Source organism: Thalassophryne amazonica, chromosome 9, assembly GCF_902500255.1.
Source record: "Thalassophryne amazonica chromosome 9, fThaAma1.1, whole genome shotgun sequence".
Lineage (NCBI taxonomy): Eukaryota > Metazoa > Chordata > Actinopteri > Batrachoidiformes > Batrachoididae > Thalassophryne > Thalassophryne amazonica.
In genome coordinates this window covers 86,732,163-86,804,251 of record NC_047111.1, presented here as the reverse complement: position 1 = coordinate 86,804,251, position 72,089 = coordinate 86,732,163, and the positions used below count along the sequence as shown (strand labels likewise).

The 72,089-nt window shown below is 41.6% G+C and overlaps 2 protein-coding genes across 3 annotated transcripts in view; both read right to left on the bottom strand.

The window, feature by feature from the left end:
* Positions 1-4,134, bottom strand: part of LOC117517591 (coiled-coil alpha-helical rod protein 1-like) — an 11,194-nt gene extending 7,060 nt beyond the window's left edge. The window contains exon 1 of the mRNA XM_034178683.1: positions 4,008-4,134. Coding sequence (XP_034034574.1) covers positions 4,008-4,077 — 70 coding nt within the window. The 5' untranslated portion in view covers positions 4,078-4,134. The remainder of the gene's footprint in view (positions 1-4,007) is intronic.
* Positions 4,135-16,416: 12,282 nt separating this feature from the next.
* On the bottom strand, positions 16,417-62,601 carry LOC117517590 (coiled-coil alpha-helical rod protein 1-like). Of its 2 annotated transcripts, XM_034178682.1 has the most exons (19): positions 62,392-62,600; positions 50,301-50,577; positions 50,057-50,224; positions 48,229-48,346; positions 43,102-43,296; positions 42,629-42,792; positions 41,559-41,673; positions 41,249-41,359; positions 39,994-40,137; positions 39,785-39,895; positions 39,434-39,540; positions 39,185-39,297; positions 39,018-39,090; positions 27,480-27,598; positions 20,318-20,506; positions 17,243-17,344; positions 16,985-17,109; positions 16,761-16,899; positions 16,417-16,654 (listed from the first exon to the last, which is right to left on the bottom strand). In XM_034178682.1, the coding sequence occupies exons 1-19, from the start codon at positions 62,459-62,461 to the stop codon at positions 16,521-16,523; spliced, it is 2,574 nt and encodes an 857-aa protein (XP_034034573.1). In that variant the 5' UTR covers positions 62,462-62,600; the 3' UTR covers positions 16,417-16,520. The 2 variants fall into 2 exon arrangements, 1 of the variants encoding a protein (XP_034034573.1); XR_004562761.1 differs by lacking the exon at positions 16,417-16,654 and having other exon boundaries at positions 16,767-16,899; positions 16,985-17,131; positions 62,392-62,601.
* Between the last annotated feature and the right edge of the window lie 9,488 nt (positions 62,602-72,089).

The window sequence follows — 72,089 nt, the reverse complement described above, 5'->3', positions numbered from 1 at the left end:
TAAAACAGATCAGATCTAGGCTTGCATCTCAAATGTACCTTCTGGCAACTTGTAGCTAAACTTTCAGGTCTTTTTAAGAAAATCCACGTCTATACCACTTTATCATGAAGCTGTATAACTGTTGATACAAAATACAAAGCTTGCACTGTGCACAATTTCTCCAATCACAGCCACATAAGTCTATAACTTCTTCTGGATTGTCTGAGTGTCTTGGTGGCTTTCCTCACTCTTCTCCTTCTTGCACAGTCACTCAGTTTTTGAGAACTGTTTATTCCATACAGATTTACCATAGAGTGCCATTCTGTCATTTGTCATTCCACAAGTACCACAAAAGACTCCAAGCTGTCCAATCACCTCCCTGGCTTCACCCAACAACTAACCATGAGTGAAAAAATAAGTTTTTGTGTTATCTTTCATAGTCTCTGAAAAATGGCCAAAAAACAAAAATTCTGCCAGGGTATAAACTTTTGAGCACAATTGTATGTACAATGACAAATAAACGCAATTATTATTTATTTTAATTACGTGTTCTGTCAATGCCTCTCCGGGAACCATCACCTTATCGTGGTGGAGAGGTTTGTGTGCCGCTATGAACCTGAGAGCTGTGTTGTCTGGAGCCTTGTGCTCCTACTGTAGTAGGGTCTCCCATGGAAAATTGGTCTCAGGCGAGAGGCCAGACTAAGAATGGTTCACCAGACACCATGAAAGAACAAGGCAGAGGAAACGTTGCCAGGCCCGGAGGAAGCCCGGGGCCCTCAACTGGAGCCAGGCCTGGATGTAGGGCCCATCAGGTAGCGCCTGGTGGCTGGGCTTGCCACGGAGCCCAGTCAGGCACAGCCCGAAAAAGCAACGTGGACTTTCCATCTCCACCCTGCAGGCTCACCACCTGCAGGGGGAACCGCAGGTGTCGGGTGCGTTGTCCTTTGGGTGGCAGTGAAAGTCGATGGCCTTGACGGACCGGACCTGGCGGCAAGGGGTAGCTCTGACAGTGTGGAACGTCACCTCGCTGTGGGGGAAGGAGCCGGAGCATGTGTGGGAGGAGGAGCGTTACCAGTTAGAGCTGGTGGGTCTCGCCTCCACGTACAACCTCGGCTCCGGAACCACTCTCCTTGATAGGGGTTGGACCTTATTCTTCTCTGGAGTTGCCCACGTGATGAGGCACTGGGCGGGTGTGGGGATACTCACGAGTCCCCGGCTGAGTGCCGCTACATTGGAGTTTACTCCAGTAGACAAGAGGGTCGCCTCCCTGCGTCTTAGGGTGGCGGGGGGATGGGGGGAGAGGTGTGACTGGGAGGAACGGCCTCCCTAATCTAAACCTGAATGGTCATTTGTTATTGGACCTCTGTGCTAGTCACGGACTGTCCATAACAAACACCATGTTCGAACATAAGGATACTCATAAGTGTACATGGTACCAGAGCACCCTAGGCCGAAGATCGATGATCGATTTTATAATCATATCATCTGATTTGAGGTTGCATGTTCTGGACACTCGGATGAAGAGAGGGGCAGAGCTGTCAACTGATCACCATCTGGTGGTAAGTTGGATTAGAGGGTGGGAGAGGACTTTGGACAGAACTGGTAAGCCCAAACGAATAGTGCAAGGTGAACTGGGAACGTCTGGAGGAGCCCACTGTCCGACAGATCTTCAACTCACACCTCCGGCAGAGCTTCTCTAGCATCCCTGTGGAGGTTGGGGGCATTGAACCAGAATGGGCAATGTTCAAAGCTTCCACTGCTCAAGCTGCAGCGGGGAGCTGTGGCCTGAAGATCTTAGGTGCCTCAAGGGGCTGCAACCCTCGAACACCGTGGTGGACACCGGTGGTCAGGGAAGCCGTCCGACTGAAGGAGGAGTCCTTCTGGGATATGTTATCTCGGAGGAGTCCAGAGGCAGTTGCAAGGGCAGTGGCCTCTGCTGTGGGGGAGGCAAAGCAGCGCGTGTGGGAGGAGTTCGGAAGCAACCATGGAGAAGGACTTTCGGTCAGCACCAAGGTGCTTCTCGTGGACCGTGAAGCACCTGAGTAGGGGAAAATGGGGAACCATCCAAGCTGTCTACAGTAAGGATGGGACTCTGTTGACCTCAACTGAGGATGTAATCCGGCGCTGGAAGGAACACTTTGAGGAACTCCTGCATCAGACGGGAGCGTCCTCTGTAGTCGAGGCAGAGCTGGAAGCTGATGGAGGATTTTCATCAATTTCCCTGGTGGAAGTCACTGAGGTAGTCAAACAACTCCGTAGAGGCAAGGCCCCGGGGGTTGATGAGATCCGTCCAGAAATGCTGAAGGCTCTGGGTGTGGAGAGATTGTCTTGGATGAGACGTGTCTTCAACATTGCGTTGAGGTCTGAGACAGTGCCTAAGGAGTGGCAAACTGGGGTGGTGGTCCCCATATTTAAAAAGGGGGACCAGAGAGTGTGTGCCAACTACAGGGGCGTCACACTAATCAGCCTACCTGGTAAAGTCTACTCCAGGGTGCTGGAAAGGAGGGTTCGGCCGAGAGTCGAACCTCTGATTGAAGAGGAACAATGCGGGTTCCCTCCTGGTCGTGGAACAACCAACCAGCTCTTTACTCTCACAAGGACCCTGGAGGGTGCCTGGGAGTATGCCCACCCAGTCTACATATGTTTTGTGGAGTTGGAGAAGGCATATGATCGGGTACCCCGGGAGATAGTGTGGGAGGTGCTGCGGGAGTATGGAGTGAGGGGGTCCCTTCTCAGGGCCATCCAATCTCTGTACTCGCAAAGCAAGAGCTGTGTTCGGGTGCTTGGCAGTAAGTCGGACTCGTTTCTGGTGGAGGTTGGCCTCCGCCAGGGCTGCGCCTTGTCACCAATTCTGTTTGTGATATTCATGGACAGGATATCAAGGCATAGTCGGAGGGAGGAGGGTTTCCGGTTTGGTGGGCTCAGGGTCTCATCACTGATTTTTGCAGATGATGTGGTCCTGTTGGCTTCATCGGCCGGTGACCTCCAAGACTCACTAGATTGGTTTGCAGCCGAGTGTGAAGCGGATGGGATGAGGATCAGCACCTCAAAATCCGAGGCCATGGTTCTCAGCAGGAAACCAATGGATCACAATACTCTGGGTAGGGAATACGGCCTTGCCCCAAGTGAAGGAGTTCAAGTACCTCGGGGTCTTGTTCATGAGTGAGGGGATGATGGAGCGTGAGATTGGCCGGAGAATCGGTGCAGCAGGGGCGGTATTGCATTCGCTCTACCGTACTGTTGTGACAAAAAGGGAGCTGACCCAAAAGGCAAAGCTCTCGATCTACTGGTCAATCTTCGTTCCTACTCTCACCTATGGTCATGAGTGTTGGGTCATGACCGAAAGAACTAGATCGCGGGTACAAGCGGCCAAAATGGGCTTCCTCAGGAGGGTGGCTGGTGTCTCCCTTAGAGATAGGGTGAGAAGTTCGGTCATCCGTGGGAGTACAGTCCCTACTCCTTCACGTTGAAAGGAGCCAGCTGAGGTGGTCGGGCATCTGGTAAGATTGCCTCCTGGGCGCCTCCTAAGGGAGGTGTTCCAGGCACGTCCATCTGGGAGGAGACCCCGGGGAAGACCCAGGACAAGGTGGAGAGATTATATTTCCACACTGGCCTGGGAACACCTTGGGATCCCCCAGTAAGAGCTGGTCAATGTGGCATGGGAAAGGGAAGTCTGGGGTCCCCTGCTGGAGCTGTTGCCCCCGGGACCCAAACCCGAAAAAGCGGGTTGAAGATGAGTGAGTGAGCGAAGAGTGTTCTGTCAATGCTGTGATGTGTCCTTATGTTTGTCTTGATCGAACAGCTATCTTAGATGGACATCTCAAAGTTTCATCTACTTAAGGTTTCTTCCAGTAGAACAACAAAAAACACTTGACTACTCCTGGGTTGGGTAAGGTTTCTACCTTATATGTTTTTAGTGCTTTCAGGTAATCTGTGCTATATTTGGCGCTATATAAATAAATGAAACAGTTAAATGGGTTAAGAAAAAAAAATTGTTATAATTAGATGCTGTGAGTTAGCGTGCTTACATTGTTCATGCAGATCAGCCAAAGCTTTCTTGATCAGCTTCGGGGTCCTTTTGAGCTCCTGTGTGAGCATGTCTCGCTCTTCACACGCCAAACGAAGCTCTGTCTGGAGGACACTGACACTGTAGGGCAACAGGATGAAGACATAAATGAAATAGCAGGAAGTCAGTACAGAGGTAGGGAAATAATTTAGAAGGGTGCAAAAAAACAAAAACTCCCCTACTAATGCAAGACAAATTATTCATTTTCTGACTAAATGCAACACATTACACCATAACCTACAGTGGGGTAAAAAGTATTTAGTCAGTCCCTGATTGTGCAAGTTCTCCTACTTAGATGAGAGAGGTCTGTAATTTTATTCATAGGTACACTTCAACTATGAGAGACAAAATGAGAAAAAAAAAAATTCCAGGAAATCACACTGTAGGATTTTTAAAGAATTTATTTGTAAATTATGGTGGAAAATAAGTATTTGGTCACCCACAAACAAGCAAATTTCTGGCTCTCACAGACCTCTAACTTCTTCTTTAAGAAGTTTCTTCTGTCCTCCAACTGTTACCTGTATTATGGAATCTGGTTGGAACTCATTATCTGTATAAAAGACACCTATCCACAGCCTCAAACAGCCAGACTCCAAACTCAACTATGGCCAAGACCAAAGAGCTGTCAAAGGACACCAGGAAGAAAACTGCAGATGTGAACCAGGCTGGGAAGAGTGAATCTACAATTGTCAAGCAGGTGGTGTAAATAACATCACTGTGGGAGCAATTGGAAGAAAATGGAAGACATACAAGACTATTGATAATCTCCCTCGATCTGGGGCTCCACGCAAGGTGTCATCCCATGGGGTCAAAATGATCATGAGAATGGTGAACAAAAATCCCAGAACTACACGGAGGGACTTGATGAATGACCTGCAGAGAGCTGGGACCAAAGTACAAAGGCTACACACTACACAGAGAGGGACTCAAATCTTGCAGTGCCAGGTGTGTCCCCTTGCTTAAGCCAGTACGTGTCCAGGCCCATCTGAAGTTTGTCAGAGAACATACGAATGATCCAGAAGAGGATTGGGAGAATATCATGTGGTCAGATGCAGCCAAATAGAACTTTTTAGTAAAAACTCGTCGTGTCTGAGGAAGACAAATGCTGAGTTGCATCCAAGAACACCATATCTACTGTGAAGCATGAGGGTGGAAACATCATGCTTTGGGGCTGTTTTTCTGCAAAGGGGACAGGATGACTGATCCATGTTAAGGGAAGAATGAACGGGGGCCATGTATCGTGAGATTTTAAGTCAAAACCACCTTCCTTCAGTGAGAGCATTGAAGATGCAACGTGGCTGGGTCTTCCAGCATGACAATGATCCCAAACACACTGCTCAAGCAACGAAGGAGTGGCTCTGTAAAAAGCATTTCAAGGTCCTGGAGTGGCCTACCCGTATCCAGACCTCCACCCCATAGAAAATTTGTGGAGGAGTTGGAAGTCCGTATTGCCCAGTGACAGCCCCAAAACATCACTGCTCTAGAGGAGATCTGCATGGAGGAATGGGCCAAAATACCAGCTACAGTGTGTGCAAACCTGGTGAAGAGTTACAGAAGACACTTGACCTGTGTCATTGCAACAAGATTATGTTACAAAGTATTGAGTTGAACTTTTGTTATTGACCAAATACTTATTTTCCACCATAAATAAATTCTTTTAAAATCCTATAAAATCCTCTTGTGATTTCCTGGATTTTTTTTTTTTCTCGTTTTGTCTCTCATAGTTGAAGTGTACCTATGTTGAAAATTACTGTACATTGGTGTTGCCTTAAAGACTGCACTACAGTTAAACATTACTTTTCACTCTGAAACCTGGCTGTGATATCTACATTTATTATATCAGAAAAAGCTGATATCAACAACATCTTTATTAATAAAATCCTTGGTTCAAATCCCAGCCTGGCTGGGAAAAAAAAAAAAAAAAAAAATCACTAAAGGCCCTTGGGTAAGATCCTTAATCCCCTAGTTGCTCCCGGTGTGTAGCGGGTGCCTTGCATGACATTGGGGTGAATGTGTAAAGCGCTTTGAGCGTCTGATGCAGATGGAAAAGCACTATATAAATGCAGTCCATTTACCATTTATTACCATGAGTTACTTAAGTTTCATGTTAGTACCTTGAGTGAAATGTTTAGTAGTTTTAATGTCTTCAGTCACTGTCTTTGTTGTCAAACTAAAACCACTTGCTTACAGCAGTTGTACGTGCTTGCATGCTAACTACTTCTGGATTCACGCCATTCTAATAGGGGGTGGTAAGTCATCTTTATGTTAAAAGTGTGAGTGTGGTGAGTGTTCTATGCATATTTACATAATTGTAAATTTGTTAAAAATACATGGATGGCACAAGAAAGTGAAATACTTATTTCCATTGTGGTCCATTTAAAAATCAAATGACAAAATATAACTATAAATAAATTAATAACAGTGTATATGACAACAAAACTGAAACAATTTATAAAAACATTGTCATTGTCCATCCGGCTGCTCCCGTTTTGTTCGGGGTCACCACAGCGGATACAACCAGATCCGCATTGGTGCTTGGCTACGTTTTACGTCAGATGCCCTTTATGATCAACTCCAGTTTTACCTGGAGAAATACACACAGCCGCTGGTGTTCTGAAGAGGTCTCCCTTCCAAGTACTAACCAGATGCCGCACTGCTTAGCTTCTGAAATCTGATGGGATCAGGCTTACACAGAGCAGACTGGCTGCAATTTATTAATACATTAAGACAGTAAATTAACATTAAAAAATTACATAATTAACAGGAAATAAAAAGGGCTGACTTCTTCTAAAAATTGGTGAGGTCTAAGGTTCTAAAACATTCTGGATTACGCCATTTTGACCCATTATACAAGCTTTCCTTATTTTATTACCACTCTTACCACAAAAGTGTCAGCTACCTATTTTATAAGACTATCAATCTAGAGCCCGTGGATCCCACAGGTAATGCGCTAGTACTCTTATAACTGACCATCAAATACATAAATTATACTGAAACAACTGCTATTTGGAGGACGTGCCTGAATTTCTCTAATATTAGCAATTCCACTTTCAATTGTCAAACAGAATTTTTGTTGTTAACGTGTAATGTGTATTTGTTTATGGCCTGAATGACTGTGATGAATGAGCTGAAAGAAACGGGCAGACTAACATGTTTTAAATAGCTTTACAGAAGAGATAGGACAATATAATAATAGTATTTTCCTTTTTATTAGTTTTAGATGGGTGTTATTAGGATTACATAAAAGGTTTCAGGTGATCTCAAATTTGAAAAACTGAAGAACCACTACCTTTTTGGTGCCATTCACGATATAGATGCGAACAATAAAATGGCACTTCTGACGTTTCATTAATTCTTCAGCTCACCCTAGATCATTTCTTTTAGTTACTCAACATGAAATTTGGTGGATCATTCTGATCAAAAATATACTGTGATCAATTTCTGAAACATACAAATGCCCTGATTTAAAGAACCAGTCATAATTTCCATGACAGAAATTTTTTGCAGATCTGATTAGGATTTCAAACCTTTCAGTAACTTAAGCCCCTCTCACACAGATGATGTGTCGTTGACATTTGAAGGCATGTGTAGCACTGCCACAAGCTGCCACAAGCAAGCCACACAGTTGCCGGAACTTGCCAAGGTGTGGTGAGTGTTTTGATCATGTTCAATGCACTTGCCACTCAAATTCACTTGTTGCACAGTCACCCCTTACTATACACTAACACACCGCACACAGTCTGTGTAAGAGGCTGGAAACACGAAGTGATCAGAACTCCAAATCCATGATAAAAGGGTGTAAAAACAAAGTTAACAACTGGCCAGGAAGCAGCAGTCAACAACCAAGTTTTACACACTACGTAAAGTCACTAAACTCTGCTCACATGCGCAGTCACCGGTATTGGCTGTGAGCGCAGCACCCCAATGGCTGCCACAGACAGGCCACACGCACATGCCTTCTGTGTGAGAGTGGCTTTACATATTCAACTGGGTTTAAAATTTTAAAAAGCTGCTGCAGTGTACTAGGGTTTGTGAGTAGAAATTGGAGGCAGAGCCTTCAGCTTTCAGGCTCCTCTCCTGTGGAACCAGCTCCCAATTCAGATCAGGGAGACAGACACCCTCTCTACTTTAAGATTAGGCTTAAAACTTTCCTTTTTGCTAAAGCTTATAGTTAGGGCTGGATCAGGTGACCCTGAACCATCCCTTAGTTATGCTGCTATAGACTTAGACTGCTGGGGGGTTCCCATGATGCACTGAGTGTTTCTTTCTCCTTTTGCTCTGTATGCACCACTCTGCATTTAATCATTAGTGATTGATCTCTGCTCCCCTCCACAGCATGTCTTTTTCCTGGTTCTCTCCCTCAGCCCCAACCAGTCCCAGCAGAAGATTGCCCCTCCCTGAGCCTGGTTCTGCTGGAGGTTTCTTCTTCTGTTAAAAGGGAGTTTTTCCTTCCCACTGTCGCCAAGTGCTTGCTCACAGGGGGTCGTTTTGACCGTTGGGGTTTTTACGTAATTATTGTATGGCCTTGCCTTACAATATAAAGCGCCTTGGGGCAACTGTTTGTTGTGATTTGGCACTATATAAATAAAATTGATTGATTGATTGATTGAAGCCAGCAACAATTCCACGGATTCTTGTCCTTATCAGTCTTTTTCAAACCGTCTTTCTCACCATCTTCGCTCTGTCTGATGTCGCTCCGTGACACAGACATGCTGCAAAATTCTTCTTTTAAAAACTTGAAAGTTCTAAAAGTTTGTGATCTCCACATGCTACGTTTAGCTAGCTTCGTACGGGAGCCACACAGCGTCACCGCAGCAACCAACCACTCTCCGCTTTACGACAACTGTCGTAACAGCCATGTTGTGAGTGGCATTTATTTTCCTCGAAACTCCGCGATCCGAGGAAACTGATTTGTATCTGTAACACACAGATCAGTGTCCGCGGACTTATAAAACTTGCATGATGTCGTAAAGAGAATGCTTTGCGATAAGCATTTTAAAAAACTCAGTAACGATCACAATTAGAGTACAACACTGACACTCCCGCACCCCTCCCCATGATGAAATCCGCGGAACCAACAGGAGATAACCTTTTTTTTTTTTAAAGAGGAAAAAAAGTGCCGTAATACTGACAAAACGGCGTTTGTTACGGCGTATTTTGTCTGTTGTAATGTAACGCCTTGCGTGCGTGGTCACGTCAAGCTGTCCGTCAGTCAGCAGTCAGCTAAGTGCTAGTGTACACAACAAAGCGATCACACTCCACAAGCTGGGTAGACGACTCCACACTCCACCAGGGCTGTGAAATTAAAATTGGGAAATCTGAGGAAAATTTGTAGGGGGTCTGGGGGTGCAGTCCCCCAGGCACCGGGGTCTAGAGCCCCGTGGGGCCCCCAGAAACCAAATAAAATTTTTTATCTAATGACACATTTTCAGCATCTTCCTCCTGGAAGAAAAAAAAAATCTCAAAAGACTGCTATTTAAAATGTTCCTATATTCAACCTTTAATTTGAACTGTCAATGATAATGTTGAAATAACAGAAGTATAACAGTGTCCATGACTTTAAAAACGTGCATGATGTCGTAAAAAGGACCACTTTGCGATAGGCATTGTAAAAACTCTGTGTCGATCACGATTGCAAGGTACTAACCGCCTCCCTCCATGATTAAATTCATTCAATCAATTTTTTATATAGGCGCCAAATCACACAAACAGTTGCCCCCAAGGCGCTTTATATTGTAAGGGCAAGGCCATACAATAATTATGTAAAACCCCAACGTGTCAAAACGACCCCCTGTAGCAGCACTTGGCTACAGTGGGAAGGAAAAACTCCCTTTAACAGGAAGAAAACCTCCAGCAAACCAGCTCAGGGAGGGGCGTCTTCTGCTGGGACTGGTTGGGGCTGAGGGAGAGAACCAGAAAAAGACTGCTGTGGAGGGGAGCAGAGATCGATCACTAATGATTAATGCAGAGTGGTGCATACAGAGCAAAAAGAGAAAGAAACAGTGCATCATGGGATACCCCAGCAGTCTACGTCTATAGCAGCATAACTAAGGGATGGTTCAGGGTCACCTGATCAGCCCTAACTATAAGCTTTAGCAAAAAGGAAAGTTTTAAGCCTAATCTTAAAAGTAGAGAGGGTGTCTGTCTCCCTGATCTGAATTGGGAGCTGGTTCCACAGGAGAGGAGCCTGAAAGCTGAAGGCTCTGCCTCCCATTCTACTCTTACAAACCCTAGGAACTACAAGTAAGCCTGCAGTCTGAGAGCGAAGCGCTCTATTGGGGTGATATGGTACTACGAGGTCCCTAAGATAAGATGGGACCTGATTATTCAAAACCTTATAAGTAAGAAGAAGAATTTTAAATTCTATTCTAGAATTAACAGGAAGCCAATGAAGAGAGGCCAATATGGGTTGAGATATGCTCTCTCCTTCTAGTCCCCGTCAGTACTCTAGCTGCAGCATTTTGAATTAACGAAGGCTTTTAGGGAACTTTTAGGACAACCTGATATAATGAATTACAATAGTCCAGCCTAGAGGAAATAAATGCATGAATTAGTTTTTCAGCATCACTCTGAGACAAGACCTTTCTGATTTAGAGATATTGCGTAATGCAAAAAAGCAGTCCTACATATTTGTTTATATGCGCTTTGAATGACATATCCTGATCAAAAATGACTCCAAGATTCTCACAGTATTACTAGAGGTCAGGGTAATTGCATCCAGAGTAAGGATCTGGTTAGACACCATGTTTCTAAGATTGTGGGGGCCAAGTACAATAACTTCAGTTTTATCTGAGTTAAAAGCAGGAAATTAGAGGTCATCCATGTCTTTATGTCTGTAAGACAATCCTGCAGTTTATTAATTGGTGTGTGTCCTCTTGCTTCATGGATAGATAAAGCTGGGTATCATCTGCGTAACAATGAAAATGTAAGCAATACCGTCTAATAATACTGCCTAAGGGAAGCATGTATAAAGTGAATAAAATTGGTCCTAGCACAGAACCTTGTGGAACTCCATAATTAACTTTAGTCTGTGAAGAAGATTCCCCATTTACATGAACAAATTGTAATCTATTAGACAAATATGATTCAAACCACCGCAGCGCAGTGCCTTTAATACCTATGGCATGCTCTAATCTCTGTAATAAAATTTTATGGTCAACAGTATCAAAAGCAGCACTGAGGTCTAACAGAACAAGCACAGAGATGAGTCCACTGTCCGAGGCCATAAGAAGATCATTTGTAACCTTCACTAATGCTGTTTCTGTACTATGATGAATTCTAAAACCTGACTGAAACTCTTCAAATAGACCATTCCTCTGCAGATGATCAGTTAGCTGTTTACAACTACCCTTTCAAGAATTTTTGAGAGAAAAGGAAGGTGGGAGATTGGCCTATATTAGCTAAGATAGCTGGGTCAAGTGATGGCTTTTTAAGTAATGTTTAATTACTGCCACCTTAAAAGCCTGTGGTACATAGCCAACTAACAAAGATAGATTGAAATCCGTGGAACTTCACAGATCTGAGTTTTCACAGCCCTGCTCCACACTCCACACGCCAATTGCGTGTGTGCGTGTGTGTGTGGGGGGGGGGGTCAGAAAAGTCACACCCATGTTTGTTGCACTTTGACACTTTCACAGACAGGTCAAATGTGATCACCTGCTGTCTATCATACCAGGGTGCGCGAATAGCTCCATAGTGTGCAGCGAGCAGTGTTAGATGTTCACGTGTGACACCTGGACTTTTGCCGACACCTGCCGAGAAGGGATCAAATGAGCATGAGCAGGGCATTCCCTGTTTTTCGGCCACTTGTGTGCTCGAATGTTGTAGCAACAGCTGTACGAGACGTTTGAGGCAGCTCAGATTTTTCACAAACAGCATGCAATTCCTCCTTCATGCGCTAATCGGCTTCAACCATGTTATGTACTAAGGGGCTCTTAGTTTTGTATTGCATTTTGTAGAAATGGTGAAACATATGGACCAGAGTCTTTTGTCAGCAGCACCATGGTCCTAACAACAGAAAATGGCATCTTTTATTACATTTGTTATTCAATCATGCAGCAAATCAACATCACAAGCATCTCCAAATTACACAGATCAGCCCAAAGTGAAATTGCATTTACAGCTGCATGCAAGGCGACTGACTGTCACAGGTGGGGACTTTATGCATGGGTGAAGTCATGTTTACTGTCGTGTTCATAAAAAACAACCGCATGTCAACCGATATTAGTTTGTCATGTATTCTCCAAAACATGTTGGGCATCAAACTTTATTATGGAAAATGGCTTACTCCAGACAGATTCACCATAAAGTACCACCATATTTGTACTGTATTGCTTCTTGATTGTTGTAAATTAAAACCGAGGCAAATTCAGTTACTTGAAAATGTTCTTGTATGCATTCCCTGCACTGTCTAAATAAAGCTGTAAAAGCTGTACTTGTATTAATAATCCTGATATTTCTCCTGTCCAATGACTGTGTCCTCCAGCCTGCACGAACTCTGACCAAGATGTGGACAAGGTCACAACAAGGCAGGGTGCTAAACATGACAGTGGAAATGTTTGAAAATTGTAAGGCTCCATATCGCAGATTTTAAGTATAGTTATAAGACTCTTCAGAAAAATTACTGGGGTAAAAGTGGCTAGTTTTGGGGGTGATGTGTGACATATTCCAGTCACTTGCTATAGTTATTTGAAATGAGGATGTGACACAAGTGGATTTGACTCTACGAACATTTGGTTAAGTGTGACAGTCAGATAAAGATTATGTTTGCACATCAATTCAGCCTATTTCAGGTAGACTTTGGATACAGACAGAAAGGCAGAAAATGAGATGTGCTACTATACTAAAAGACTGCAGGTGCAAAACCAGACAGCAAAAGCTAGTGGAGCAAGAGGGAACTGCTAAAGGTGGGTTCAACAAATAGGGATGGTGCACCTTGTAAAACAACTGCCACACTTATTTGGTACATTTGGTTACTTGTTTGGAGCATTTAGTATGCTTGCAATTAATCCCGCTGTCAAAGTGCCCTCTGCTAAAACTTGGGTGATCATGCCGTGCCAGAAATGTTTTTAGCTTTCTGCAACAGCTCTACCTCCTGATATTGCCATTAATACTGAATTGCTAATAAAAATCTGGCAGAAACACTATTGATTGGTTTTTATTATGTCATTTATTTCGTAGCCTGTCTGGATTGCTGTGCTCTGCTGAATTATTCATAAATTTACCACCAAGTTGTCTTGTTGCTGTGCTACTCTTTGCACAGTGCTGAGGTAATGAAGATGCATTTTGCATTTAAGCAACATTGTGTTGTCTAATATTCATTTTGTCCTGCTCAAGGAAGGAGATAAAATTTTGCAGAGCCCTGTGAGTTTTCCACTGGAAAAATGCTTTCTTGCTTGCTCTCTTTCTTTACTGGAGGAATGCAATATCACACATACAAAACAAAAATACAAGAATGAAGTAAAGAACTTATTGTATGTCCTGCCTCACTGCTTGCGATGTATAATCTACAAAGTCCTATTATTCTTGTCTTTACTCAGATCACAGTGAAGAACCTGCAGTACATTACAAATCACAGAATACAAACATAGTGCATGTATTGTTAGCATCATGGACAACAGTGCCCTCTGCTGTTGTAATAATCTACACAAGACATGATAAACTGGCAGTGGAGGCTGAATTAGACCTACATCGAAATTTGTAGTTATGACTCAGTTGATATTATACTACTTGTGATGTTAATGAATGATGAAATCTACCAACACACACACACATCAGTGGTAACAGAGTGAATGTTAAATATGATGGTGACATATGCATTATATTTGTTAAACTAGTCATCATAGTACATCATTTAGCTCTTTAACAGCAGTGACTCATTTTTTTTGTATCAAAACAACTGTTATTTAGATGAGGAATGTTTTCTAATGCACTTGGATTATGTTCAAATGACAGATTTTATTTTTAAATCATGGAAGATATGCCATTTTGCAAAATGGCACTAGAAATGATCATGACTGAAACCCAATCATTTTCCTAAATAAATAAACATTCATCCTCAGTTCGAAAAGATGGATCACCTCTGCAGCAACTGCTGTGTTCCTGAAAATTACTTTCAATGCTCTTAGAAATAAAGTGCCAAAGTCTAGACTTTATTAGTATTTTCACCATGTTCTTCCCTGGTTCCCCTGAGATGTTTTTACCTAGAGGCTTGAAACTTCGAACTATTGCAAAATTTATTAGCGCCCATGACAACATGACAAATTGCCCAATTATCTGGTTCATCATGATGTTTGTCAGTATCCATTCTATGAGTGCAGAGCTATTTTAAACTGGAGTCTAGAGGTACTCCAAATGGGAAATATTGATTTTCAGTATGAAATTATAGAGACCTGCCCAATTGTCCTTAACACAGAAAATCATGACAGATGCAACAAACATTAAAACTGCCTTCATCATAATGCAATGATTCTTATTGTTTGACTCTTTCAATGCAACAAACTCTATTTTTACTTAGATGTTTATAAAATCAAAACAATTTATTTGCATATTTTAGATACTAGAGAATTGAAGATCCTGATTCATGCATAATTAAAAAACTAATGCTGGCATTTATTGATTTTTTTTTTTTTTTTTAAACGCCAGTCTTTTCATTGTGCTAACAAATATTTCATCATCACATAATCTGCCAATAAAAATAAAGTGTTTTCACATTACCAGACAAGGCCAACAAGACAATTACTTTAATGGCTGAAATTTTTTAAAACTCTGACATTTTCTTTGAGTAAAGTCACATTCACTTTTGAACTCTATCATAAGGTAATTATATAACGGCTGAGTGGATCCTTGTCATTTGATTCGTGCTTTGTATGTCACATGACATGGATTAATTCATCCTTATTTGTGTTGCATTGCATTTAGAATGCAAATCTGGTTCCATACATTTGGTACCATTGCACTCTACACGCGCACGTGTTCGCGCACATGACGTGCGCACACACGTGCTCCTGCACGCACATGCACCCACACAACACACACGCACACAAAACAAATCCACTGTGATGCCTGGAGGCTGTGAGCAGGAAGAGAGAAAGACAAGCTGGACTCATTTCTGACGTTATTTTTAATCGCTACACTGAGGACGTATACAGTCGACCGATCTGGTTGCATGTGTGTGCGCGTGGGGGGGGGGGACAACAACACAATGATTTCATTGAGCTAAATGACTCTGTTTACACACACACACACACACACACCACACACACACACACACACACACACACACACACACACACACACACCACACACACACACACACACACAGCCGAGTTGAATGGTATGTTCCAGCTTTCACTTCATGAAATATTCATACTATTGAACTCATAAACATTCATTATTTGTATATTATTTACTGAGTTACACTACTTGAAAATAAACGTATGCACTGAAACTGAACAAGTAAATCTAAAACTATTTCACTAAATTGCAGCTATTTCTGAAATGGTTTAATTGACTACTGCCGGTTGTAAAAGTGAAAGAGCTCATTTGTAATGGGTCTAAAAAAAACAAAAACAAAAATCAACAGTTCTGTAATTTGGAGATTCGGATACAGATTACAGATGATGAGCAAAGACGCCCTATCTGTAAAAGCTGCCATAAACAAATTGCACCAAAAGCCGGAAGCATTTCCAATCTATTATATGATCTACAGCAGCACTACAAACTGTTTCACAAAGAGAGTGTGAAACTATGTGCTGCTGGAGTGTCCACGTCTTCACAGCTAGCAAAGTCTGCCGTGAAACAGATCTTGTTGCAAGCTTCATTTACAGTTGTGTTCAAAGTAATAGCAGTAAAAAAAAGTGAGTAACGCTAAAAATCCTTATAATAGCTTTTATTTCCATACATACAAATGCATTGGGAACAATGTACATTCTATTCCACATCAAACAAAGAAAAATTTAGCAAATTTATTTCTGTAAAGTAATAAATTTGCTCAATTTTTCTTTAGGTGTTGATGTGCAAAAGAATGTTCTGTGTTCCTAATGCATTTGCGTGTATGGAAATAAAAGCAATTTTTAAGGATTCTGAGCTTTACTGACTTACATACTGCTATTATTTTAACACAACTGTAGCAGTGCTGTTTTCATAAAGCATTCACTGACACTTGTAAATCTCTCTCTCTCGCTCTATAATAGGCAAATTTTGTTTCCAAGACATTAATTAAGTCAATATGGAGACAATCTCCAATACAGAACCATGAAACCACTTACTAAACATCCAGAAGTTCTTTCTATGTTACATCTACACATTGTCCACATGCTTATTATTATTTTTGTTAGAAACTCAGCAGTAAAGTGACATACATGGTATTGCAACATGTGGGTCCAACCAATCACCTCCCTAGCTGTGATTAAAACTGCCCACCTTTCATCCTAATTAAAGGTGTGTTCAGAGCCCTGTTAGTCTTCTTCGGGTATCAGCTGTGTGGACACGTTGTGGACGGGCCCATGCTGTTCTGATGCTCCTCCTCCTCCTCTGTAGAGTCCTCAGAGCTGTTGATCACTGCAGCACTCAGAGTTTGGAGCTCCTCCAGAACAGACAGAAGTCTCTCTGAGAGGTTACAGACAGAACAATGGTTAGATTACCCATGTCTGCGTGATGCTGTTTGGGGGGAAAAACAGGGCAGGGGGGAGGGAGTCAGCAACATAACCCCTACCCCTACTGTCTACAGGTAGATGTAACATCACTCCTTCACAGCTGCTCTCTGAAGGTTTTTCTCCTCTGTCCTTGAGATCGGCAGAGTTGTGAAGTAGGGCTGTTGTGTAATCACTCAGCTCTCCCTCACTGACATTTAACTGGAACACATTCACATCACAGATCAACTGTAGCAATGCAAAATGAACTTGCCACAAAAGTCTTACTTGTACTGCATTTTTCAACCTGTGCCTCCTTCAGTTGCTTCTTCTGATCATTGATCTTTGTGTGTTTGCTCTGCAAAAGCTGAGTTTTTCTCATCTGATCCAGTTTCCTTGCTGCTTGCCTCTCAAAGTGCCGCAAAGTCATTACTGTGAGATACAATACACAGAGCTTATATAGTGTGTAAACATTTACAGTCATATTGGATTGTAGCACAGATGTGACATCACTGCTTCTATTAAATTTCCAGCGAGCTGTGCAGCACTGTGTTAATCTCTCTACCTGCTTTGGTGTGCTCTCTCCTGGCCGTGCTAACGTCGACCTCCATCTCTCTCAGCTTCTCAGCACAAGAGTCCTCGAGCTCAGCCACTCTGTCCCGCAGGACTAAAGGGAAAATGACAAAAGAATCATTCCTACACATCGCACATGATCAGGAAAAGAAACCATAATGTTGTATCCTTAACAGTAGGGCTGTTGGTTCAATTTCTTGCTTTCTGTCTGGTTCAGATGTCGAACCACAAACTGTACCCAGTGCTTTATATGGAAGCACCTAGAAGCATCTTTCATAACTGTGGGTACATGTACCCACTGATCATGCAAATTTGGGATATGCAGGATATTTTGGGAGTACAGTAAAAAAAAACAAAAAAACAAAAAGAATTTCAATAACTGACCAAGAATTTATATTATTGTTTTATCCCTTTTGTAGAACTTCGACACCAGACCATCAAAGAAAGCAGTGCTCCAATATGTTCATTGAGCAAAATTTACTGTTATTTAATTTAGATATTAGCACTGTTAGCATTAAGTAGAAAGTAACTTTGTGACATTACCTTAACTGGGAATATTCTGGTCATACATTTTAAAGGGCATGTTGCACATTTTTTAATGTCCCACTTAGTAACACAACATCAAAGTATTCATGATTGTAAGTCTCTCTGCATACATGCTCACAATTACAACCCCTGGCAAAACTTATGGAATCACCGGCCTCGGAGGATGTTCATTCAGTTGTTACATTTTGTAGAAAAAAAGCAGATCACAGACATGACACAAAACTAAAGTCATTTCAAATGGCAACTTTCTGGCTTTAAGAAACACTATAAGAAATCAGGAAAAAAAAAAATTGTGGCAGTCAGTAACGGTTACTTTTATAGACCAAGCAGAGGGAAAAAAATATGGAATCACTCAATTCTGAGGAAAAAATTATGGAATCATGAAAAACAAAAGAACGCTCCAACACATCACTAGTATTTTGTTGCACCACCTCTGGCTTTTATAACAGCTTGCAGTCTCTGAGGCATGGACTTAATGAGTGACAAACAGTACTCTTCATCAATCTGGCTCCAACTTTGTCTGATTGCTGTTGCCAGATCAGCTTTGCAGGTTGGAGCCTTGTCATGGACCATTTTCTTCAACTTCCAGCAAAGATTTTCAATTGGATTAAGATCCGGACTATTTGCAGGCCATGACATTGACCCTATGTGTCTTTTTGCAAGGAATGTTTTCACAGTTTTGCTCTATGGCAAGATGCATTATCATCTTGAAAAAAGATTTCATAATCCCCAAACATCCTTTCAATTGATGGGATAAGAAAAGTGTCCAAAATATCACATAAACTTGTGCATTTATTGATGATGTAATGACAGCCATCTCCCCAGTGCCTTTACCTGACATGCAGCCCCATATCATCAATGACTGTGGAAATTTACATGTTCTCTTCAGGCAGACATCTTTATAAATCTCATTGGAACGGCACCAAACAAAAGTTCCAGCATCATCACCTTGCCCAATGCAGATTCGAGATTCATCACTGAATATGACTTTCATCCAGTCATCCACAGTCCACGATTGCTTTTCCTTAGCCCATTGTAACCTTGTTTTTTTCTGTTTAGGTGTTAATGATGGCTTTCGTTTAACTTTTCTGTATGTAAATCCCATTTCCTTTAGGTGGTTTCTTACAGTTCGGTCACAGACGTTGACTCCAGTTTCCCCCCATTCGTTCCTCATTTGTTTTGTTGTGCATTTTCGATTTTTGAGACATATTGCTTTAAGTTTTCTGTCTTGACGCTTTGATGTCTTCTTTGTCTACCAGTATGTTTGCCTTTAACAACCTTCCCATGTTGTTTGTATTTGGTCCAGAGTTTAGACACAGCTGACTGTGAACAACCAACATCTTTTGCAACATTGCGTGATGATTTACCCTCTTTTAAGAGTTTGATAATCCTCTCCTTTGTTTCAACTGACATCTCTCGTGTTGGAGCCATGATTCATGTCAGTCCACTTGGTGCAACAGCTGTCCAAGGTGTGATCACTCCTTTTTAGATGCAGACTAACCAGCAGATCTGATTTGATGCAGGTGTTAGTTTTGGGGATGAAAATTTACAGGGTGATTCCATAATTTATTCCTCAGAATTGAGTGAGTCCATATTTTTTTCCCCTCTGCTTGGTCTAAAAAAGTAACCGTTACCGACTGCCACAATTTTTTTTCTTGATTTCTTATAGTGTTTCTTAAAGCCAGAAAGTTGCCATTTGAAATGACTTTAGTTTTGTGTCATGTCTGTGATCTGCTTTTTTTCTACAAAATTAAACAACTGAATGAACATCCTCCGAGGCTGGTGATTCCATAATTATTGCCAGAGGTTGTAGTGGTCTCTGATGTTTTTTTTTATTGCTCTCTTTGAGCGACTTAACAGGTGTATTTCCTGAAAATGTCTCACTCTGCAATTGTATTTCCTGAAAATGTCTCACTCTGCAATTCTCAGCGTGTGACGTACATATTAGCAAAACAGAAACATCCCAATGACTAACAGACAGAGCGAAACAAATGCGTTTATGTCCCATAAGGAAGTGGCTTGGATTTACAGAGGAGACGGCACATTTCACCCCAAAACTCTTTACTTTTTCAGAGTCTGTTGGATTTGGAACCTAATTGTGGTGACGTGCTGTTTGTGTCACAGAATGCTGATATACTTCTGCTGTGATCAGATGTATGTGTCATATTGGAAAAACTCTGAAGACACTATTTTCAGGAGGTAATGGACTTTGTATCTAATGTGCCACAATCGTGACAGACGTTCAGCTGAAGGCAGTGTTGTGATCGGACATTATAGGCACGCAGTCAGAACCTGAAGGCCTGTGCACATGGACATTCTCTGGCCGGCCATCTGTACCTGAGGACTAGTGGAACTTGACAAACTTTCATAAAATAATTAACCTTAGAGTGACTAAAAAGTTTCAATAAATTAATACTTTCCCTCTACAGCCACAGTCTGCTGAGGAAGAAGAAGTACTCAACCCACTTTTCCTGGAAAAAGATGCAATCAGTCATTCAGTTTTAAATAGGATCAGCCTCACCTCGCTCACTGTTCTCCTGCTGACTGAGCAGCTCAGAGTGAAGTTTCTCTAACATGACCTTGCTCTCCTCCAGCTGCTCCTGACTCTGCTGCAGAATCCGCCGAGACTCGTCACGGCCTGCTGCAGCTTGCTGGACCTCCATCCAGCTCTGCTCCAGTTCCTTCTGCTGCTGCCTGAATTTGTTCTCATCTGGAAGGGGAATGGTAGAAAAAGGAAAACAGACAAAAATAAAAGATTAAAAAGTCACAACAGTAATATGTAACAGTAAAGTGTCAATTCGGACAGAAGGCCCACACTTACCAGATTTGCTAGTATTTACTTGATACGTTACCTAAAATTGTGAAGGACGCAAAAAGCATTAACACATTTTCCAGAGTACAAATCATGTTTTTTCCCCCTTTGTTTCATAATCTGGAAGAACTTTCAACTTATACTGCAATACGACTTATACTTCAGAAAATTGGGTATTTGTCTCTTCAATCCACTGCCAGCTAAACTGGACCAACAATGTCAAACAGTATTATCTTGCCAAAATGAAGTTTTGCAAGATACGTTACTAAGTATGTTTGTTTGTTGTTATAATCATTGTATTTTTCAAATTTAACTCGCTCTGCAGCACAATTTACATCATAGACTCTTGCAACTTCACATATAGCAATCCTAGGAAGATACCTGTCATGAAAACTCAATGTCTACAAAAAGTACAACCTGCTTATTTGATCCTATACCAACAAAACTGTTTAAGGACCTGTGGCCCACTCTTAGGCGGACTGTGCTGGAAATTATTAAGCTGTCATTAACCTCTGGATTTGTTCCTAAATGTTTCATTTCTGGAGTGATTAAACCATTACTTAAGAAATCTAAACTTGACCCTCATGTATTGAAAAATTATAGGTCGATATCAAATCTATCATTTTGTTCTAAAATTCTGGAAAAGGTGGTGTCATGGCAGCTCGTGGACCACCTTACTGAGAATAATCTTTTTGAGGCACTGCAGTCTGCTTTTAGAAAATATCATTCCACAGAGACAGCTCTCAGTAAAGTGGTGAATGATCTTCTGCTTACAATGGATTCAGACACCACTGCGGTTCTGGTAGATCTCAGTGCTGCATTTGATACCGTGGATCAACACATTCTACTCAAAAGGCTGGAGAATCATTTTAGGATTACTGGGAGTGCCCTTGCATGGTTGACGTCATACCTGACCAGTCGTTCTCACTGTGTTTTGTACAATAACACTACCTCTAACCTTAGTGACATGAAATTTGAGGTTCCACCTTAGGCCCCCTGCTTTTCTCCTTTTATATAGCACCCCTTGGGCACATATTGTGATGTTTTGGGATTACCTTTCACTGCTATGATGATGATACTCAGTTATACATGTCAATAACTGCTGGTAATCTCATCCACATAAAATCCTTAGAAGATTGCCTTGTATCAGTGAAAAGCTAGATGTCTAGCAATTTCCTACTTTTAAACTCTGATAAGACTGAAATGATGGTTCTTGGTCCAGTGAGGCATCAATTTGACCAGCTAACGCTTCGCCTAGGCTCGTATGTCATACATCACACTGACAAAGTGAGGAACCTTGGGGTAATTTTTGATCCTACACTGTCCTTTGACCTCCACATTAGAGATATTACGAGCACTGCTTTCTTCCATCTACAAAATATAGCGAAGATTCATCCCATGTCTATGGCTGATGCTGAGACCCTGATTCATGCGTTTGTCTCTTCTAGATTAGACTACTGCAATGTTTTATTTTCTGGTTTACAACAGTCCAGCATTAGGGCTCTCCAAATGGTTCAAAATGCTGATGCCAGACTTTTGACACGAAGCAGAAAGTTTGACCACATTACACCCATTTTGACATCCCTTCACTGGCTTCCTGTCCCTATGAGATCAGATTTTAAGGTTCGCTACTAGCCTATAAAATTGTTCACAGACTGGCACCTCCCTACCTAGCTGACCTAATTAAACCCTATGTACCGGCCCGGGCTTTGTATTCTCAGGGTGCAGGACTACTTTGTGTCTCTAGGGTGAATAAAAAGTCTGCGGGTCACAGAGCTTTCTGTTATCGTGCCCCTGTTCTGTGGAATGATCTCCTTGCATCAATAAAACAGTCAGATTCTGTGGAGACTTTCAAGTCCAGACTTAAGGACATGTCGCACTGAAATCATAACAATTTAGATTCAGGCTGTTAGTGACCATCCAATGATCCACCGGGGTTACGTTGTGCACTTCTATAACTGGTTTCAAAGTATACAGCAACTGCAAAAAACAGCTACTGAGACTTCAGAGAACAAAGTACTTGTGAGTACTCAGGTGTTTCCGACAGGTGACATAGTTACTAGAAGCATCCCAGCGTGCACTGTAACTGGTAACATTAAGAACGGAGGCACAGAGTAATTCCAAAGTTTACACAAGTGTGATGTTGTGTTATGATGACTTGTTTTTAAGTGATAACTGTTCATTTTGATCCAGTCACGGTAAAAGATGCAGTTCTGTGAAGGTTTCTGTGTACCTGCAGCCAAAAGTCATAAACGCAGCCTGTTAAAAATGCTAATAAGTGTTGTATATTAGTGTGAAAAATCTAATATATATATATAACTATGTCACCTGTCGGAAACACCTGAGGACTCACAAGTACTTTGTTCTCTGAAGTCTCCGTAGCTGTTTTTTGCAGCTGCCGTATACTTTGAAACCAGTTATGGAAGTGCACAACGTAACCCCGGTGGGTCATTGGATGGTCACTAACAGCCTAAATCTAAATTGTTATGATTTCAGTGCGACATGACCTTAAGTCTGGACTTGAAAGTCTCCACAGAATCTGACTGTTTTATTGATGCAAGATCATTCCACAGAACAGGGGCACGATAAGAGAAAACTCTGTGACCCGCAGACTTTTTATCTGTGTCATCGCGGAGACATTTCACGTCCATTAAGCGTCAAACAGCTGACGTGGGTTAAAACAGTGCAACAGCTGTTTTTTTTATTAAGGGATTATTCAACATTAATTCTCTTTTAAAAGGTTCCTTATAGAGATTGACAGTTTTATGACATTTGAGAGAGTCTACAAGCTTAATACGGATTATATATTGTATCACCACTCTTCCCTTCCTAGTGGAGTAGAGCGGAGAAGGATATTCTTTCACTAAAACAGATCAGATCTAGGCTTGCATCTCAAATGTACCTTCTGGCAACTTGTAGCTAAACTTTCAGGTCTTTTTAAGAAAATCCACGTCTATACCACTTTATCATGAAGCTGTATAACTGTTGATACAAAATACAAAGCTTGCACTGTGCACAATTTCTCCAATCACAGCCACATAAGTCTATAACTTCTTCTGGATTGTCTGAGTGTCTTGGTGGCTTTCCTCACTCTTCTCCTTCTTGCACAGTCACTCAGTTTTTGAGAACTGTTTATTCCATACAGATTTACCATAGAGTGCCATTCTGTCATTTGTCATTCCACAAGTACCACAAAAGACTCCAAGCTGTCCAATCACCTCCCTGGCTTCACCCAACAACTAACCATGAGTGAAAAAATAAGTTTTTGTGTTATCTTTCATAGTCTCTGAAAAATGGCCAAAAAACAAAAATTCTGCCAGGGTATAAACTTTTGAGCACAATTGTATGTACAATGACAAATAAACGCAATTATTATTTATTTTAATTACGTGTTCTGTCAATGCCTCTCCGGGAACCATCACCTTATCGTGGTGGAGAGGTTTGTGTGCCGCTATGAACCTGAGAGCTGTGTTGTCTGGAGCCTTGTGCTCCTACTGTAGTAGGGTCTCCCATGGAAAATTGGTCTCAGGCGAGAGGCCAGACTAAGAATGGTTCACCAGACACCATGAAAGAACAAGGCAGAGGAAACGTTGCCAGGCCCGGAGGAAGCCCGGGGCCCTCAACTGGAGCCAGGCCTGGATGTAGGGCCCATCAGGTAGCGCCTGGTGGCTGGGCTTGCCACGGAGCCCAGTCAGGCACAGCCCGAAAAAGCAACGTGGACTTTCCATCTCCACCCTGCAGGCTCACCACCTGCAGGGGGAACCGCAGGTGTCGGGTGCGTTGTCCTTTGGGTGGCAGTGAAAGTCGATGGCCTTGACGGACCGGACCTGGGCGGCAAGGGGTAGCTCTGACAGTGTGGAACGTCACCTCGCTGTGGGGGAAGGAGCCGGAGCATGTGTGGGAGGAGGAGCGTTACCAGTTAGAGCTGGTGGGTCTCGCCTCCATGTACAACCTCGGCTCCGGAACCACTCTCCTTGATAGGGGTTGGACCTTATTCTTCTCTGGAGTTGCCCACGTGATGAGGCACTGGGCGGGTGTGGGGATACTCACGAGTCCCCGGCTGAGTGCCGCTACATTGGAGTTTACTCCAGTAGACAAGAGGGTCGCCTCCCTGCGTCTTAGGGTGGCGGGGGGATGGGGGGAGAGGTGTGACTGGGAGGAACGGCCTCCCTAATCTAAACCTGAATGGTCATTTGTTATTGGACCTCTGTGCTAGTCACGGACTGTCCATAACAAACACCATGTTCGAACATAAGGATACTCATAAGTGTACATGGTACCAGAGCACCCTAGGCCGAAGATCGATGATCGATTTTATAATCATATCATCTGATTTGAGGTTGCATGTTCTGGACACTCGGATGAAGAGAGGGGCAGAGCTGTCAACTGATCACCATCTGGTGGTAAGTTGGATTAGAGGGTGGGAGATGACTTTGGACAGAACTGGTAAGCCCAAACGAATAGTGCAAGGTGAACTGGGAACGTCTGGAGGAGCCCACTGTCCGACAGATCTTCAACTCACACCTCCGGCAGAGCTTCTCTAGCATCCCTGTGGAGGTTGGGGGCATTGAACCAGAATGGGCAATGTTCAAAGCTTCCACTGCTCAAGCTGCAGCGGGGAGCTGTGGCCTGAAGATCTTAGGTGCCTCAAGGGGCTGCAACCCTCGAACACCGTGGTGGACACCGGTGGTCAGGGAAGCCGTCCGACTGAAGGAGGAGTCCTTCTGGGATATGTTATCTCGGAGGAGTCCAGAGGCAGTTGCAAGGGCAGTGGCCTCTGCTGTGGGGGAGGCAAAGCAGCGCGTGTGGGAGGAGTTCGGAGCAACCATGGAGAAGGACTTTCGGTCAGCACCAAGGTGCTTCTCGTGGACCGTGAAGCACCTGAGTAGGGGAAAATGGGGAACCATCCAAGCTGTCTACAGTAAGGATGGGACTCTGTTGACCTCAACTGAGGATGTAATCCGGCGCTGGAAGGAACACTTTGAGGAACTCCTGCATCAGACGGGAGCGTCCTCTGTAGTCGAGGCAGAGCTGGAAGCTGATGGAGGATTTTCATCAATTTCCCTGGTGGAAGTCACTGAGGTAGTCAAACAACTCCGTAGAGGCAAGGCCCCGGGGGTTGATGAGATCCGTCCAGAAATGCTGAAGGCTCTGGGTGTGGAGAGATTGTCTTGGATGAGACGTGTCTTCAACATTGCGTTGAGGTCTGAGACAGTGCCTAAGGAGTGGCAAACTGGGGTGGTGGTCCCCATATTTAAAAAGGGGGACCAGAGAGTGTGTGCCAACTACAGGGGCGTCACACTAATCAGCCTACCTGGTAAAGTCTACTCCAGGGTGCTGGAAAGGAGGGTTCGGCCGAGAGTCGAACCTCTGATTGAAGAGGAACAATGCGGGTTCCCTCCTGGTCGTGGAACAACCAACCAGCTCTTTACTCTCACAAGGACCCTGGAGGGTGCCTGGGAGTATGCCCACCCAGTCTACATATGTTTTGTGGAGTTGGAGAAGGCATATGATCGGGTACCCCGGGAGATAGTGTGGGAGGTGCTGCGGGAGTATGGAGTGAGGGGGTCCCTTCTCAGGGCCATCCAATCTCTGTACTCGCAAAGCAAGAGCTGTGTTCGGGTGCTTGGCAGTAAGTCGGACTCGTTTCTGGTGGAGGTTGGCCTCCGCCAGGGCTGCGCCTTGTCACCAATTCTGTTTGTGATATTCATGGACAGGATATCAAGGCATAGTCGGAGGGAGGAGGGTTTCCGGTTTGGTGGGCTCAGGGTCTCATCACTGATTTTTGCAGATGATGTGGTCCTGTTGGCTTCATCGGCCGGTGACCTCCAAGACTCACTAGATTGGTTTGCAGCCGAGTGTGAAGCGGATGGGATGAGGATCAGCACCTCAAAATCCGAGGCCATGGTTCTCAGCAGGAAACCAATGGATCACCTACTCTGGGTAGGGAATACGGCCTTGCCCCAAGTGAAGGAGTTCAAGTACCTCGGGGTCTTGTTCATGAGTGAGGGGATGATGGAGCGTGAGATTGGCCGGAGAATCGGTGCAGCAGGGGCGGTATTGCATTCGCTCTACCGTACTGTTGTGACAAAAAGGGAGCTGACCCAAAAGGCAAAGCTCTCGATCTACTGGTCAATCTTCGTTCCTACTCTCACCTATGGTCATGAGTGTTGGGTCATGACCGAAAGAACTAGATCGCGGGTACAAGCGGCCAAAATGGGCTTCCTCAGGAGGGTGGCTGGTGTCTCCCTTAGAGATAGGGTGAGAAGTTCGGTCATCCATGGGAGTACAGTCCCTACTCCTTCACGTTGAAAGGAGCCAGCTGAGGTGGTTCGGGCATCTGGTAAGATTGCCTCCTGGGCGCCTCCTAAGGGAGGTGTTCCAGGCACGTCCATCTGGGAGGAGACCCCGGGGAAGACCCAGGACAAGGTGGAGAGATTATATTTCCACACTGGCCTGGGAACACCTTGGGATCCCCCAGTAAGAGCTGGTCAATGTGGCATGGGAAAGGGAAGTCTGGGGTCCCCTGCTGGAGCTGTTGCCCCCGGGACCCAAACCCGAAAAAGCGGTTGAAGATGAGTGAGTGAGCGAAGAGTGTTCTGTCAATGCTGTGATGTGTCTTATGTTTTGTCTTGATCGAACAGCTATCTTAGATGGACATCTCAAAGTTTCATCTACTTAAGGTTTCTTCCAGTAGAACAACAAAAAACACTTGACTACTCCTGGGTTGGGTAAGGTTTCTACCTTATATGTTTTTAGTGCTTTCAGGTAATCTGTGCTATTATTTGGCGCTATATAAATAAATGAAACAGTTAAATGGGTTAAGAAAAAAAAATTGTTATAATTAGATGCTGTGAGTTAGCGTGCTTACATTGTTCATGCAGATCAGCCAAAGCTTTCTTGATCAGCTTCGGGGTCCTTTTGAGCTCCTGTGTGAGCATGTCTCGCTCTTCACACGCCAAACGAAGCTCTGTCTGGAGGACACTGACACTGTAGGGTAACAGGATGAAGACATAAATGAAATAGCAGGAAGTCAGTACAGAGGTAGGGAAATAATTTAGAAGGGTGCAAAGAAACAAAAACTCCCCTACTAATGCAAGACAAATTATTCATTTTCTGACTAAATGCAACACATTACACCATAACCTACAGTGGGGTAAAAAGTATTTAGTCAGTCCCTGATTGTGCAAGTTCTCCTACTTAGATGAGAGAGGTCTGTAATTTTATTCATAGGTACACTTCAACTATGAGAGACAAAATGAGAAAAAAAAAATTCCAGGAAATCACACTGTAGGATTTTTAAAGAATTTATTTGTAAATTATGGTGGAAAATAAGTATTTGGTCACCCACAAACAAGCAAATTTCTGGCTCTCACAGACCTCTAACTTCTTCTTTAAGAAGTTCTTCTGTCCTCCAACTGTTACCTGTATTAATGGAATCTGTTGGAACTCATTATCTGTATAAAAGACACCTATCCACAGCCTCAAACAGCCAGACTCCAAACTCAACTATGGCCAAGACCAAAGAGCTGTCAAAGGACACCAGGAAGAAAACTGCAGATGTGAACCAGGCTGGGAAGAGTGAATCTACAATTGTCAAGCAGGTTGGTGTAAATAAATCAACTGTGGGAGCAATTGGAAGAAAATGGAAGACATACAAGACTATTGATAATCTCCCTCGATCTGGGGCTCCACGCAAGGTGTCATCCCATGGGGTCAAAATGATCATGAGAATGGTGAACAAAAATCCCAGAACTACACGGAGGGACTTGATGAATGACCTGCAGAGAGCTGGGACCAAAGTAACAAAGGCTACACACTACACAGAGAGGGACTCAAATCTTGCAGTGCCAGGTGTGTCCCCTTGCTTAAGCCAGTACGTGTCCAGGCCCATCTGAAGTTTGTCAGAGAACATACGAATGATCCAGAAGAGGATTGGGAGAATATCATGTGGTCAGATGCAGCCAAAATAGAACTTTTTAGTAAAAACTCGTCGTGTCTGGAGGAAGACAAATGCTGAGTTGCATCCAAGAACACCATATCTACTGTGAAGCATGAGGGTGGAAACATCATGCTTTGGGGCTGTTTTTCTGCAAAGGGGACAGGATGACTGATCCATGTTAAGGGAAGAATGAACGGGGCCATGTATCGTGAGATTTTAAGTCAAAACCACCTTCCTTCAGTGAGAGCATTGAAGATGCAACGTGGCTGGGTCTTCCAGCATGACAATGATCCCAAACACACTGCTCAAGCAACGAAGGAGTGGCTCTGTAAAAAGCATTTCAAGGTCCTGGAGTGGCCTACCCAGTATCCAGACCTCCACCCCATAGAAAATTTGTGGAGGGAGTTGGAAGTCCGTATTGCCCAGTGACAGCCCCAAAACATCACTGCTCTAGAGGAGATCTGCATGGAGGAATGGGCCAAAATACCAGCTACAGTGTGTGCAAACCTGGTGAAGAGTTACAGAAGACACTTGACCTGTGTCATTGCAACAAAGATTATGTTACAAAGTATTGAGTTGAACTTTTGTTATTGACCAAATACTTATTTTCCACCATAAATAAATTCTTTTAAAATCCTATAAAATCCTCTTGTGATTTCCTGGATTTTTTTTTTTTCTCGTTTTGTCTCTCATAGTTGAAGTGTACCTATGTTGAAAATTACTGTACATTGGTGTTGCCTTAAAGACTGCACTACAGTTAAACATTACTTTTCACTCTGAAACCTGGCTGTGATATCTACATTTATTATATCAGAAAAAGCTGATATCAAACAACATCTTTATTAATAAAATCCTTGGTTCAAATCCCAGCCTGGCTGGGAAAAAAAAAAAAAAAAAAAAAAATAAATCACTAAAGGCCCTTGGGTAAGATCCTTAATCCCCTAGTTGCTCCCGGTGTGTAGCGGGTGCCTTGCATGACATTGGGGTGAATGTGTAAAGCGCTTTGAGCGTCTGATGCAGATGGAAAAGCACTATATAAATGCAGTCCATTTACCATTTATTACCATGAGTTACTTAAGTTTCATGTTAGTACCTTGAGTGAAATGTTTAGTAGTTTTAATGTCTTCAGTCACTGTCTTTGTTTGTCAAACTAAAACCACTTGCTTACAGCAGTTGTACGTGCTTGCATGCTAACTACTTTCTGGATTCACGCCATTCTAATAGGGGGTGGTAAGTCATCTTTATGTTAAAAGTGTGAGTGTGGTGAGTGTTCTATGCATATTTACATAATTGTAAATTTGTTAAAAATACATGGATGGCACAAGAAAGTGAAAATACTTATTTCCATTGTGGTCCATTTAAAAATCAAATGACAAAATATAACTATAAATAAATTAATAACAGTGTATATGACAACAAAAACTGAAACAATTTATAAAAACATTGTCATTGTCCATCCGGCTGCTCCCGTTTTGTTCGGGGTCACCACAGCGGATACAACCAGATCCGCATTGGTGCTTGGCATACGTTTTACGTCAGATGCCCTTTATTGATCAACTCCAGTTTTACCTGGAGAAATACACACAGCCGCTGGTGTTCTGAAGAGGTCTCCCTTCCAAGTACTAACCAGATGCCGCACTGCTTAGCTTCTGAAATCTGATGGGATCAGGCTTACACAGAGCAGACTGGCTGCAATTTATTAATACATTAAGACAGTAAATTAACATTAAAAATTACATAATTAACAGGAAATAAAAAGGGCTGACTTCTTCTAAAAATTGGTGAGGTCTAAGGTTCTAAAAACATTCTGGATTTACGCCATTTTGACCCATTATACAAGCTTTCCTTATTTTATTACCACTCTTACCACAAAAGTGTCAGCTACCTATTTTATAACGACTATCAATCTAGAGCCCGTGGATCCCACAGGTAATGCGCTAGTACTCTTATAACTGACCATCAAATACATAAATTATACTGAAACAACTGCTATTTGGAGGACGTGCCTGAATTTCTCTAATATTAGCAATTCACTTTCAATTGTAAAACAGAATTTTTTGTTGTTTAACGTGTAATGTGTATTTGTTTATGGCCTGAATGACTGTGATGAATGAGCTGAAAAGAAACGGGCAGACTAACATGTTTTAAATAGCTTTACAGAAGAGATTAGACAATATAATAAATAGTATTTTCCTTTTTATTAGTTTTAGATGTGTGTTATTAGGATTACATAAAAGGTTTCAGGTGATCTCAAATTTGAAAAACTGAAGAACCACTACCTTTTTGGTGCCATTCACGATATAGATGCGAACAATAAAATGGCACTTCTTGACGTTTCTATTAATTCTTCAGCTCACCCTAGATCATTTCTTTTAGTTGATCAACATGAAATTTGGTGGATCATTCTGATCAAAAATATACTGTGATCAATTTCTGAAATACAAATGCCCTGATTTAAAGAACCAGTCATACATTTCCCATGACAGAAATTTTTTGCAGATCTGATTTAGGATTTCAAACCTTTACAGTAACTTAAGCCCCTCTCACACAGATGATGTGTCGTTGACATTTGAAGGCATGTGTAGCACTTGCCACAAGCTGCCACAAGCAAGCCACACAGTTGCCGGAACTTGCCAAGGTGTGGTGAGTGTTTTGATCATGTTCAATGCACTTGCCACTCAAATTCACTTGTTGCACAGTCACCCCTTATATACCACTAACACACCGCACACAGTCTGTGTAAGAGGCTGGAAACACGAAGTTGATCAGAAACTCCAAATCCATGATAAAATGGGTAAAAACAAAGTTAACAACTGGCCAGGAAGCAGCAGTCAACAACCAAGTTTTACACACTACGTTAAACGTCACTAAACTCTGCTCACATGCCGGCAGTCACCGGTATTGGCTGTGAGCGCAGCACCCCAATGGCTGCCACCGACAGGCCACACGCACATGCCTTCTGTGTGAGAGTGGCTTTACATATTCAACTGGGTAAAATTTTAAAAAGCTGCTGCAGTGTAAGAGATGAAGTGTCAAACCCACACTGATACTGTTGTCTTGATAGTGTTGTGACTTGTGTTTTTTGAAGATATACAGTTATGGGCCTTTCACACTGCATGCTTTATACGTGTCAGGCAATGCTTCCCAATGCGCCATGACATCAGACGCTTTGCTTCGGAAGTGGCAAGGGGGATGGAGATTGCTTCACACTCTGGCTGTTTCCACAACCCGAAAAAAACTTGAGCAATCACCATCTTTGAATTTGCATCATCTGAATCACAAAAAAGCTTTAAAAAAAACAACAACAGAAGAACCATTCTCCCATCACCCTGCTGGGAGAAGCATTTTTTCAGCTACGTTTCGAAGTGACGCCGACCGAGGGAGGACTGACGACTTGGTGGGATATCGATCGAACCGTGACAGCAGGCCGACCCGCACGGAGAAGCCGGGGATCAGGCATCAACCCTGGGCAGAGCGAGGCAGGCAGCCGGGGTGATGGAGCAGACCCACTCAGTCCAAAATTTCCCACTTTTTGGATATATGTGAACTCCCAGTTTGACCAACGGAGCTCAGTTCTGCAGCTTTATCTGCAGACATACGAGGAAATGGAGAGGCTGCAGGGGTGGCCGGACGAAGCGGAGAAGGACTTATATTCCGTCTGTGGTCATGGGGAATGTAAGGTCTCTCCGCAACAAGACCAAGGAGCTAGCAGCGCTAACCCGTTTCCAGAGGATGTATAGGGGCTGCAGTCTCATGTGCTTCACGGAGACGTGGTTGGATGGACATGTACCGGACTCTGTTATTAACATGGATGGCTTCACACTCATCCATGCGGACAGGACTTTGGCGGAAAGCGGGAAGAAAAGAGGAGGGGGGCTCGCCATTTATGTGGGTGAGAGATGTGTAACGCAGCTCATGTTCACGTGAAGGATCAGATCTGCTCCTCGGACGTGGAGCTACTCGCGATGAGCCTGAGGCCGTACTATCTCTCACGGGAGTTTGGGAGTGTGATTGTGCTCTGTGCGTATATTCCTCCCTCTGCAGACACCACCGCTGCCTGTGAGTGGATTCACAGTAAAGTGACACGGCTGCAGACACAACACCTCCGTGCTCTGCTCCTCATCACCGGGGACTTTAACCACGCCTCCCTCTCCACCACCCTCCCCACGTTCACCAAGTACGTCACGTGTAAAACCAGGGAAAATAGAATACTGGACCTTTTTTATGCTAATGTGGTGGATGCTTACACCTCCGCCCCCCTCCCCCCCAGCTCGGACACTCTGATCACAACCTCGTCTACCTGCTCCCCCAATACACACCCAGGGTGAGAAGAGAGCCAGTGCAGAAAAGGTCGGTGAAACTCTGGACTGAAGAGGCCACTGAGAGGCTGAGGGACTGTTTCAGAATCACAGACTGGAGCATGTTTCAAAATTCTCATGGAGAAGACATCAACAGCCTGACCCAGTGTCTCACTGACTACATGAACTTCTGTGTGGAGAGCACTGTGCCTACCCGGAGGGTACAGCGCTTTCCCAACAACCTCCCCTGGGTGACTCCAGAGCTGAAGGTTGTATGATGAACCAGAAGAAGAGGGCTTTCAACTCGGGAGACAGAGAGGAGCAGCGTAGAGTCCAACAGGAACTCCAGTGGAGGATGCGGGCAGCCAAGAAGGAGTATGGAAAGAAAATGGAGGAGCAGCTGGCCCACAACAATGTAAGGGACGTGTGGAGAGGCCTCAAGACCGCCTCCGGATTTGGGCAGGGTGCCAGCAGGACTGCAGATGGAGATTCTCGGTTTGCAGAGCTAAACAGTTACTTTAACCGTTTTGGCTCCTTCACACCTGCCTCCCTGCCTGATCTCGGCTCTCCACACGTCTCCAGAAGCCAGCCCTCCAGTCCCTCAGACCCCCCACCTTCTTCCCCCTGGCCACCTCCACTGCACCCCGGACTTTGTCCCTCCTCTCCCCGGACTGTATTCAGCACCAGCCCACCTCAGCTCACACCTCGGCTCCCCCATCCCTCCCCCCTCACTGTGACTTCAACTGAGGTGAGAGGCCAGCTCCTGCGGCTGAAGCATAGGAAAGCAGCAGGACCTGATGGGATCTCCCCAAGGCTGCTGAGGACCTGTGCAGATGAGCTCTGTGAGGTCCTCAACCACATCTTTAACAAGAGCCTCAGCCTGGGGGTGGTCCATACCCTGTGGAAGACCTCCTGTGTGGTCCCGGTTCCCAAAACACCACACGCCAAGGAAACGGCCCACTATAGACCAGTTGCCCTGACCTCACACCTCACGAAGACCATGGAGTGGCTCGTCCTGTCCCACTTCCGCACTGTGGTGAGCGACATCCTGGACCCGCTGCAGTTCGCCTAGAGGCCCAACATCAGGGTAGATGACGCTGTCATCTACCTGCTGCAGCGGGCGCTCACCCACCTGGAGACCGGCGGGAGCACTGTGAGAGTCATGTTCTTTGATTTCTCCAGCGCTTTCAACACCATCAGACCGGCACTGCTGCGGGGGAAGCTGGAGGACGCAGGAGTGGATGGACATCTCGCCGCCTGGACCATCGACTACCTCACTGACCGCCCACAGTACGTGTGGCTGCGTGGCTGTCAGTATGAGGTGGTAAGGTGCAGCACCGGGGCTCCCCAGGGCACCGTCCTCTTGCCTTTCCTCTTCACCCTTTACACCTCGGACTTCACCTACAACACGGACAGCTGCCATCTCCAGAGGTTCTCCAATGACTCCGCCATTGTGGGTCGTGTGTCTGAGGGGAACGAGCTGGATTATCGGTCGGTCATCACGGACTTTATGGACTGGTGTGAGCGCAACCACTTGTGCTCACTTACTAGTGTCTCAACACCAGTAAGACGTAGGAGATAATGAATGACTTCAGGAGCAAACCACCACCTCACTCACTGGTGAACATCCAGGGGGAGGACATAGAGACTGTGGACAGTTTTAAATATCTGGGTGTTCACCTCAACAACAAACTGGACTGGACTCATAATACTGACGCCCTGTACAAGAAAGGTCAGAGTCGCCTCCAACTCCTGAGAAAACTGAGATCCTTTGGAGTGAGCAGGCCTCTGCTTAAGACTTTCTATGACTCTGTTGTAGCCTCTGCTCTCCTCTATGTTGTCTTCTGTTGGGCCCTGGGCAGCACAGAGTGGGCGAGAAAGAGACTGAACAAGCTGGTCAGGAAGTCCAGCTCTGTCCTGGGCTGTCGTCTGGACTCCTTGGAGAAGGTGGCAGAGAGGAGGGTGTTAACCAAGTTCACATCCATCATGGACAACTCCTCTCACCCTCTGCACCGGACTGTAGTGGAGCTGAGCAGCTCCTTTAGTGACAGACTGAGACAACTTCAGTGCAAGAAGAAACGATACCGCAGGTCGTTCATCCCTGCTGCTGTCAGACTGTACAATAACACTGTGAAATAACCATATGCAATAATATGTATACAAATCATGTGCAATATTAATCTGTCTACAAATCATGTGCAATAACAACTTGTTTATAAATTCCAGCACTTGTCACCTTATCACATCTAAACCTTACTTCACATATTGTAAATAAGATGCTCCTATTTTTAATTCTAATCATGTACTGTATATATATATATATATATATATATATATATATATATATATATATGTATTCATTCCTACTTCATTTTCTTATTTTATTGTATTGTTACAGGTATTATTATCATTGCTTTATCTTACACACGCTGTTTGATGCACACTTTCTTCTACTCACACTCATCTTGTGTTTATTAAGAGCTGACGTAACGTGAAGTTCTCCACTGTGAGATCAATAAAGTCTTATCAAGGTAAGAATAATATAAAAATAAAATGTGACATTTATTGCACTGTTGTGAAGATTTAATGATCACCTAACGTTAGCTTAGCCTTTTAGCACAGTTGATCTGAGTGAACGCTTTAATTTGTAAATGGTTCAGTCTTTTTTTAAATTTTTTACCAAATAAAGCTACAACTTTTTTCGGAGACCACCAAAGCTCAACTTTAAATAACTTTTTTTTTTGGGGGGGGGGGGGGGGGGGTGTTCCATCGTTTTTTCTTTTTTATATATAGAAACTGTTTAGTGTTTCTTTATATTTTAAGAAATATTTTTTTATTTGTCCCAATCGGGAACACTTGCTGTGCAGACAACCTTAAATGCAGATGCACTTCAAAAACTTCACCACGAAGTCCAGTCGGAAGAAAACATCTCTGCTCTTCAAAATAGGACAAAAATGTCTTCAACAATAACACCAGAGGTCACCTGCTTCTAAATGAACAGCTCTTTAAACAGCAACTACTTTCTTAATTTTATATTTTAACTAGAAGCACTCAGAGAGTGCAAACCTCCGCCAAGGCCATGGGGTCACTGACGCCATAACATCTACACGCCGTGGAATCATTGAACCTAAAAAAGTCTAACAATGATGTTTGCTCAGTAGTAAAAAAGTTTCATCTGCTGTGACTGGATAGCATGTATCCTTAGCGCTTGGCATCACAGTTTATTGCAACTTGCACCTTTCCCAGAAGCTACTGTCATCTGAGCACTGATATTGATATTGCATGTGCTTATAGATAAAAACAAATAAGAGACAAAATTAAATTTATTATTCAACTAAACTGCAAATATACGAATTTTTTAACATTTATTTAACACATCTCTAAATAAATAACAGTAAATTCTGAAATACAACTATTTTTTAAGTGTTGCATGTGCTACATAATGAAGCGCACCTTCTATATATTCAGTGAAGTGCACAGAAGCAGAATATATGTGACAGTAAGGGGCTGATGTCAGCTTCTGGGTTTTCTGGATCCTAGGCGTGATTCATCAACACCTGGGAATGGGTTTTGCACCTTGTGTACTTTGTTCAGTGATGTGCACTGAACCAGAACGTAACCACTGCTGAGTATACTGTTGACTCATCACTTTGCTTTTGCTAAGTGAAGTAATCTGGATAGTGATATTCATTGCCACTAAAATATAATAATGCCAAATGATAGTCCTTCATCTAATAAATTCATTGTGCTCCCCAGCCCTGTATAGTTTGTCATGAGGGATTTCCTCTTTGCAGTGTGTTGTATTTGACATCGTTTACTAACAAGGCCATAGGGTCACTGACCCTAAAGAGATTCCCTCCTTGGCACAGTGATCTATTCAACAATTCAGTGTTACAACCAAACCTATGATACATACACTTTTCTTTCCTTTATATTTGACATCCTTGACCATGAAAACATACCACTAGAACTTGGAATCACTTTTATGTCTTTATTAGTTCAAATGTTATTGTATAAAAACGATTTTTCGGTAATGGCGGTTTTCTTCTGGATCTAGCTCCATAACATCTGAAGCAAATCTGATGACACCTTAGTGAATCAGTACAGATTCAGCTACAATTTGGTGTTAGTTGTGCATCTCTAACTTCATTTGTCACCTCACACTGACACATTTTCTATTTTCCCTATATTTTTGCATATTCTGGATCACCAGATACGGAATCCGGATCCGATCATCACCAAACTTTGTTGTTTGATAGAACATTTGAATATGTTACACCCTAATTTTTTTTCAAGCCTTTCTGCCCTGTTTTTGTGGAGTTAGAAACTAGAATGTCAAAATTCCCCCCATCCCGCAATGGTGAAGAATCCTTTAAAAAATTCCTGGATCTGGATCGTGATCTGGATCACCACTAAAATTTAATCACTTGTTCCTCTTGTCATTTCCAACCACTCCACAAAATTTCATCAAAATCCGTTCAAAACGTTTTGAGTTATCTTGCTGACAAACAGACAGACAGACAAACAAACAAACTCGACCGAAAACATAACCTCCTTGGCGGAGGTAACAATAAATGAATGGATCATTAAAAATGTCCACGAAATCAAAGTTAGTCAAAAGACATTTACACAGGTAGAAGCTCTCCCCTTATTGAGCACAATTTTAAAACATTCACAATCACTAGTCGAATTCATATTTTAGAAATGACTCTGTCCTGATCACAACATTAAAGACAATCACATATTTTGACGTAATTACAAGTTGAAATGACTCAATTAAAAAAAATTTCATCATGAGGTTTATGTCATAGAAATCCTACTTTACAATCACTGCAGTCATTGTTAAATTATCTCCTGTTGCATTTATAATAAACATTTGTATTTATTTACAGTGTCTGTTTTTCTGGTTGAAATGAGATATGAATAATCTACCAGACTTAAAAAAAAAAAAATGCACAAAATTTTCATGCTATTTTATTTGTCTAAAAATAAATGTCCAAGGTTCCTTATGTTTGAAATGAGATATAAATAATCTACCAGACTTTAAAAAAAATGCACAAAATTTTCATGCTATTTTATTTGTCTAAAAATAAATGTCCAAGGTTCCTTATGTTAAACAAGAAATGATCTAATCTGAAATAACAGGTGCTTTTAATTTACAGATGAAGAAAGGTTTCTAAAGAACCATTTATTTATTTGCTATTTTAATTACAAGTGTTCTAAACTTTTTTTTTACAGTAATCAGAAATTTTGAGGTTAAAAAAAAACATTTGCAAGGATTTTTCTTCAGAAAACTGCTCTATAAATGAGCAGTTCTGTAACACATTTCTGTTTTGTATAGATAAGTGGTTTCTGCACTGATCTGTTTTGGAGAGATCAGTGGTTTCTGCCACTAGTCTTCAGTGTTTTGGCCCAACGCATCGTTCCTATTGGACAGCGCGAAGCTACATCATAGTTCAGAGCGTCAAAAGTTGGATTGGGTTTAACTTTGACCGTGTCAGTCTGTTGATAAGCGGCAATGCACGCTCAGAAGCGTCGGTTTAGCTCAGCTTTTGACGCAACGCTTCTGACACCTCTAAAAAGCAATGCGTCTCATTGAAAATAATGCTTCGTGATGCCTCTGATGCTTCCAAAGCATCCGGTGTGAAAGGCCCTTTAATGTTTAAGATTTTAATCAATGTTTGACTTTAGCGTTACTTTGAAAATGCAAATGGTCGTTTTGTATGGATCAAACAAAGAAGTTCTAAAACTAGCGAAAGAAATAAGGTTTTCTTATGTCCACATCGGGTATATGTAAGTTCAATTTAACTCAGTGTGATACATAACAGAAGCATTTGACTGTTTTTCTTCCTACTTGCATCTCCCTCTCTGTTTAATTTATATTGGTAATGACAGGCGGTAATGTTTGTTTGTTGTTGTATACATGTGAGTGAGATGACCTGAAACATACCATCCAGAACTTTTTAACAGGTACATGTATCTGCAAACAGTCCATGTCTCATAATGTGTAGACTTATATTTTTTCTTTAGGTGACAGTGTGTGAGTAGTTGGGGTATAAACAGAGTAAACGGATGCAAATAATGTATCGTGTATAATGCATTGTAAGACGGGATTATGCACAGAGATGCATCCAACCTCAAAATATAAATGATGAAAGAAACCACACACCTGTCACCAGCCTCCTCTGACTGTTTACTGGCCTGTTGCACTTTGTGCAAAGTTGATCGCCTCATCAGCAATACTGCAAAACAAAAACATGGTGACATAACTTATTTAGCAGAAACATGCCATTCATAAGAAGGTACTGAGATCATCAATGTTGAGTATAACGTAACCTTGGATTGTCTCCACTTGTCGTTTTGCGAAAGCTAGTCTCTGGCTAACGGTGTTGAGCCTCGCTTGAGCTGCATTAACGTCTGCTGCCTTACTTTCAAATGCTACTTTAAATCTGTGAGGCACAGAGAAAATGTGCAAGAAAAAAGTAGCAGAATCTATAACAAAACTGTTATTTAAAAAATAACTGCATTGCCCTTTTTTCTATTAATCTTCCCTCTACCTCACAACCCTCTCCCAAGTTCTTTTACCTCTGAACTGCTTTTGCCAGCGTTTGTGATTCAACCCCATTTTTCTGTATCTGTGACATCATTTGTGAATTCTCCTTGTGAGCCTGGACCAAATCCCGCTTCAAAGTCTGGGAAGCAAAACACCAAATGAGTAATAGTGTCATATGCATATCTGCAATGCACTGTGTTTTGGCAAAGTCTTCATGGCCAGCCGTCTTAAAACCTCAACTGCTACTGGAAGCAAGTACAATTTTATGTATTCAGCAGTAAAATGTGTGAGTGTTTATCATATCCCTGCAGCCCCAAATATATCGAGGATCATCAAAAATTTCTGACAGCAATGTAAATCATATCACTTGATGTGATACTAACCTCCTTTTCAACTCTCTCCAGGTCCAGCTCAGCTATCCTATCATCAAGACTGTGTTGGAGTATGTTTGCCTGGTGGTGTTGCTGCTGAAGCTGTTGCTCGATTGATCTGAGCTGAAATAATCAAAAATAAATAAATAAATAAAAACACAACAGTACTGCACCTACAATATAGTTTTTAAACACACTACATCATAAACACATTTTCATACCCCTGAAAGCAATTTGTCCTTCTCTGCTCTGAGTTCTATGTCTTTTGTACGAAGCTGTACACATAACTTGAAGACTTTCTCTCTCCAGAGTTGAAGCATCTGAAGGCCTTCATATCTATTCTTCACAAGTGGGTCTGATGAAAGCTATCGAAACACACAAAAACCATTTGTGTTGATGTATTTATGCAAACTGCTTGCCTCTCTTCCTTCCAACAAGAATATGAATACACCAGATTTCCTAAAGACAGTCTCTCATCTCAAATGCATCACCAGGCAACAACACTGAGAGCCTCTAACAAAAATAAAACTGACATTTACAGTTTACAATCTGAAATAAATAACATTTATGACATTTTCTATCTACTGTATAAACTGATTTTTCATCCTATGCATAAGTATAAGGATATTATTGTTTTGTATTAATGAGAACATTGCAGTTGAAGTGAGAAATTGGCTGCCAGCACTGCATCTGCTTTGGCCCAGAAATCATAAAAATACTAATATAACCAATGATTAAGCTGTCAAATTATATAATATGGCAACTGCCAGTCAAAGTACATTGTTTTCAGAAATTTGTTTTTTTGTAACTTTAAATACAGAGTGACATACTGTAACGTCGGCCACACACAATTATGCAGTCATTGAGTTTATGCCTTTTATTTGTAACATGGAAAGGAGCAGCAGAATGACAGTAACGTGCAACCTTACATCCTAGAATAAAAAACATTGTTACCCCTAAATAGTTTGAAGGCAAAGTTGCAATAAAGTTTGTGAATTTTCTTAATGGCTGGTTTGTTTGTTTTTTTGTAACATCAGTCACGCCTATAGTATTGAGTACCACCAACTTGTACTAAGCACCAACAAAATTTCCTTCCCCTACCAAGTAGACCTTATCCCCATTATGTCTTCCACAAGATAGGAACAGTCAGAGGTTGTATGTTTTAAGGGCAATGTATTTATTTTTTAAGTCTTCTCTGAATGTAATGTCAGTCACCATGGAATTGCCCTTCTGCTTTATGAAGGGGGTTATGCACAAGTTTTAGGCACCCTCTAATTCGACAGAAATGTGGTTTGAAGTTTTGTTTGTCACTTAAAAATGAGGACCACTGTTGCCAGTGCTTATGCCCATTATTTCTTGACATTTTAAAGACTAAACTAGGAGCTGAAAAAATTATCAACTAATAATCATCTGATTAATGTGTGAATATAATCATTATCTGCAATGCTGGAGTACAGTAAACCCACAAACACTCACCTTCTCCACCATTTTCTCTTCTTGGAGAGCAAGTATCTCATTCACAGAGTTAAGTCTTACGGTCAAGAGCTCTACAGTCCTCTGAAGAGCCTCTTTCTCTTTGTTTAGATGCTACAGAATTCATGAGATTACAGCACACACAAAAAATTAGGCACAAATAATGTAATGAAACCCATGCTTATGAAGCTAATGTACAATATGCATTACAATCCTTTCTTAATCTACTAAAAATTAAGAGATGACATTTAATTTCCTATGCAATTACTTCACAGTAGTTGATTGTAATCAATGGTGTTTATAGTGTCTCCACCTCAACCATTCCATTTAATCGTTCCTTCTCTCCCTTCTCTGAGGCAAACTGGCCAATGTAATTTCTGAGGCTGTGCAGTGTTGCACATTGTGTCTCAAACGCTTGTCCCATTTGGCTGAAAAATACACACCATGCAAAAGTTAGTGAATTACACAGCAATGCACGTTACAAGTGTACTTCATAATAAAGAAAACAAAGGCTGTATGCAAATATGTCAAAGAACATCTCAAATATTCACACTGATATTCACAGGGATACACGGCATTCCTGTACTGGTATGCAGGGACGAAACAATACACTCAGTTCACAATATGATTTATTACAGGATATAGAGTTCATGGATCACTAGACTCATACTGTAACCTTTCAACTCAATGACAAATCTGTTGTCAATACTATATGTATTTAAAGTCCTCCAGTTTACAAACAACACTTGCATCCCCTGCCCCCTTTTTAAATTAGTTTAATATTCTTTTGTAAAAAAAACATTATGCAAAAATATCTAGACAGGTTGGTGCCACAGACCGAACAGCCCCCCCCCAAAAAATTGGTCTGCCCTGCCTCCACTGCGCATACGTCATTTTGGACCATAGCCGCTCGTCTGAGACAGACTCTCTTCACCCAAAGCGATCAAATGGATTAATGGAATTATTAACCATCACATGACAAGGTAAAACCTCTTAAATCATTCTAAAGTCAGTTTTAAGCAGAAATTAGGCGATAATCGGTGATGCTTTGAAATGACGGAGGCGCAATGAACGCAACAGCTAGCAGCTTGTGTAGATGTGGTGCTATGATTGCTTCCTCCGTCTTTTATGATGAAATGATGCTGAATTTATATGTAAATGATTGTTGTACAAAAGTCTGAAATATCTGTCGCTGAGATAGATGATGACTGGAGTGCAGTCTTAAGCAGAGAGGTGATAATCTGTGAACCGCGGCTAATGACGCACGCACAGTGAAGGCAGGGCGGACCAATTTTTAGGGGTGACCGTTCGGTTGGCAACACTGGTATAAATAACGCTACAAAATTTTCAGTCAACTGTTATTTTCAAGAATAAATGTGGCACCTTAACTGTTCCGTCAGCCCGTCTCTCTCAGTACATGTCTCTGTCAGACTGGTCTTCAGCTGCAGCACCTCTGAGACCGCTGACTGAACTTTATCTTCTAGTTCGCTCTGAGCTTGACTTGCTGCAGTCAGCTTTGAGGAGTAGGACGTGGTCAAGTGTTGCAGCTGAGAGGGAAGCATGACAAATAACGGAAAATTTAGGACAGGTATAAATACCAGTGTAATAACTTATTGATCCCCATGGAAGACTTTTCTTTTCACTGGCTGTGTCTGAAGGAAGGTCAATGTGAAGGATCATTTACAGCACTGGGAGCAGCAAGCATGATGGCCTGCTCTTTTTGGCAATTTAACGAGATGAAATTCTCCAAAATGAATGCAAGGACTTTGATGTGAAGCAAGGTCAGCCAAAATACTACACCACGTTAGGCTGATAATGTAGAAGAAGCTTAGATTGATTTCCATTTTACCACACACCTCCATCTCGTGCTTCATCTGCAATTCTTTCAGTTGTTCTGAGAGTGTAACAGTCTGCTGACTGGCCTCCTGTTCAGCCTGCAGCCTGCCAACCCCAGACTTCAGAGCAAGCTCCTGAGCCTCCTTCCTGCTCCTCTCCACTTCCCTCTTCAGCCTTGTAACTTCCTCAAAAGATTGCCTCTGTAATCTTTCAAGCTGCAATGAAGAGATGTGTTTAAATCAGAATCAAATGTTGTAGCACACAGTAGAATGTTGTTCCTAGCTCATGCTACCTGTCATGAAACTGAACAAAATTAAATATCTCATTATGTAGGCTGCAAAACTACATTAAAAGCATCAGACTACATGCTAGGATGACAGTTTCTCATTTTCCTCAAAATGCCACTACCTCACAGGTGATCTGAAGTACCATTAATTTTTAAGTCCTGTACAGGTCCTGAGGCCCAGTGATTATCTCTGGATACCTCCACGAAGCAGATGAGACTATGGTTGTGTCTCAAGTCAGTAGCTGCACGCTTCTCAGGCTATAATCATTGGGCATTTACACTCAACAAAAATATAAACGCAACACTTTTGGTTTTGCTCCCATTTTGTATGAGATGAACTCAAAGATCTAAAACTTTTTTCCACATACACAATATGCATTTTATTGATGGCATTTTGAATGCACAGAGATACCGTGATGAGATCCTGAGGCCCATTGTTGTGCCATACATCCAAGAACATCACCTCATGTTGCAGCAGGATAATGCACGGCCCCATGTTGCAAGGATCTGTACACAATTCTTGGAAGCTGAAAATGTCCCAGTTCTTGCATGGCCCGCATACTCACCGGACATGTTACCCATTGAGCATGTTTGGGATGCTCTGGACCGGCGTATACGACAGCGTGTACCAGTTCCTGCCAATATCCAGCAACTTCGCACAGCCATTGAAGAGGAGTGGACCAACATTTCACAGGCCACAATTGACAACCTGATCAACTCTATGCGAAGGAGATGTGTTGCACTGCATGAGGCAAATGGTGGTCACACCAGATACTGACTGGTATCCCCCCCCAATAAAACAAAACTGCACCTTTCAGAGTGGCCTTTTATTGTGGACAGTCTAAGGCACACCTGTGCACTAATCATGGTGTCTAATCAGCATCTTGATATGGCACACCTGTGAGGTGGGATGGATTATCTCAGCAAAGGAGAAGTGCTCACTATCACAGATTTAGACTGGTTTGTGAACAATATTTGAGGGAAATGGTGATATTGTGTATGTGGAAAAAGTTTTAGATCTTTGAGTTCATCTTTGAGTTCATCTCATACAAATTGTGTGTTCTCCACATGGTGAGTTACCCACTAGATTTGGCCAAGTACCTCAAGTGGATTTTGGCTCCTCTAGTACTGGAGACCCACTAGATTTGGCCAAGTACCTCAAGTGGATTTTGGCTCCTCTAGTGGGTAACTCAGACCACCATTTAGAGAACACACAAGATTGTGTGAACAAGATCAAGGACCTACAGCTGGAGGCAGATGAAACTATGGTGTCATTTGATGTGACATCGTTGTTCACCTGCATCCCCACTGCTGAGGCCGTCTCAGCTGTGAGGCAGAGACTGCTGGAGGATGTGTCTCTACTTGAAAGGACCAAACTCACACCAGACCACATCTGCCAACTCTTGGAGATCTGCCTCAACACCACGTATTTCCTGTTTAGGGGGAATTACTACAGACAGATTCATGGTTGTGCGATGGGGTCTCCGGTATCCCCCATTGTGGCCAATCTGTACATGGAGCAAGTGGAGAAGACAGCCTTGACATCTTTCACGGGCATCTCTCCCAATCACTGGTTCAGATATGTTGATGACACATGGGTTAAAATCAAGCAACAGCAAGTTGAGGACTTTACAGAACACATCAACTCGGTGGACGCCAATATCAAGTTCACACGTGAGGATGCCAGAAACAACCATTTAGCCTTCTTGGACTGTGATGTTATGATTGGGGAGAATAGGCAGCTCCAGACAGGGGTTTACAGAAAACCAACTCACACTGACCAATATCTGCTCTTTGGCTCAAACCACCCCCTTGAACACAAGCTCGGGGTGATCAGGACGCTTCAACACAGAGTCCTACAGGTGCCCACAACTGCAGAGGGAAGGGCTAAAGAACAACAACGTGTCCGGAAAGCCCTCACAGTATGTGGGTACCCACGATGGTCCCTGGACAAAGTGCAGAAGTCCCAGAGAACAAAGAGACCAGATAGACAGGAGACGGAGACAAGAAGAAGAGGAGTGTCTCTCCCTTATTTAGCAGGAGTAGGGGAAAAACTACAGAGGATCCTCAGACAGCACAAAATCCCAGTTTACTTTAAACCGGTTAACACCTTGAGACAGAAATTAGTTCACCCTAAGGACATGATCCCTAGTTTCAAACAGAGCAATGTAGTGTATTCTATGAGATGTCAGGAAAACTGTAACGAACACTACATAGGTGAAACGAAGCAACCTTTACACAAAAGGCTATACCAGCACCGCAGAGAGGGCGCCAGTGGACCTCAGTCTGCGGTTCATCTCCACTTTAAAGACAGTAACCACACGTTTGAGGACAAGGAAGTTAAAATATTAGCCAGAGAGAAGAAATGGTTTGAGAGAGGGGTCAAGGAGGCATTCTTTGTGAAACGTTTGAAACCCAGCCTTAACCGGAGAGGGGGTCTGAGACACACTTTATCCTCTGTTTACAATGGGGTACTCAGGTCAAAGGAGTTTCAGTCTTTTGTTCATGGTAATGAGTCATTCACGTCATCAAGGGAGCCATCAGAAAGGCATCCATCCCATCATTAGAGGGACAGCTGTCCTGTCATTAGGTGTGCTAACTAGAGCACAATAGTTGCTAATTAGAGCTATTGTTTAGTCACTAGCCTATAGCAGTCTGCCTCTCAGTAGGAGGGGTCTGGTTAGGTTTAAAACTCCAGCTTTTATTGGCTTCTGTTTTATTCTTCTCTACAAGAGTCAAATAGAAATCAGACTTCCAGAGCAAGAATTTTAGCTGAGGAAGCTTCTGCGATTTGAAGCGAAACGTCCTCACGTCAAGCAACCCAGTCCAGTCGAAGATTCAAGCTTCTCTACTATGGAAACCACCTGCACAACTGAGAGCCTACACAGACACATCACAGATTTAGACTGGTTTGTGAACAATATTTGAGGGAAATGGTGATATTGTGTATGTGGAAAAAGTTTTAGATCTTTGAGTTCATCTCATACAAAATGGGAGCAAAACCAAAAGTGTTGCGTTTATATTTTTGTTGAGTGTACATAATAAATGTCACAACTAGGCTGTCACCTTACAAAGGCTGCTTGTAAAGTGGCCGACATGTGGAGCCTTCTGTCCCCCTCAAATGAGTGACACAGCAGGTGTATCCCTCAAACAATCCCATGACATGCTGCAATTTTCTCCCCCAAAATGGTTGACAAATTTAAAAAAAAAAAAAGACAAAAGCACACTTTTAGGGTCCATATGTACAATTGTAAATAAGTTGTATTTATAAGTAAAGGATAAATTAGTGCTGAAAAATTATTACTAAACTACAGTTTACGTCCACTATGCTATCTTGCCACATACAGCTGTAAAGGTTACCAGGTGACAGGAGGTGGAGGCAGGAAACACTAATGATGCAATAGCAAAATGCCCAGTGGGCTCATTTCAACACACACTGTTCCACCCTCCAAGGTTTCTGAAGGGCTAAAGCCTGAAGAGTTTCATGGACACAGCACTTAGAAGGGAGCAGCTGCTGAATTGGGTCACAGAATATGACTCTCCTTGAACAAGACACCAGTCCATCACAGGTTAGTTCCCCAGCCAAGGCTGATACCCATATATAGCTGGATGGAATGGGACAATGCAGATGAAATTATTTCCAAGGACACAGACCGGTAGCATGACTGGGATTGACGAAGGCAAAAGGTAAAACAAAAACAAAAAAAAATCATTGAATTATTTAAATTTCAAATAATAATTCCCCACCACCACCTGGAAAAACAAAGTTGATTGACTGGCCACTTGAGGCTGGCTCCAAAACAGAGCACATTCCCACAGAAGCTGGACCCTGCTGGAATGGCATGTGAGTTCAGAAAGTAGATGACATTCATTGTTCCATTTTTGCAGCATTCATCCTTGACCCAAAATACATAAGCATACCAAACAGCAAAGGCCAGCTGTCCACAGTTTCTCTGTGATCAAAGTTGCATGCACAGCTGCTGTACACAAGTGCTTTTAATTTGAGAAACAAAGACAGCGGCAGAAGATATTAAAAACACTACACATTTCACTCATGGTAATAACATGAAACTTAAGTCACTCATGGTACAGCAACATGAGACTTAACTAAACTGACAAAACCAATTGAGATACTAACACACAATAAATCAATAACACTAACAACACTGTTAAACTAACATGAACCACAATGATAACATTCAAAACCTGAAAACCCTGAACTCCCATGGTATATTGTAGCATGATGTAAATTATTTACTGGTTAGTTATGTTTGCTCATTTCTCCAAAAATATTTGTCCTATCAACTTTCCATTTTCGCAGCCTTCACCTTTGACCCAAAATACACAAGCATACCAAACAGCAAATGACAGCGCTCCCCGGTTTTTGTGTGATCAAAGCCATACACACGCATGCACTCACGCACATACAGAGACCATTTGGATATAATATAGACAAAAAGTGAACAAAGAAGTTATAAGTGATGAAGAGGACCATTCTCCGAGTGAATTTTATTACACTTATAAGTTTGAACTGGAGGAATTAACAGCAAACGAGCTCGAAGTGGATATGCAAAATGAACACCAACAAGACGAAAGCACAGCTCCGAACAGCCATATAAATAAACAAATTATTAACCTCGCTTGCTCAGTTAATCATTCTTTATTATATAAAACAGGTTAGGTGAGAGAATGCATTGGTCCTACAAAACGACTACATGACATTCCACAAGATCAGCCTCAAACAGCCACTCAAAACTGTTGGCTCACTGGATCAATCACCCGTTATCATAAGTACATTTAAAAAACAGATTAATTGCCAATGGAACACAGAATGCATTGCAATCATATTAAACAGCATTACCTGTGAGTTTATTCTGCCATTCTGCACGGTGCACTGGCTAAGCTCTTCTTTGACTTGGCTGAGTTCAGTCTGAGTCTTACACAGTTCTTCGTGTATTAATGTAATTTCGTGACTCTGTCTGCCAAACAAGTTATGTCATGTTAAGCTGTTGCAAAAATATTCATCACAAATTTCAGCAAAGAAATTTCATGTAAAGAACAAGACGCTATTGCATTACTACAACCCCAATTCCAATGAAGTTGGGACGTTGTGTGAAATGTAAATAAAAACAGAATACAGTGATTTGCAAATCCTCTTCAACCTATATTCAATTGAATACACCACAAAGACAAGATGTTTAATGTTCAAACTGATAAATGTTTTTGTGCAAATATTTGCTAATTTTGAAATGGATGCCTGCAACACATTTCAAAAAACCTGGGACAGGGGCAACAAAAGACTGGGAAAATTGATGAATGCACAAATAACACCTGTTTGGAACATTCCACAGGTGAACAGGTTAATTGGAAACAGGTGAGTGTCATGATTGGGTATAAAAGAAGCATACCCAAAAGGCTCAGCCTTTCACAAACAAAGATGGGGCGAGGATCACCATATAGTGAGCAGCTGCGTGAAAAAAAAAAAAAAATAGACAGTTCAATGTTCAATTGCAAGGAATTTAGGGATTCCATCATCTACAGTCCATAATATAATCAGAAGATTCAGAGAATCTGGAGAACTTTCTACACGCAAGTGGCAAGGCCAAAAACCAACATTAAATGCCTGTGACCTTCGATCCCTCAGGCAGCACTGCATTAAAAACTGACATTACTGTGTCAAGGATCTTAGCGCGTGGGCTCAAGAACACTTCAGAAAACCATTGTCAGTTAACACAGTTCGTCACTACATCTACCAGTGCCAGTTAAAACTCTACCATGCAAAGCGAAAGCCATACATCAACAACATCCAGAAACGCCGCCGCCTTCTCTGGGCCCGAGCTCATTTGAAATGGACAGACGCAAAGTGGAAAAGTGTGCTGTGGTCTGATGAGTCCACATTTCAAATTTTTTTTGGAAATCATGGATGTAGTGTCCTCCGGACAAAAGAGGAAAAAGACCATCCAGATTGTTACCAGCACAAAGTTCAAAAGCCAGCATCTGTGATGGTATGGGGGCGTGTTAGTGCCCACGGCATGGGCAACTTAACACATCAGTGATGGCACCATCAATGCTGAAAGGTACATCCAGGTTTTGGAGCAACACATGCTGCCATCCAAGCAACATCTTTTTCAGGGATGTCCCTGCTTATTTCAGCAAGACAATGCCAAGCCACATTCTGCACGTGTTACAACAGCGTGGCTTCGTAGTAAAAGAGTGCGGGTACTAGAATGGCCTGCCTGCAGTCCAGACTAGTCGCCCATTGAAAACGTGTGGCGCACTATGAAGCACAAAATACAACAACAGAGACCCTGGACTGCTGAACAACTCAAGTCATAAATCAAGCAAGAATGGGAAAGAATTCCACTTACAACGCTTCAACAATTAGTGTCCTCGGTTCACAAAACGCTTGAGTGTTGTTAGAAGGAAAGGTGATGTAACACAGTGGTAAACATAACACTGTCCCAGCTTTTTTGAGATGTGTTGCAGGCATCCATTTCAAAATAAGTAAATATTTGCACAAAAACGATAAAGTTTAACAGTTTGAACATTAAATATCTCGTCTCTGTGGTGTATTCAATTGAATATAGGTTGAAGAGGATTTGTAAATCATTGTATTCTGTTTTTATTTACATTTTACAGAACTTCCCAACTTCACTGGAATTGGGGTTGTACATTCCCATTCCTCTTACCTGTTTAGCATGCTGTCTTTTTCTCTTAGTGCCTCCCTCTGTCTTCCTGCTGCCTCTGTCAGACCCTCCACCTGTCCCTTCAACCTCTCAGCCTCAGCCTTGTGCTTCTCTGCTTCTAAATGCCACTCTGATTCCCGTCTGGACCACTGCTCCCTTTCCTCTGTTGCTCTGGATTTGAAGAAAATTAGCTATTCATGCACTTTATGTGTATGACAGTGAATATACACAACGGGGGCAAGGCTACCTTGTCCTGTCTGATGCATGTCCTGTTGTGCTGCCTACTTGTAGCATCATGAGCCGCTGATTTTCCTTCTGCAGTTCCAAGATTTGTTGTTGGGCCTGAGTGACGGCGAGCCATGGATTAGCTGTGCTGATATGGCTTGAAGCCACTGTTTTTACACCTGGGTTTATCCAGGGGATGGGTGGCGGTGTCCTTGAGATCTGAATGCCTCTGGGTGCTCCAACAGACTTGGCATGAGATGCAAAATGTGATGGAGGTACCAGGTCCTCCTGAGTATTTCCTTAATAAATAAATAAATAAACTAATTAATTAAATGCACATTCAATAGTCTTGTTTTTTAGTCTCTCATCCATGTCAACAATTAAAAAAAACAAAAAAAAAAAAACTAGAAGCACTCAGAGAGTGCAAACTCCGCCAAGGCCATGGGGTCACTGACGCCATAACATCTACACGCCATGGAATCATTGAACCTAAAGAAGTCTAACAATGATGTTTGCTCAGTAGTAAAAAAAAGTTTAATCTGCTGTGACTGGATAACATGTATCCTTAGTGCTTGGCATCACAGTTTAATGCAACTTGCACCTTTCCCAGAAGCTACTGTCATCTGAGCACTGATATTGATATTGCATGTGCTTATAGACAAAAACAAATAAGAGACAAAATTCAATTTATTATTCAACTAAACTGCAAATATATGAATTTTTTAACATTTATGAAACACTTCTCTAAACAAGGCCATAGGGTCACTTTCTCTAAAATTGTATATAATAATAATTAGATTATTAATATATAAACAAAAATAAATGTAAGAAATATTACAATTTGAAAACAAATGCACCCGAACGTGATGACAGCTGCAACTGCTTAATGCTAACTTTTAACATTGAAAATGCCATAGACATGCTAATGCGATAGCATCAGGATCCGGATCGTGATCCGGATGACCACTAAAATTTAATCACTTGTTCCTCTTGTCATTTCCAACCACTCCACAAAATTTCATCAAAATCTCTTCAAAACCTTTTGAGTTATCCTGCTGACAGACAGACAAACAAACAAACAAATGCGACCAAAAACATAACCTCCTTGGCGGAGGTAAAAACAAACTATTAAAAAAAGACACCACAGGCAACTCAATATCTTAATCTTTGCATCTTTAGAGACTATGCAAGAGCTACCAAGCAGAATGTCCTACCAACATAATGATTTGTTTGGGCTAACACTATGGTCACATTTCCAGGTAAAGTGACCTGAATTATTAAAATTGCTGGAATTCCAGTAATTGCTTACTTTTTAACTCGGTCAAGACCGAAATGATAGTTCTTGGTCCAGATAGATAGACATGGGCATCAGCTTGACCACCTAACGCTTAACCTAGGCTCGTGAACCATGAACATCACAGTGACAAAATGAGGAACCCTGGGGTGATTTTTGATCCCACTTTGTCCTTTGACCTACACATTAGAGACATAAGGAGGACTGTTTTCTTCCACCTGCAAAATATAGCGAAGATTCGTCCCATCCTGTCTATGGCTGATGCAAAACCCTGATTTGTGCATTTGTCTCTTCTAGACTGGACTACTGTAATGTTCTATTTTCTGGTTTACTGCAGTCCAGCATTAGGGGTCTCCAATTGCTTCAAAATGCTCTTACCAGACTCTTGACAGGAAGTAGAGAGTTTGACCACATTACACCCATTTTGGCATCTCTTCACTGGTTTCCTGTCTCTGAGGCTGGATTTTGTTGTTTGTTTTATTCATTTTTTTTTTAATTAGTTTATTATTATTATTATTATTATTATTGTTAGTGTGAATCGTAGATTACTCTTTCGTTAATTTACCAGTAAATCATAACAAAAGGTCTACTAAAATCTTTCAAACTTGCATTGTGAACTAATGAAAAACCAGTCTGGTCAATAACACATCAGTTGAGGTGGCTCGGGCATCTTTTCCGGATGCCCCCTGGACGCCTCACTGGAGAGGTGTTCTGGGCACGTCCCATTGGGGGGAGGCCCCGGGGAAGACCCAGGACACGCTGGAGGGACTACATCTCTCGGCTGGATTGGGAACGCCTTGGGGTTCCCCCGGAGGAGCTGGGGGAGGTGTGTGTGGATCGGGAGGTCGGGGCGGCTTTGCTTGAGCTGCTGCCCCCGCGACCCGACTCCGGATAAAGCGGAAGAAAATGGATGGATATATGTGGTTGGGATAACTGCAGCCCCTACGAAGGTGATTCACAGAACAAGAAGGCATCCAAATATGGATTTCTGCTACATATGGTATGTTAGTCTGTAATGAGTCATTTCACACTACATTTTGTTTATAGCAGGGGAGTGTCTACAAAAATAGAATTATACAGTTGTACAGCTTCACAGTGACACAGAGAGGGCTTTTCTCAGAAAGCAGACATAAAATATCAGATGCAGTCAGTTTACCAGAAGGCACATGGCAGAATTGAGCCTAGTCATTTTCTTGTATGAAAATCTTTCTCTGTTCTGCTCCACCATGAAGTTGGTGATTCAACAAACAAACCTTGCATGTTGCAGTTTTTGCAAGTACAGTCACAAAGGCCTATAAGTCTTGTTGTCATAGATGACTTGCAGGCTGCTCATATGGCCAAATCATGTAACAGCACATGCTTTAACCAGAGCTTTTGAAAGTGACTTGGTCAACTAAAAATATAACATTGTGTTTTCACTATGATAAGGAGCACAGGAAAGATTTCACATTTTTCCTGGAGCTCTGCTGAGCTTCAACTCTGTAAACAGAGAGCATCCTCTGATGAGAAATCATATATAGATTATAGATTATGTAGGTTATCACCGTAGGTTTTAAAGATAACTGATAAAAAGACATTTAAAAAATGACATTAGCAAATGCTTCTGTCAACACCAGGAAGCAATTAATTACGAAACAGTTATCCCACTGTTTGTACAGTCTTTTTTGGTAGTACATGTGCGCACAAACGCCGACCAGGTTGCGTGTGCGGGGGGGGGGGGGGGGGGGGGGAGACAAGGACTAACGAGACATGATTTGATTGAGCTAACTGACGGTGCTAATTCTTGTAACACACACGCACGCAAAATCCACTCCACTATAAACTGTCTGGATGCATGAAGAACTGTTCAGATGAAACGCTGACGTGATTATTGGCTAGACTGAGGAACTACACAAAATGTTTTTTTTTTCCTTTTTTTTTAATGGAAGTCTGACGTCAGTGCACAGCATCACTGGACTACATGTCACAATTTGGACTTCAGCAGCAGTGAAACACCAAAATGTAAGTCCCTTTTCTGTTGTTTGTAAATGAATAAAGTACACTCAACAAAAATATAAACGCAACACTTTGGGTTTTGCTCCTATTTTGTATGAGATGAACTCAAAGATCTAAAACTTTTTCCACATACACAATATCACCATTTCCCTCAAATATTGTTCACAAACCAGTCTAAATCTGTGATAGTGAGCACTTCTCCTTTGCTGAGATAATCCATCCCACCTCACAGGTGTGCCATATCAAGATGCTGATTAGACACCAGTGCCTTAGACTGCCCACAATAAAAGGCCACTCTGAAAGGTGCAGTTTTATCACACAGCACAATGCCACAGATGTCGCAAGATTTGAGGGAGCATGCAATTGGCATGCTGACAGCAGGAATGTCAACCAGAGCTGTTGCTCGTGTATTGAATGTTCATTTCTCTACCATAAGCCGTCTCCAAAGGCGTTTCAGAGAATTTGGCAGTACATCCAACCAGCCTCACAACCGCAGACCACGTGTAACCACACCAGCCCAGGACCTCCACATCCAGCATGTTCACCTCCAAGATCGTCTGAGACAAGCCACTCAGACAGCTGCTGAAACAATCGGTTTGCATAACCAAAGAATTTCCACACAAACTGTCAGAAACCGTCTCAGGGAAGCTCATCTGCATGCTCGTCGTCCTCATCGGGTTCTCGACCTGACTCGTCGCCGTAACCGACTTGAGTGGGCAAATGCTCACATTCGCTGGCGTTTGGCACGTTGGAGAGGTGTTCTCTTCACGGATGAATCCCGGTTCACACTGTCTAGGGCAGATGGCAGACAGCGTGTGTGGCGTCGTGTGGGTGAGCGGTTTTCTGATGTCAATGTTGTGGATCGAGTGGCCCATGGTGGCGGTGGGGTTATGGTATGGGCAGGCGTCTGTTATGGATGAAGAACACAGGTGCATTTTATTGATGGTATTTTGAATGCACAGAGATACCGTGACGAGATCCTGAGGCCCATTGTTGTGCCATACATCCAAGAACATCACCTCATGTTGCAGCAGGATAATGCACGGCCCCATGTTGCAAGGATCTGTACACAATTCTTGGAAGCTGAAAATGTCCCAGTTCTTGCATGGCCAGCATACTCACCGGACATGTCACCCATTGAGCATGTTTGGGATGCTCTGGACCGGCGTATACGACAGCGTGTACCAGTTCCTGCCAATATCCAGCAACTTCGCACAGCCATTGAAGAGGAGTGGACCAACATTCCACAGGCCACAATTGACAACCTGATCAACTCTATGCGAAGGAGATGTGTTGCACTGCATGAGGCAAATGGTGGTCACACCAGATACTGACTGGTATCCCCCCCCCCCCCCAATAAAACAAAACTGCACCTTTCAGAGTGGCCTTTTATTGTGGACAGTCTAAGGCACACCTGTGCACTAATCATGGTGTCTAATCAGCATCTTGATATGGCACACCTGTGAGGTGGGATGGATTATCTCAGCAAAGGAGACATGCTCACTATCACAGATTTAGACTGGTTTGTGAACAATATTTGAGGGAAATGGTGATATTGTGTATGTGGAAAAAGTTTTAGATCTTTGAGTTCATCTCATACAAAATGGGAGCAAAACCAAAAGTGTTGCGTTTATATTTTTGTTGAGTGTATCAAATGACAAGGATCTATTTTAGCCGTTATATAAAACAAATAATAAATGTTTTTACATTCTTTCAATGGAACAAATATTTCATGAGGTGAAAGCTGGAGCATGCCATTCAACGAGGTGAAGCCAAGTTGAATGGTATGTTCCAGCTTTCACCTCATGAAATACTCGTGCCACTGAACTCATAAACATTCATTATTTGTATAATGATGAATTCCAAGACATACTACTCAGTGATTTCAAAATGTTCACGTACACATTTCCAGCCTAGTCAAACGGAAACTGGCTGTAAGTGATGATTTAAAAAAAATCCTCAGCTTTAGTTTGTCCAGTTATTTATGGGCTTGGAAAATTAAGTAACTGCATAAAAACAGCTGTATTCTCTTAATTGTTAATGTGATTAAAAAAATAAACTCTTGTATTAAAGCTATCAGTCTGCACTACAAATACATCTTGGCATTTCAATTTTATTGTGGTAGATGTAAATTTTACAAAATGTTTGTCACGCTGTAAGTACTTAGAGTAAGTATGGACCTGACTGCACAGGCAGAAACTCCAATGCGGCACTTCAAAAATGTGTAACACTAGCTAAGTTACCCATTTTATGCACGGGTAACAGAGAAGAATTTTAGCCATGTCATTGTTTATATAACGACTGAGTGGATCCTTGTCATTTGATTGGTGGTTTGTATGTCACTTGACATGGATTATTCATCCCATTTGTGTTGCACTGCATTTAGAGTGCAAATTTGGTTCCATACAATGGAACCATTGCACTCTGCACAAACATACCCACACACAAAACAAATCCACTGCGCTGTCTGGAGGCTGTTAGCAGGAAGTTAGAATGAAAAGCTGAACTAATTTCTGATGTGATTTTTTTTTTAACGCAGCACTGAGGATGTACATAGTCTTTTGTTGTAGTAGTACATGTGCGCACAAGCGCCGATCCAGTTGATGACACAAGCGAGACGACGATTTGATTGAGCTAACTGACTGACTACTAATTTTTGTAACACACATACAGTAATTATATATATATATATATATATATATATATATATATATATATATATATATATATATATATATATATATATATATATATATATATATATATATATATATATATATATATATATATATATATATATATATATATATACACATACACACACACACAAAATCCACTCCGCTGTAAGCCGTTTGGATGCATGAAAAGCTGTTCAAATGACAAGCTGGAAAGCTGATGTGATTTCTGGCTGGACTGAGGAACTACACAAAGTCTTTTTTTTTAATGGAAGTCCGAAGTCAAAGCAGTGCATCACTGGACTACACATCACAATTTGGACTTTAGCAGCAGTGGAACACTAAAATGTAAGTCCCTTTTCTGTTGTTTATAAATTAATAAAATATCAAATGACAAGGATCTATTTTAGCCATTATATAAAACAAATAATGAATGTTTTTACATTCTTTCAATGGAACAAATATTTAATTCGGTGAAAGCTGGAACATACCATTCAACGAGGCGAAATCTACCATTGAATTCATAAACATTCATTATTCGTATAATATTTCATGCCACTTTAGTTAAGGTATAGTAAGTTGCATTGCAATGTGTGTATGTTGTCATTAATTTTCATCTAGTGGTTTGTGATATTCATGAGACTCAAGTGAATGATGATGAAAGGTGATAGCATGAAAATTCAGTAAGGTATGTCTTATATAATACATTCCAATTCCAAGGTAGAACTCTACTAGTGTATACTAAGGTATATCTAAATATCTAAAAAAGAAGAGTAGAATAGAAGCGTAGAACAGAGTAGAGTAGAGCCACTTAGGTGTCTGGTCTTGAGATCCAGGGATGGTCACTAGTTCTGCAATATCAATATCACTGCAATGCTGTGGCATGCCATACAAAACAGGTACATTTTAACTGAAAAAATACGCGCTTCAACTGCCACATGGCACGCGCTGGCCCATTCAGATTGCAATTAAAGTGCATCCTAGCCAGCTGCTACTACATAGTAAGTAAAGTGGGATGCTTGTTACCTGACCTGAATACCACGTGAACTGCAAAAATAAGGGCTCCAGTGAGCGAATGATGATTTATAGACTGAACAAAAATATAAACGCAACACGTTTGTTTTTGCTCCCATTTTTCATGAGCTGAACTCAAAGATCTAAAACATTTTCTATATACACAAAAAGACCTATTTCTCTCAAATACTGTTCACAAATCTGTTAGTGAGCACTTCTCCTTTGCCGAGATAATCCATCCCACCTCACAGGTGTGGCATATCAAGATGCTGATTAGACAGCATAATTATTGATGACCAATTTCATATTTATTTACTTTAGGACTCAATAAAATGTTGACATAGAAAACCTGCAAAGCCTACTTTTGTACACAGAAAATTCACAAGAGGTATTGATAAGAGAACTGATAAAGAATCCTCTAGATAAGTGGAATCGATAGATAAAATATTATAAATACCCATCCCAAATGAAGAGGATGAAAAAAGTGGACTAATTTCTGACACGATTTTTCACTGGAGTGAGAAAAGCAGGCGGCAGTCCGTACACAAACAGCGCACGGCATCAAGGATCTACATCATTAGAATTGTTTTTTGCAAGTTCACAATTTTGGAGTCCTATTTAAAGTTTGTGTTGGACTCTTGACGTCAACGCCAGTGCCAAACACCAAAATGTAGTCCCTTTTCTGCTGATTATAATAAAATATCAAATGGCAATGATCCATGTTCACCGTTACATAAAACATATAATGTTTTTTCATTCTTTCAATGGAACAAATATTTCATTTGGTGTAAGATGGAACGTACCAATCAACAAGGCGAAGCAGAGTTGAACAGTACGTTCCATCTTATGTTCACCGTTACATAAAACATATAATGTTTTTTCATTCTTTCAATGGAACAAATATTTCATTTGGTGTAAGATGGAACGTACCAATCAACAAGGCGAAGCAGAGTTGAACAGTACGTTCAGTCTTTCATCTCATTATATATATCTTTCACCAAATAATATTTGTACATTATTTCCATACATATAAATGCATTGGGAACAATGCACATTCTATTCCAAATCAAATGTTTTAGATCTTTGAGTTCAGCTCATGAAAAATGGGAGCAAAAGTGTTGCATTTATATTTCTGTTCAGTGTTTAAGGCTGACCCCGTGTGTGTGTGTTCTCACACACACATATGCTTTCAACCTATAGGCCCCAGTGACCTCCCCCTTGGTGCCCTCAGTCACCATAGCAAATTTGGCAGAGGTGGAAAACTCCGGCTTCATAAAGTAAATGTCCAACCACATATTTGTTCCATCTTCCTAATAAAGCAGCTGATTGTAATTAGTTCAACTCTTCAAACAGGTGGATGAGATCATTATTGAGGTCACCTGTTTTAGGTGCACAGGTACAACCCCAATTCCAATGAAGTTGGGAAGTTGTGTAAAACGTAAATAAAAACAGAATACAATGATTTACAAATCCTCTTCAACCTATTTTCAATTGAATACACCACAAAGACAAGATATTGTTCAAATATATGTTCAAACTGATAAACTTTATTGTTTTTGTGTAAATATTTGCTCATTTTGAAATGGATGCCTGCAACACGTTTAAAAAAAAGCTGGGACAGTGGTATGTTTACCACTGTGTTACATCACCTTTCCTTCTAACAACACTCAATAAGCATTTGGGAAACTGAGGACACTAATTATTGAAGCTTTGTAGGTGGAATTCTTTCATATTCTTGCTTGATGTACGACTTCAGTTGTTCAACAGTCCAGGGTCTCCTTTGTTGTATTTTGCGCTACATAATGCGCCACACATTTTCAATGGGCCACAGGTCTGGACTGCAGGCAGGCCAGTCTAGTACCCGCACTCTTTTACTACGAAGCCTTGCTGTTGCAACACGTGTAGAATGTGGCTTGGCATTGTCTTGCTGAAATAAGCAGGGACGTCCCTGAAAAAGACGTTGCTTAGATGGCAGCATGTGTTCCTCCAAAACCTGGATGTACCTTTCAGCATTGATGGTACCATCACAGATGTGTTAAGTTGCCCATGCCATGGGCACTAACACGCCCCCATACCATCACAGATGCTGGCTTTTGAACTTTGTGCTGGTAACAATCTGGATGGTCTTCTTCCTCTTTTGTCCGGAGGACACGACACCCAGGATTTCCAAAAACAATTTGAAATGTGGACTCATCAGACCACAGCACACTTTTCCACTTTGTGTCTGTCCATTTCAAATGAGCTTGGGCCCAGAGAAGGCGGCGGCATTTCTGGATGTTGCTGATGTATGGCTTTCGCTTTGCATGGTAGAGTTTTAACTTGCACTTGTAGATGTTGTGACGAACTGTGCTGACAATGGTTTTCTGAAGTGTTCCTGAGCCCACGCGCTAAGATTCTTTACACAATGATGTTGGTTTTTAATGCAGTGCTGCCTGAGGGATCAAAGGTCACAGGCATTCAATGTTGGTTTTCAGCCTTGCAGCTTACGTGTAGAAAGTTCTCCAGATTCTCGGAATCTTCTGATTATATTATGGACTGTAGATGATGGAATCCCTAAATTCCTTGCAATTGAACGTTGAGAAACATTGTTCTTAAACTGTTGGACTATTTTTCACACAGTTGTTCACAAAGTGGTGATCCTCGCCCCATCGTTGCTTGTAAACAGCTGAGCCTTTTGGGGATGCTCTTTTTATACCCAATCATGACACTCACCTGTTTCCAATTAACCTGTTCACCTGTGGAATGTTCCAAACAGGTGTTATTTGAGCATTCATCAACTTTCCCAGTCTTTTGTTGCCCCTGTCCCAGGTTTTTTGAGACGCGTTGCAGGCATTCATTTCAAAAGGAGTAAATATTTGCACAAAAACAATAAAGTTTATCAGTTTGAACATTAAATATCTTGTCTTTGTGGTGTTTTCAGTTGAATATAGGTTGAACAGGATTTGCAAATCATTGTATTCTCTTTTTATTTACATTTCACACAACGTCCCAACTTCACTGGAATTGGGGTTGTAGAAGCAATACATGTTAGGGCTTTTACATTCTGAAGCTGGAGTTTTCCACCCCTGAAGTTGGTGTAGATTGCTTAATTACTGTGGCTGTGCATCACATTAACTTAATTGCTAACTATCAACTAGCATGGACCTTGGAGGGATTCGTCAAGAAGGAACATAATCAAGCGAATCGAGTCTTATCTTAAGTTAGGACAACAAAAGTTGTTTGTACTTACATTAGATGATGGCGACTGCTCTCCTTGTCCGCCCATGTCCATCCAGCTCATATCAGAAGTCAAAATGAGTCAAATGGCTGAGAAATCGAAACAAACGGCTGTGTAATGAATGGAACCACACTGCCATCTAGTGGATATCCAGTGTGCGTGAGTGTGTATTTGCGAATCAGTAGGCATTTGTTTGTGGATCTGTGTGGATTTCGCAAAAAGAATGTCTCAAAATTACGTCACAAAGGAAAGCGATGAATGTGTGTAACTGGTGATCCACAAATGCTGAAACAATTCACAAATACAATTTCCAGTTTTACAAATGTAATTTTTTTTTTTTTTTTTTTTACAAATTAAGTTTTATATTTGCAAATACAACATTATTTGCAAAGACCAATTTACAAGTTACAAATATGAAATTTGCATTTGTGGATATCTGAACACATTTGCAAATCAATGATTATTTGTAGATTCAGATTCAGAGATTCAAGCATTTATTGTCATTGCCACAAAGAACAACGAAATTACATCTGGAGCATCCACATGCGTAGTTAAAAAGAGCAACCAGTGCAATAAATAACCCCTAAATACCCCATGTAAACATTTATAACATCTGTACAGTGACATTTGACAGCAATATAAAAACAAGATATTGATAAAATGCATTAAAGAGTAAGAACAGACCAAATAAATAAATATAAAAATGGTGACACTGTGCAGCAATGTAGAAACCAGTTCAATACTATTAATTGGTGGCTATAATCCACGGAAGGAGGGACATAGGGGGAAGAGGGCAATTTCCAAATAAATAAATAAATAATAATAACAATGTGCAACAATGCAAAACCAGTTCAGTGCTACTACAATTGATTATGAACCTTCACCCTGTGTGCATTTACAAATACTAATGAGACAATTTTAACCCCATATCCTTGTGATCAGTAGAGGAATTAAAACATGCTCTGTCTGCAGTGTGCGCGCTTTTTCTGACTCACTCATTCCTGCAGGTTTGAAAGTAACGATCTCTCTAAAATACTTACTTACTTGGGTAGAAATGTCAGTGTGTTATGTTTTGCTGTTTAATTGCTGCACGCATTTATCTCTGATGTGAAAATCTGCCGGTTGTGGATCACTGAAGCAGCAGCCTCGTGTCAGTACATGTGAGCCATGTGTACTTTGGGGGTCATCTCAACATCACGAATGGGCATGAATGTGGGGGCTTTTACTTTGTAATTTGGGAGAAATCTCACCTCCACACTTCATTTTTTTGTTCGTAAAAAATGTATAACAGTGCCTTTCGAAACTAAGTAAATTCTCATTTAATAAGTATAATTTATATCATTTTGTGTTCAAAACAAGCAGGGGTGGTGGCCAAATGGTTAATGCGCTTGGTTTCAGTGCAGAAGGTTCTGTGTTCAAATCCCACCACTGCCACATTTCTCCATGTAATGTGGAGTTGCGTCAGGAAGGGCATCCGGCATAAAATCTGTGCCAATTCAACATGCAGATCCACACATAATGTGGCTTCACACTTTAAGTAGAAGGGCTACCCCATCCAGACTGTCCATCCAAATACCCAATACAACAATACCCAATAAAGGATATTCAGTTGCATTATTATAGCGGAACTTTCAAAAAAAGTGATCCAAGTGATCCAACTGACTACAAGTGATACTTGAGAAACAGATCAAAATGTACAATGCACCGCTGTAACTGTTCACATGTTGAGTCATGTTGAAAAATGTGTTTGTACATGTTCAACAAACACAGGGAGACCACACGAGATAGTTTGGTTTCTGCACCACTTTCTTTGTCGAAAAAACCTGTCAGTTTCACTCTCATATTGATGTTAGCTTAGCCATTGTTGTATAGCTTTATCCGAACATTGCTCGCTTTTAGAAACAGAAACATAACCTACTTTGAACCGGTGGTGCCGTGAAATCTGTTGGTACGATGAGCTTTTCTTTTCCCGAATGGCGCCTCTCCATTTAAACACTTTCAGTTTGAAAGTTTAGCGGAGGGTAAGAGGCTGCTACTTTAGCATTTATGATTCTCCCGCGGCGACGTCTTACGCCGTTGTCGTGGTTACGGGTTGTAACATATGTAGACGTCCGGGTTAGCCACTTAGCATTTTAGCGCCTCTCCTGTCAAAATAAAACTCTAACATAACAGAAGTCGGTCCCACCTACGAAATTTACATAAATATTATCGAGGAACAAACCTACCTACTGAAAACGGACGCTAACTTACGAGAAAGTGGACACCATAATTTCGTACGGGTTTATGATTTTCCCTCAGCATTGACTTTCAGGCTTCATTAGTCCTGTGTGTTCAGTCTAAAAACATTGACAATTTGAAAGTTACGAAGCCATAATGTTGAATTAATTTACAGAAAATGTCATGGCATTATTGCTATTTATATTTTTCTGCTCCATTGTGAATTTTTGAGGCCACTGCATATTGTTTAAAATTTTTAGGGATCATTAAGTCCTGGCTGTTTCCTAGATCTTGTAGCAAACAATGTGGAATGTGCTGTATTTCTCCACCATTTTATTTGGGTACCCAAATACTTTAGTAGCAATTCAGAGCAAAAAAAAAAAAAAAAAAAATCACATTGCATGACCTGCTTAGTGACCTAATTAATTCAACAACAGTAGCTGCAGACATTCCGGAGTGGCATGGCAAACATTACCAAGTTCTCCTGGATTCGTGTTCTGGCTGGTTCAAAATTGTCCTCCTCTGAGATGTGACCATGTTAGCCGTCATTTTCAACTTGAAAAGACACTTTTCGGTTCCCAGCAAACATGTCCCCATTGCCCCCATGTGTGTTCCACATGGGTGGCCCAAATGGGGCCAATGCAGTTTTGTCTGGGGGCTCCACATGAGGCTGAGATGGTTGGAGGTGGTCTTGGGCTAGTCCAGCTGGCTACCCACATGGAGCTCAACCGGACTAGCCCAAGCCCACCTCCAACCCTAAGTACTGGCCCAGGCTCTGCGTTCTCAAGGCGCAGGGCTACTATGTGTCCCTAGGGTGAATAAAAAGTCTGTGGGCCACAGAGCCTTCTCTTATCGTGCACCTGTTGTGTAGCATGACCTCCCTATGGAGATAAAACAGTCTGATTCTGTAGAGACATTCAAGTCCAGACTTAAGACGCATTTATTCTCCCTTTTGTATGGCTAGCATACTGGCGTAGTATAGTACTATTCTTCCTACCCTTTTAAATTAATTTATTAGTAACGGAACAGGTCTCTGCCTCAACTTTATCTAAATTTTTGATCTGTTAGTGAAGCTTAGAGCTAGCGGCCAGCGATCGCTTTAGTATTTGCTTTCCTGTCGATTTACTGCTGATGAATTATACCTTAAGTGTAGTTTTTCTGGGAGACAGATTCTGCTCTTTCTCTCTCTGTCTGAGGTACGGATAGTGAGACGACTACTGAACACAGGATGCCGGACTGATAGACTGCACACTGCAGTCTACATTTGAAATTGATATTTCCGCGGGAACAGGCCCACTGATGACATGAGGACTGCTGGATGACTCCTGCCTGTGACATAACTGCCTGCATGGACTTCTCATCAAATGCACATTCTGTTGTTATTATGTCATGTTGTTTTGAATTCCTGTTGGGTGGGAAAACCTACAGGACAAATCGCCCCACATCCTTCCTGTCGCAGAGCGGCCACTACCCCAACTCCTTGGTGACCCAGACCTTCAGGACACTAGCCCCCTAAAATATAGTTCTCCCCCAACACAAGTGCCAACACCAAACACTGTGCAGACACAACACCCATCCTCTCCCTAGTTCAACTCCACAACACACTCACCCATTACACATCATGCTACACAATACACTAGGTCGCATCTGCAGACCAAATTCCAAAAACATGTGATGGAAAAAGAAATGTTATTTGGCCTTTGTGTAATTTTATTTCAGCTTTCCAGTGGGTTCAGCATTGGTACAATGTTGCATTTGGTGTTTAGTAGGATATGAAAAGGCCTAAACGTTACAGTGAGATATTCAGATATCCAATTGACCTTATTTGTAGTTTGAAATAACTTGTTAAGAATCAGAACCGAACTGTGAGTCAGGAATAAGGAAAGAAATAAGTTTCTGTGAAGGCTCTCAGTTGTCCAGGTGGTTTACATAGTAGAGAAGCTTGACTCTTCGACTGGACTGGGTTGCTTGACTCAGGACGTTTCGCTTCAAATCGCAGAAACTCCTCTTCTTCTTGTCTCCATCTCCTGTCTGTCTGGTCTCTTTGTTCTCTGGGACTTCTGCACTTTATCCAGGGACCATCGTGGGTACCCACATATTGTGAGGGCTTTCTGGACAAATTGTTGTTCTTTAGCCCTTCCCTCTGTAGTTGTGGACACCTGTAGGGCTCTTTGTTGAAGAGTCCTGATCACCCTGAGCTTGTGTTCAAGGGAGTAGTTTGAGCCAAAGAGCAGATATTGGTCAGTGTGAGTGGGTTTTCTGTAAACCCCTGTCTGGAGCTGCCTGTTCTCTCCAATCGTGGCATCACAGTCCAAGAAGGCTAAATGGTTGTTTCTGGCATCCCCACGTGTGAACTTGATATTGGAGTCCACCGAGTTGATGTGCTCTGTAAAGTCCTCAACTTCCTGTTGCTTGATTTTAACCCATGTGTCATCGACATATCTGAACCAGTGACTGGGAGAGATGCCCGTGAATGACGTCAAGGCTCTCTTCTCCACTAGCTCCATGTACAGATTGGCCACAATGGGGGATACCGGAGACCCCATCGCACAACCATGGATCTGCCTGTAGTAATTCCCCCTAAACAGGAAATACGTGGTGTTAAGACAGATCTCCAAGAGTTGGCAGATGTGGTCTGGTGTGAGTTTGGTTCTTTCAAGTAGAGACGCATCCTCCAGCAGTCTCTGCCTCATAGCTGAGATGGCCTCAGCGGTGTGGATGCAGGTGAACAACAGTGTCACATCAAATGACACCATAGTTTCATCTGCCTCCAGCTGAAGGTCCTTGATCTTTCACAAAATCTTGTGTGTTCTCCACATGGTGGTGTGAGTTACCCACTAGAGGAGCCAAAATCCACTTGAGGTGCTTGGCAAAATTGTACATGATGGAATCTGTGCTACATACAATAGGCCTGAGTGGCACGTCCTGTTTGTGTCTCTCCCTTATTTAGCAGGAGTAGGGGGAAAAACTACAGAGGATCTTCAGACAGCACAAAATCCCAGTTTACTTTAAACCTGTTAACACCTTGAGACAGAAATTAGTTCACCCTAAGGACAGGATCCCTAGTTACAAACAGAGCAATGTAGTGTATTCTATCAGATGTCAGAAAAACTGTAATGAACACTACATAGGTGAGACTAAGCAGCCGTTACACAAAAGGCTATACCAACACCGCAGAGAGGGCGCCAGTGGACCTCAGTCTGCAGTTCATCTCCATCTTAAAGACACTAACCACACATTTGAGGACAAGGAAGTTAAAATCTTAGCCAGAGAGAAGAAATGGTTTGAGAGAGGAGTGAAGGAGGCATTGTATGTGAAACAGCTGAAACCCAGCCTTAACCGGGGACGGGGTCTGAGACACGCTTTGTCCCCTGTTTACAATGGGGTACTCAGGTCAAAGCAGTTTCAGTCTTTTGTTCATGGTAACAAGTCATTCACATCATCAGGAGAGGCGTCAGTCCCACCATTAGGAGGGACAGCTACCCTGTCATTAGGAGGGTGCTAACTAGAGCACAATAGGTGCTAATTAAAGCAAATGTTTAGTCACTAGCCAATAGCAGTCTGCCTCTCGGTAGGAGGGGTCTGGTTAGGTTTAAAACTCCAGCTTTTGGGGCTTCTGTTTGTTCTTCTCTACAAGGGTCAAGACAGAAGTCAGACTACCAGAGCAAGAATTTTAGCTGAGGAAGCTTCTGCGATTTGAAGCGAAACGTCCTTGCATCAAGCAACCCAGTCCAGTTGAAGAGTCAAGCTTCTACTATGAAAGAAATAAGGAATTATTTAATACTGACTAGTGCTATTTTGTTTGATGGTGCTGTTACAGCGCACATCTGTGTCGAGGCATCGGTGGAGGAGGTTCATCCAGGCGGAGGCATCGGTGGAGGCGGTTCATCCAGGCGGAGGCATCGGTGGAGGCGGTTCATCCAGGCCCGAGGCGTCGGCTACATCTGAGGCTAACAGCGGCTACGTCCGAGGCTAGCAGTGGCTACATCCGAGGCTAGCAGTGGCTACATCCGTGGCTGGCGGCGGAGGCATCGGTGGAGGCGGTTCATCCAGGCCGAGGCATCGGTGGCGGCGATACATCCAGGCCCGAGGCGTCGGCTACATCCGAGGCTAACAGCGGCTATGTCCGAGGCTAGCAGCGGAGGCATCGGTGGAGGCGGTTCATTCAGGCCCGAGGCATCGGTGGCGGCGATACATCCAGGCCCGAGGCGTCGGCTACATCCAAGGCTAACAGCGGCTACATCTGCGGCTGGCAGCGGCTACATCCGGGGCTGGCGGCGGCTACGACCGTGGCTGGGGCGGCTGTGAACGAGGTTAGCAACGGGGAGGGTTGGGGTGCGGCTACCGGACCTGTGGTGGTGGAGGCTACTGGTGAGAATTGTTTTTGTAATCAATAGTGGCCATACTGAGCCACGACAGTCGGCATGGCACCACCCAGGAAAACAGATAAACTCGAGGAAGATATAGAGGAGATAAAGACCTCATTAAACCATATATCAAAAGACATGTCTAATCTAGACAAACTGATGGTGGAAATTAAAGAACTCCAAAATCTGGTTAAAGAGAAGGACAAGATCATTAAGAAACTTGAGCAACGTGTAGATGAACTTGAACAATTTACTAGAAAAGATGATTTTATAATATCTGGACTAGAAACAAGGCATCGGACATATGGAAGGGTGGTGGATTCTGGTGTAGCCTGTTGTGTGGGCCGCTGAAGAGGAGGTACTGCTGGCCCACCACCACCAGAGGGCACCCTGCCTGGAGTGCGGGCTCCAGGCACCAGAGGGCGCTGCCGCCTCACAGGAGCAGCCGGGGTGACAGCTGACACTCATCACCTGTGACAGCTGTCACCACTCATCTGATCTGCATCGGTATATCAGCAAGACGTCATCTCCACCTCTTTGCCGAGATATCGTTCTACCTGAAAGGTAATATCCTCAGCCTGACTGCTTGATAGAAAGCCTTTTTTTGTGATTTTTGTGAGTGATAACAGACTTTTTCTCCAACGAGAGGTGGAGGTAGCTTCCCTGCCGTGCAGATTGCTGGGTGCAGACGCACCCACGTTTAATTGTGTTTTTGTTCCTCGCCAGCAGTACCAGGTCCGACACGCGGAGGCAGTGGCCACCTGGGAGTTCGGGACTTGGCGGCTCCAGTATTCCCGGGGTCTGGTGGCGGAGGAAATCGTGTGGTTCCGGTTCTGCTTTGGACAGTAGCCAGTGGGGAGGATGCACCACCTGAAGAAAGACAATCATTGGAACAACAAGTTACAAACTTTTTATATCAAAAAGGTGTTGTCATCCATCAAGACACAATATCAGACTGTTATACTATTCCAACTAAAGATAGAAAAAATAAACTATCTAACATTGTTATACGATTTACAAGCAGAAAATATAAAAATGAGTTATTAAGACAGGCAAAGAATTTGAAAGGAACGAGTGTCTATATAAATGAGCATCTAACAAAAAAAAAAATGCAGATATTGCTAGGGAAGCAAGACTACTAAGAAAACAGAAACATATTGTTGCTACATGGGTCTGGAATTGTAGGGTGTGGATTAGAGTAAAAGAAGGAACAAATGGTATACAAATCAAAAACATGGAGGACCTTACAAAGTACAGACCTGAATAGACAATCAAATATAACATCTGTTGGTAATTGGACCAACAAAAAATCAGATCAAACATGGAAACAGAGGATAAAATATATGACATAGACACTAATATTGATGAAAGTATATTTGACTTAAAAACGATTGGTTGTGAGTATTATACAGTAGAACAGCTGAATAGTGAAAAAATTGCAGAAGATACCCTGTCACTCATACATATAAACAGTCGAAGCTTGTATTGTAAAATGTCACAAATAAAAGATTATTTAAATCAGTTTAAAAATAGATTTAGTATTGTTGCAATCACTGAATCTTGGCTTAAAGATGATCTCATGGATGAAGTTCAAATGGAGGGATATGAGCTGTATTTTGTAAACAGAAGATATAAAAAAGGCGGTGGTATTGCTCTGTATACAAAAACAGATCTGATGTGTACAATTGTTGAAGAAATGACAATTATGAATGATGTCATAGAAATTGTAACAGTGGAACTTGTACATGAAACATCTAAGAATATTTTAATCAGTTGTGTATACAGAGCACCAGATTCTTGTGTTGTGAAATTTACAGATAAAATAATTGAATTATTCCATCAAATTAAAAACAAAACACTTTTTATGTGTGGGGACTTTAATATTAACATAGAAAGCTCCAGCTGCCAAAGATTAAGTGATTTTGTGAATTCAATGTATAGTTTGGGGTTATTCCCCTTGATAACAAAACCAACCAGAATTACATCGCAAAGTGCAACGGTAATTGATAATATATTTACAAACAGAACAGATGAAATTATCAAGAATGGGATCTTCATGACAGATATTAGCGACCATTTACCAATTTTTTCAATATTTAAATATAAAAATAGGTACAACAAAAAAAACTGATATAAACTTTAAAAGAGATAAGTCAGTAAAAGCCTTAGAGGCATTAAAATATGACCTTAAAAATCAAAACTGGGAAGAAGTTTATGTCAGTGATGTTAATGTAGCATATAACTAATTTATGAAAATATTGATGAAATCATACAATAAAAATTGTAAATTAATTGAAATTAGTAAGAAAAGAGTAAATAAACCATGGCTGACAAAGGGAATAAAAAATGCTTGTGCAAAGAAAAACTATTTATACAGGTGCTTTTTAAAATTGCAAACAAAGGAATCAGAACATAAATACAAAAAATATAAAAATAAACTATTAACAATAATTAGGAAACAAAAAAAAGATTATTACAGTGAAAAACTAAATAAGAGTAAAGATAATATGAGGGTAACATGGGGAATTATAAAAAGTGTGATTGATAGTGATGGAACGAAAGAAACTATTCCAAATTACTTTGTTAAGGAAAATAAAGAGATATATGATATAAAAGAAGTTGCAAATGGGTTTAATGATTATTTTTCAAATGTAGGGTCAAGTCTGGTGGGAAATAAACCAGTAATAGAAGATAAATTATGCACATTGGTAAATACGGTCAATAGTATTTTCCTGGACAATGTGGAAAAAGATGAAATAAGAAATATTGTAAAAAACTGTGTAAGCAAAAGATCAACTGACCATGAAGATTTAGACATGATGACTGTAAAAAGTATAATAGAAATTGTTATTGAACCATTTACTTATATTTGTAATCTGTCTCTGTCAACTGGGGTTTTTCCAGATGAAATGAAAATTGCTAAGGTAGTCCCATTATATAAAAATGGAGACAAACATAATTTTTCTAATTACAGGCCAGTATCATTGCTTCCACAGTTTTCTAAAATTATGGAAAAAGGTTTTGTAACAAGATTGGATAAATTTATTGAGAAACATCATATTTTAAATAATGCTCAGTATGGATTCAGAACAAAACATTTGACAGCTATGGCAATTATGGAACTAATAGAGAAAATATCAACAACAATAGATAATAAGGATTATTTTGTAAGTATTTTTATTGACCTGAAAAAGGCTTTTGATGTTATAGACCACTCAAGATTGCTCCACAAGTTACAACAATATGGAATAAGAGGTGTTGCACATCAGTGGGTAAAAAGCTACTTAGAAAATAGAAAACAGTTTGTTCAGATAAATAATACCAAATCAGAATTGTGTAACATTATTTATGGAGTACCACAAGGATCGGTACTTGGACCCAAACTGTTTATTTTGTATATCAATGATTTTGTGAATGTATCCAATGTGCTTGGCAGCATTTTATTTGCTGATGATACAACGCTGTTTTACTCTGGATCAGATATACAGGAAGTAGCACAAGTGATAAATACAGAGTTGGAAAAAGTTAAACATTGGTTTGATATAAACAGATTGTCACTAAATATTAATAAGACAAATTTCATATTGTTTAATGATAGAGTGAAAAAAATAATGTGCCATTACAAATAGATGGAATGGATATACAAAGGGTAAAAGAAATGAAATTTTTAGGAGTCATGATTGATGAAGATCTTACATGGAAGTCACACATAAATTACATAAAAGGAAAAAATAGCGAAAGCCATTGCTGTTTTGCATAAAGTAAAATATTCATTAAATAGTTATGGTTTATTAACATTGTACAATTCATTGATTGTCCCATATTTAACTTACTGTGTAGAAATCTGGGGATCAACATATACAACCTATATACAACCTTTATTTATTTTGCAGAAAAGAGCTTTAAAAGTGATTAGTAACAGTGGTTTTAGAGATCCATCTAATCCATTGTTTATTAAGTATAGGGTACTTAAATTTCATGATTTAGTCGATTTGAAAATATTACAAACGATGTACCAAGTTAATAAAAATACTTTACCAACAAACATTCAAAATATGTTTGAAAAAAGAGTAAGTAGTTATAAATTGAAAGGAATAGAAGTCTTTAAAAAACCAAGATTTAGAACCAAAGTAAAGGAAAGGAGTATTGCAGTAAATGGTGTCAAATTATGGAACAATCTTAATAAAGAAATTAAAGAATTAAGGTCACTTAAATTATTTTAAAAACATATTAAATTAGATGTATTAAGTAAGTATGAAACTATGAAGTAAGTCAGTGGGCTGCAAGAAAGTAAAAAAAAAAAAAGTAAACTGTTAATAATGTTTGGAGTGTCTTAAGTTTAAATGTAACCTGTCAGTGATGTAATCTATTAATTAATGGTCATAATTATGAAATGGGTCAGTGGTATGTGACAAGTTAAAGAAATGCAATCTGTTAAATAATGTTGACTATGATGCTGTATATTGAAAGATTGTATTGTTAAAAGGGGCAGAAATCATAAGACTTGTTCTTCTTTCTGCTCCTTTTCATTCTGGTATTGTGGTGCTTTTGTTTTTTGCTTTTCTGTTTTTCTTTTAAATGAATGAAATAAATATAAAAAAAAAAAAAAAAAAAAAAACTGGAAGGGATGTCGATCATTTGGTTAAATAAATATGCAGTTTGATTATTATGAGCCACTGTACTGTTTTGTTTTAGCTAATCAGGATGCTTGGTGATCGAGTTCAAGTTTCCCTCTGTTTCTATATCAGACTCTCTGTTACCAGTTCCCCAGATTAAATGGAATCACGTACATTCAGTGTGATCACTGACTCATACCAACCCAAAGTAAATTTCTACAAAAGCTAAACTGACCTGATGAAAGAATAAATGAATAAATAAAAATGTAATCACACACACAGTCCACTATATTCCACTAGTCCAACAAAACATCTGGTGCACTTCATTGATTGAGAAGCAAACCCGTGTGCGGTGGAAGTGTCAAATTTGTAGAGACACTAGCTGAGTTATCCATTCTATGCACCGGCAATAAAGA

Bases quoted from the DNA above. Each gene is read 5' to 3' on its own strand.
- LOC117517590 (XM_034178682.1), bottom strand. From the start codon at position 62,461: ATGGAGAGGCGCCATTCGGGAAAAGAAAAGCTCATCGTACCAACAGAT. The intron at 20,507-27,479 runs GTAAGCACGCTA...TTCCCCTTCCAG, and splicing joins GGCTGATCTGCATGAACAAT to ATGAGAACAAATTCAGGCAG. The intron at 17,345-20,317 runs GTGAGGCTGATC...TTTTCCCTTTAG, and splicing joins GCAGGAGAACAGTGAGCGAG to TCCTGCGGGACAGAGTGGCT.